We start from the raw sequence: 72089 nt of genomic DNA on the forward strand, positions 1-72089 counted from the left end.
TGAACAAGCATGGGAAACAGTGTTTAAATCCTTTACAATGAAGATCTGTGAAGTTATTTGGATTTTTACTAATTATCTTTGAAAGACAGGGTCCTGAAAAAGGGACGTTTCTTTTTTTCCTGAGTTTATTTGTATTTATTATGGATCCCCATTAGCCAAGGCAGCAACTACTCTATGGTTAGCTGATATGTTAAACACCTGTCCAGGTGATGCAAGATCTGGCAGAAGAATGCAGTGTCTGAGCAGAGGCATGCGCCCATTGAGATGAGCACCATGCAAGACCTTAATAGACCAAAAAGCTAAATGACTGCTTGCTCCACGCATGTCTAAACTTAATTAGACCAAAGAGCTCATTTCTGGTTATATTAATTTTGACAATAATTTAGTGGTAAACCCCCCACCCCCACATACGCTACTTTCTGTTCCTAACTGTAACAAAGACGCTGTGAGTGGAGAAGCAGGCGAAACGTTTAATAAAACAACAAACATAGAACCAGACAACATAACAGTAGCTTCATATCACAGCATCATACTGCCTGGGGACCTAAGGGAGTGACGGATAAAGGGGAGGTAATGGAGGTTCATGATGACATGTAGGTGCACGTAATGATTGATCCCAGGACCGGTGGTTCGTAACCCGGCAACGTCGAACTCCAGAGGGGAGTAGACGTGACACTAACATTAAAACTGAAACTAAATAACATGAAAACGAAATAGAAATGTTTGTATAAAACTAAATATAAAATAGGAAATCGGATCTGAATATGAACTGAATTTCAAATAAAAATCTTAAAACAAATATAAATAACCTTGATACTGAGTGAGATAACAGTAGCTTTTCACTGTCTGTATATCTATTATTCAACTGCCTTGTTTTCTACTTGGGCTTTTATCACATTACTTAAAGCAATAAAGTAATTGTTGGTAATAATATTATATTATTAATAAAATCAATAATACATCTCGTTTCACTACTCGCACTTCTTTATACTTAGGTCAGCATTTCTGAAAGTCAAAACCAGACATTTTTAAGTGATTGAAATTCGGCAACATCTCAATTGACATTGTGTTGCCAGTCAGAGAGCCTCGGATAGTCATAATCCACCAACAACTCAATGTAGACATTGCTACAGCTTTTAGAAATCAAATGATTGGGATATTTCGATGATGCATTCAAAGGTCCATCGAGCCGGACAGAGACATGGCTGTTAAGTGCGACCAGTTTGGTAGCATATGAAATATTTTGTTGTATGACCAGTAGTTTTATTTTGGGAGCGACTATGAAAAGAATCTCCCAGATAATAATTGTAATGATCAGGCTTCTCTGTACCATAGTTAGAGAACAAAGTGAGAACAGATTAGTTAGGGTCATGGTTATATCATTACTACATCGAAAACGGCCTGCTTCTAGCCCAACCAGGTCAAAATATCTTCTGTGGTTTAACCCAACGAGAGAATGTCACAGGTGTTTCCCTAAAAGCTGTCTGAGTTAAAACATCTTCTACTGTACAATAAAGTGAATAGCTTAATGTGTTGTTATGGTTCTGGATGGCCAGACAGGTAGCTACAATGACGAGAAGCTGCCATGTGGCGAATAGTAAGTGACTCGTTTTAGCTAGTTTGACCTTGTTATTGATACCATGTCTTGTTTTGAGGTGTTTTCTAATAGAGGTGTCTATTCTAATATGGCTATAATTTGCTAGCTAGCTAGCTTCACTTATGTTTTCAATAAACATTGGAGACTAAATATTGTTAACATGTTGTCAACAATCTAAGTCAACCCAGTCTGTTTTGCCCCATATTTGGGCATGTGTCGGTTTTGTTGCGAAACAACCAACTTGTCTATTGCGGATCGCAGGGACCACATTTTACATTCTGAAATTCTGTTTTGGGCCATTCTAAAACTACTTGTGCGTCGTTAACCACTTGTTTATTCTTCGTTCAGTCATGTTACCTCATTGGCTAGCTAGCTAACAACCTGGTAACTTCACCAGTATATCCAAACATCTGGGGACACAGAAAGAAAGGAAGAAGGGTATATCTTCTTCAGTAGGTCAATGATCACAGCAATGAATGAATGACAGATCTCTTGCATGTTGTCATCACAAACCTGAAGTGTTTGAAGGGACAGCGTACAATTTCCAATTCAATGTATCTCAATAGGAAAATTGTGCTTTTACACAATGTAGAAACCTAATATTTCAAAAATAACTTTTTGTAATGTCAATGACAGGTATTAGTATCAACATTTTAGCTTTTATAATAAACACATTTCTTTACCGTGTTACATATTAGTTTCTAGGACACAACACATGCTTCAAAAGTAGAATTAATAAAAGCCTAATATAGGCCGTATCTCTGAATTAAACACATCCTGTTTTCTGGTGCTCCTAAGTTTCATGTGGTGCTCCTAACTTTTTAAAGTTGGGAGCACCAGTGCTACCAATGAAAAATGTTGAAGAGATACTTCTGGATGTTGGCAAAGAAGCACTTTATGTACTTCCCCAGAGTCAAATGAACTCATGGATACCATCTGTATGTCTCTGCATCCAATATGAAGAAAAGTAGAGGTAGTTCCGTGAGCCAATGCTAACTAGTGTTAGCGCAATGACTGGACGTCTATGGTATCTACTCGCAAATGCTAGTTAGCGACTTACTTTAAACTGAAGTATCTATTTAATTTGGAACCATGCCTGTAGACTCATCTGGTCAGACACCATGCTGGACAAAAGAGAGGCCTCACACAATCATTCTCAAAAGAGAGGCCTTACACAATCATTCTCAAAAGAGAGGCCTCACACAATCATTCTCAAAAGAGAGGCCTCACACAATCAGACTCAGATGGAAACAGAGCATATAATGACTTGATCCTCCAGCACGTGTGTGTATGTTTCTGTGTGTGTGTGTGTGTGTGTGTGTGTATGCATTTGTGTGTGTGCGTGTACGTTTGGGTGTGTGCATTTGTGTGTGTGCACTTAATGTTTATTAGGAAATTGTACTAATTATCTCATGTTATGAAGCAAACTATTTTGTGGAGGTGTCACCGGCTGAAGCGCCCATATGTATTTGACAAATTGTCAAATAAATTCAATCAATGATAACTCTGTCCTCTAGCAGAACACTCAGCACCAGGAAGACAATAGTGTCAGATGGACACAGGACAGATGATAACTCTGTCCTCTAGCAGAACACTCAGCACCAGGAAGACAAAATAGAGAAGGAACATGGTAGATCCCAGCATCTTGTTCATCCTCCACTTACACACAGCAATACTGATGATGACGAAGAGGAGCATGAGGAAGAGCAACACAATGGCACAGAACAGACCGTTGGAGCTGACGGGCACCGGAGCAAAACCATGGAACGACGACCACAATAACCACGGGACTGGCAGGCTGGAAGGGGGGGGAGGAGAAAGATATTATTACCTTGTACAGCTATGTCGACAAATTTTAATAAATTGGACTCATAACCCCTTTTTTCCATAGTCCTTTAAGCCTCTTTCTCGGAGCCTGAACCAGTTACAGGATGTTAGCTCATAGTTCTGGGGACTAGTGAACTACATCTAGGAATGTGAATACATTTTGGAGTAGCTTGGAGGTATTCAAATGTTGGTAGTGTTTTCAGTAGTTAACAGCTGTTTTACCATGTAGTGGTGTAGCTAACTACTGGAACTACACACTACTGTTTTACCATGTAGCGGTGTAGCTAACTACTGGAACTACACACTAATGTTTTACCATGTAGCGGTGTAGCTAACTACTGGAACTACATACTGTTTTACCATGTAGCGGTGTAGCTAACTACTGGAACTACACACTACTGTTTTACCATGTAGTGGTGTAGCTAACTACTGGAACTACATACTGTTTTACCATGTAGTGGTGTAGCTAACTACTGGAACTACACACTACTGTTTTACCATGTAGCGGTGTAGCTAACTACTGGAACTACACACTACTGTTTTACCATGTAGCGGTGTAGCTAACTACTGGAACTACACACTAATGTTTTACCACGTAGCGGTGTAGCTAACTACTGGAACTACATACTGTTTTACCATGTAGTGGTGTAGCTAACTACTGGAACTACACACTAATGTTTTACCACGTAGCGGTGTAGCTAACTACTGGAACTACATACTGTTTTACCATGTAGCGGTGTAGCTAACTACTGGAACTACATACTGTTTTACCATGTAGCGGTGTAGCTAACTACTGGAACTACACACTAATGTTTTACCACGTAGCGGTGTAGCTAACTACTGGAACTACATACTGTTTTACCATGTAGTGGTGTAGCTAACTACTGGAACTACACACTAATGTTTTACCATGTAGTGGTGTAGCTACCTACTGGAACTGCATACTACTGTTATTTACAAAAATAAAATATGGGTGAACTAAGCAATAATACATTTTATTTTTCTGCAACAGACATTCCTACTTCTCACTTAAAACATATTTTTTTGTGTTTAATAGGCCAAATTACACATTTGGTTAACATCTGAATCCAGAGCAGTGGCGTCATGCCCTTAGGGGGCACATGCTCCCTCAAATAGGGCAGCCGGTAGCCTAGTGGCTAGTGCGTTGGGCCAGGAACTGAAAGGTTTGTCTGGAATACCCTAGCTGACAATGTGAACACTATGTGGATGTGCCCTTGATCAAGGCACTTGAGCATAATTGCACTGGATAAGAGCGTTGACTAAAATGTAATTTGTTACATTTTTTTTATTTCTCTGTAATAACACTAACCACATAGCAATTTTATGAAGTTGGCTTTAGCTTGATAGGTTCCCAACCTCATAAGTAGCTACCAAGAAGCCATTTCATGTTATCAATCAAGTTAGAGTAGCTATCTTGTCAAATCAAATCAAATTTTATTTGTCACATACACATGGTTAGCAGATGTTAGTGCGAGTGTAGCGAAATGCTTGTGCTTCTAGTTCCGACAATGCAGTAATAACCAACAAGTAATCTTGTCTAACCATCTTAACTGGCATTCCTGCTGGAAAGGTTCATAGACTTTAGAAAGCGGGCAATAACTACATGTACTGAATAAGACTCACATTCCTTTCAATCTTTTACCCAGATATTAGCAGAGTTGAGTTTCTTTATAAAAAAAAACAACCACCAGTCAGGAAGATACAGACAGCTCATGAGGTATGCTTAGATATGCATAAAAATATACATTTTTTTTTAAATAGTATGAAGCATGATTATGGCTCCAGATTGCAGGGAAAATCCCCAGCTCCAGAGTAATCTGTTCTTGCCCTTTGTAGTCTGACATTCCAGATTGAGATATGCTAATTTATAACTAAGTAGTTTGGGATGTAGGGAACTAGCTTTTAAAATTAATTTGAGTGAAGTAAACTTTATTTTTCTTAAGGTTAGCTTTAGTGTAGTTTAACATCATTCAGTGTGAAGGTGATGGCACTCACCCCATGGTGATGTCGAAGATGTTGGAGCCCACAGAACTGGACACAGCCATATCCCCCAGTCCTTTACGGGCCACAATAACACTAGTGATGAGGTCAGGGATGGACGTTCCTGCAGCCAGGATAGTTAGGCCCATGATCTCCTCTGAGATGCCTATGGTCTCTCCCACCTGACAGAAACAGGGTGTTGTGTTAGGTTCTAATAGGAACATTTTGTTATATTTGACTCTGTAGTGGTAGTGAGAGGAACACTGGGTGTTGGTTCTAATAGTGTTATTTGACTCAGTAGTGGTAGTGAGAGTAACACTGGGTGTTGGTTCTAATAGTGTTATATTTGACTCAGTAGTGGTAGTGAGAGTAACACTGGGTGTTGGTTCTAATAGTGTTATATTTGACTCAGTAGCGGTAGTGAGAGGAACACTGGGTGTTGTTTCTAATAGTGTTTGACTCAGTAGCGGTAGTGAGAGTAACACTGGGTGTTGGTTCTAATAGTGTTTGACTCAGTAGTGGTAGTGAGAGTAACACTGGGTGTTGGTTCTAATAGTGTTATTTGACTCAGTAGTGGTAGTGAGAGTAACACTGGGTGTTGGTTCTAATAGTTTGTTCTATTTGACTCAGTAGCGGTAGTGAGAGTAACACTGGGTGTTGGTTCTAATAGTTTGTTCTATTTGACTCAGTAGCGGTAGTGAGAGTAACACTGGGTGTTGGTTCTAATAGTTTGTTCTATTTGACTCAGTAGCGGTAGTGAGAGTAACACTGGGTGTTGGTTCTAATAGTTTGTTCTATTTGACTCAGTAGCGGTAGTGAGAGTAACACTGGGTGTTGGTTCTAATAGTTTGTTCTATTTGACTCAGTAGTGAGTAACACTGGGTGTTGGTTCTAATAGTTTGTTCTATTTGACTCAGTAGTGGTAGTGAGTAACACTGGGTGTTGGTTCTAATAGTGTTATATTTGACTCAGTAGCGGTAGTGAGAGTAACACTGGGTGTTGGTTCTAATAGTTTGTTCTATTTGACTCAGTAGCGGTAGTGAGAGTAACACTGGGTGTTGGTTCTAATAGTTTGTTCTATTTGACTCAGTAGTGGTAGTGAGTAACACTGGGTGTTGGTTCTAATAGTGTTATATTTGACTCAGTAGTGGTAGTGAGAGTAACACTGGGTGTTGGTTCTAATAGTTTGTTCTATTTGACTCAGTAGCGGTAGTGAGTAACACTGGGTGTTGGTTCTAATAGTGTTATTTGACTCAGTAGTGGTAGTGAGAGTAACACTGGGTGTTGGTTCTAATAGTTTGTTCTATTTGACTCAGTAGCGGTAGTGCCAAAAGGAAGACTACCTCTTCTACCAGCCTTCTGTAATTATTCTACTATTCTTGTTCATTAGACTCATAAAAAAGCCTGGGGATGCAGTTAGTATAACTTACCTGATGTGCCCACCACACCATGAGGTAGGAGAAGACGGCGATCCATAGGATAGACCCCAGGAAGGTGATCACAAAAAACCTCTTATATATCTGCAGAACAGATAGAGAAAAGCAATGTCTTCTGTCACTGCCTAGCCGAGGTATACTTCCTCCATACAGTTTGATAGACTCAGGGACAGTAAATGACAACATCAAATTCAGGCAAGGATTATAGGAATTTGAGTAAGTCACTTCCATCAGTTCTACCAGTTCTATCAGTTCCACTAGTTCCACTAGTTCTATCAGTTCCACTAGTTCTATCAGTTCCACTAGTTCTCAGTTCCACTAGTTCTATCAGTTCCACTAGTTAGTTCCACCAGTTCTATCAGTTCCACTAGTTCTATCAGTTCCACTAGTTCTATCAGTTCTCAGGTCCACTAATTCTATCAGTTCTCAGGTCCACTAGTTCTATAAGTTCCATCAGTTCCACTAGCTCTATCAGTTCTATCAGTTATATCAGTTCCACTAGTTATCAGTTCCACTGGTTCTATCATTTCTATCAGGTCCACTAGTTCCATCAGTTCCATTAGTTCCATCAGTTCCACTAGTTCCATCAGTTCCACTAGTTCCATCAGTTCCACTAGCTCCATCAGTTCCATCAGTTCCACTAGTTCCATCAGTTCCACTAGTTCCATCAATTCCACTAGTTCCATCAGTTCCACTAGTTATATCAGGTCCACTAGTTCCACCAGTTCTATCAGGTCCATTAGTTCCACCAGTTATATTAGTTCCACCAGTTATATCAGTTCCACTAGTTATATCAGGTCCACTAGTTCCACCAGTTCTATCAGGTCCATTAGTTCCACCAGTTATATTAGTTCCACCAGTTATATTAGTTCCACCAGTTATATCAGTTCCACTATCAAATCAAATCAAATTTTATTTGTCACATACACATGGTTAGCAGATGTTAATGCGAGTGTAGCGAAATGCTTGTGCTTCTAGTTCCGACAATGCAGTAATAACGAGCAAGTAATCTAACTAACAATTCCAAAAAAACTACTGTCTTATACACAGTGTAAGGGGATAAAGAATATGTACATAAGGATATATGAATGAGTGATGGTACAGAGCAGCATAGGCAAGATACAGTAGATGATATCGAGTACAGTATATACATATGAGATAAGTATGTAAACCAAGTGGCATAGTTAAAGTGGCTAGTGATACATATATTACATAAGGATGCAGTCGATGATATAGAGTACAGTATCAACATATGCATATGAGATGAACAATGTAGGGTAAGTAACATTATATAAGGTAGCATTGTTTAAAGTGGCTAGTGATATATTTACATCATTTCCCATCAATTCCCATGATTAAAGTGGCTGGAGTAGAGTCAGTGTCATTGACAGTGTGTTGGCAGTAGCCACTCAATGTTAGTGGTGGCTGTTTAACAGTCTGATGGCCTTGAGATAGAAGCTGTTTTTCAGTCTCTCGGTCCCAGCTTTGATGCACCTGTACAGACCTCGCCTTCTGGATGACAGCGGGGTGAACAGGCAGTGGCTCGGGTGGTTGATGTCCTTGATGATCTTTATGGCCTTCCTGTAGCATCGGGTGGTGTAGGTGTCCTGGAGGGCAGGTAGTTTGCCCCCGGTGATGCGTTGTGCAGACCTCACTACCCTCTGGAGAGCCTTACGGTTGAGGGCGGTGCAGTTGCCATACCAGGCGGTGATACAGCCCGCCAGGATGCTCTCGATTGTGCATCTGTAGAAGTTTGTGAGTGCTTTTGGTGACAAGCCGAATTTCTTCAGCCTCCTGAGGTTGAAGAGGCGCTGCTGCGCCTTCCTCACGATGCTGTCTGTGTGAGTGGACCAATTCAGTTTGTCTGTGATGTGTATGCCGAGGAACTTAAAACTTGCTACCCTCTCCACTACTGTTCCATCGATGTGGATGGGGGTGTTCCCTCTGCTGTTTCCTGAAGTCCACAATCATCTCCTTAGTTTTGTTGACGTTGAGTGTGAGGTTATTTTCCTGACACCACACTCCGAGGGCCCTCACCTCCTCCCTGTAGGCCGTCTCGTCGTTGTTGGTAATCAAGCCTACCACTGTTGTGTCGTCCGCAAACTTGATGATTGAGTTGGAGGCATGCATGGCCACGCAGTCGTGGGTGAACAGGGAGTACAGGAGAGGGCTCAGAACGCACCCTTGTGGGGCCCCAGTGTTGAGGATCAGCGGGGAGGAGATGTTGTTGCCTACCCTCACCACCTGGGGGCGGCCCGTCAGGAAGTCCAGTACCCAGTTGCACAGGGCGGGGTCGAGACCCAGGGTCTCGAGCTTGATGACGAGCTTGGAGGGTACTATGGTGTTGAATGCCGAGCTGTAGTCGATGAACAGCATTCTCACATAGGTATTCCTCTTGTCCAGATGGGTTAGGGCAGTGTGCAGTGTGGTTGAGATTGCATCGTCTGTGGACCTATTTGGGCGGTAAGCAAATTGGAGTGGGTCAAGGGTGTCAGGTAGGGTGGAGGTGATATGGTCCTTGACTAGTCTCTCAAAGCACTTCATGATGACGGATGTGAGTGCTACGGGGCGGTAGTCGTTTAGCTCAGTTACCTTAGCTTTCTTGGGAACAGGAACAATGGTGGCCCTCTTGAAGCATGTGGGAACAGCAGACTGGTATAGGGATTGATTGAATATGTCCGTAAACACACCGGCCAGCTGGTCTGCGCATGCTCTGAGGGCGCGGCTGGGAATGCCGTCTGGGCCTGCAGCCTTGCGAGGGTTAACACGTTTAAATGTCTTACTCACTTCGGCTGCAGTGAAGGAGAGACCGCATGTTTCCGTTGCAGGCCGTGTCAGTGGCACTGTATTGTCCTCAAAGCGGGCAAAAAAGTTATTTAGTCTGCCTGGGAGCAAGACATCCTGGTCCGTGACTGGGCTGGGTTTCTTCCTGTAGTCCGTGATTGACTGTAGACCCTGCCACATGCCTCTTGTGTCTGAGCCGTTGAATTGAGATTCTACTTTGTCTCTGTACTGGCGCTTAGCTTGTTTGATAGCCTTGCGGAGGGAATAGCTGCACTGTTTGTATTCAGTCATGTTACCAGACACCTTGCCCTGATTAAAAGCAGTGGTTCGTGCCTTCAGTTTCACACAAATGCTGCCATCAATCCACGGTTTCTGGTTAGGGAATGTTTTAATCGTTGCTATGGGAATGACATCTTCAACGCACGTTCTAATGAACTCGCACACCGTATCAGCGTATTCGTCAATGTTGTTGTCTGACGCAATACGAAACATCTCCCAGTCCACGTGATGGAAGCAGTCTTGGAGTGTGGAGTCAGCTTGGTCGGACCAGCGTTGGACAGACCTCAGCGTGGGAGCTTCTTGTCTTAGTTTCTGTCTGTAGGCAGGGATCAACAAAATGGAGTCGTGGTCAGCTTTTCCGAAAGGGATGGCGGGGCAGGGCCTTATATGCGTCGCGGAAGTTAGAGTAACAATGATCCAGGGTCTTTCCACCCCTGGTTGCGCAATCGATATGCTGATAAAATTTAGGGAGTCTTGTTTTCAGATTAGCCTTGTTAAAATCCCCAGCTACAATGAATGCAGCCTCCGGATAAATCGTTTCCAGTTTGCAGAGAGTTAAATAAAGTTCGTTCAGAGCCATCGATGTGTCTGCTTGGGGGGATATATACGGCTGTGATTATAATCGAAGAGAATTCTCTTGGTAGATAATGCGGTCTACATTTGATTGTGAGGAATTCTAAATCAGGTGAACAGAAGGATTTGAGTTCCTGTATGTTTCTTTCATCACACCATGTCACGTTGGCCATAAGGCATACGCCCCCGCCCCTCTTCTTACCAGAAAGATGTTTGTTTCTGTCCGCGCGATGCGTGGAGAAACCCGCTGGCTGCACCGCTTCGGATTGCGTCTCTCCAGTTAGCCATGTTTCCGTGAAGCAGAGAACGTTACAGTCTCTGATGTCCCTCTGGAATGCTACCCTTGCTCGGATTTCATCAACCTTGTTGTCAAGAGACTGGACATTGGCAAGAAGAATGCTAGGGAGTGGTGCACGATGTGCCCGTCTCCGGAGTCTGACCAGAAGACCGCTTCGTTTCCCTCTTTTTCTGAGTCGTTTTTTTTTTTTTTTTTGGTCGCTGCATGTGATCCACTCGGTTACACTGGTTGTAAGGCAGAACACAGGATCCGCATCGCGAAAAACATATTCTTGGTCGTACTGATGGTGAGTTGACGCTGATCTTATATTCAGTAGTTCTTCTCGGCTGTATGTAATGAAACCTAAGATGACCTGGGGTACTAGTGTAAGAAATAACACGTAAAAAAACAAAAAACTGCATAGTTTCCTAGGAACGCGAAGCGAGGCGGCCATCTCTGTCGGCGCCGGAGTTATATCAGTTCCACTAGTTATATCAGTTCCACTAGTTCTATCAGTTCCACTAGTTCTATCAGTTCCACTAATTCCACCAGTTCTATCAGGTCCATCAGTTGTATAATTTCCACTAGTTCTATCAGTTCTCAGTTCCACTGGTTCCATCAGTCCTATCAGTTCCATAGAACTATCAGTTCCACCAGTTTCTTCAGTTCCACTGGTTCCAATAGTACTTAAGTTGACTTGAACTTTGCTGTCCATGGTCAACTTTCATGTTTTTCCAAACTACATAAGGTGTCTTACAGTGGTATTTTCTTTTTACTGGGTATGTTTGTGGGTATGTGTGTGTTTGTGTGTTGGTGGGTGTGTGTGGGTGTGTGTGGGCCTTACCGGGTTACGGACGTCGGGCACGGTGAGCCACAGAGGGAAGACTATAGGCAGGAGGAACAGATAGGTGGCCTGTTTACATCTGGTGTCCGGCCACACCAAAGACAGAGGCTTGTCATCAAGGTCATCATCTTCCTCATCTTCCTCATCATCATCTTCAGAACTTTCCTCATCAGAACTTTCCTCATCAGAACTATCTTCATCACTGTCGTCATCATCATCATCATCATCATCATCCTCCTCACTACAAGACGAACCAACTGCTGCCGATTTGTCCTCCTATAAGGAAGGAAGGGGGAGGGGGAAGGAGGGAGAGGAAGGAAGGAGAGGGAGGGAGAGAGGGGGTTGGAGGGAGTGGTCAGGGGGGGAGAGATTGATGGAGAGAGGGAAGGAGATGAAGAACGAGAGAGAGAGAAGGAGAGAGAGGGAGCTGTTACCTTGAGTCCCCCTAGTGATGTACTGTATGTATTGATAGGAAGTGTATTGTCATTGTCTTGTACCATCTGACCCTCTGGCTGCTCCTTCTTCGTCTCCTCCTCCTTGGCTGGGGCTGGAGCAGGGGCTGGAACTGGGGCGGCTGAGGGTGCAGGGACAGCTGGTTCTTTGTCTGGACAACAGATGGTGAAGGGGGCGGTCAGAACAGCAGCAGCACTATCCTATCAGTTCAACCAACTCAAACATCATATGTGGGAATTTCCATTTTAAAACCCCCCTAGAGTTGATGTCTGCGACTCCGCTTGAATCTAAATAGCATAATAATAAAAATATCCCCATCAAAATCCATCAGTTTAAGCTAGAGAGATGTTTTTTTAATGGGCTGTGTCCACAGCAGCTGCTTATGTCAGCCTTCCGCATCTGAGGTGGAAAGTGACCGAGTTACAGCAACGTTTGTCAGACCATGAGACATCCCGAAAATCAGTCTTCTCAGGAAAATATCTGTTCATTTAGTATTCAGACCCTTTACTCAGTACTTTGTTGATGCACCTTTGGCAGCGATTACAGCCTTGAGTCTTCTCCGGTATGACGCTACAAGCTTGGCACAACCGTATTTGGGGAGTTTCTCCCATTCTTCTCTACATATCCTCTCAAGCTCTGTCAGGTTGGATGGGGAGCATCACTTTTCAGGTCTCTCCAGAGATGTTTGATCGGATTCAAGTCCCGGCTCTGGCTGGGTCCCTCAAGGACATTCAGAGACTTGTCCCGAAGCCACTCCTGCGTTGTCTTGGCTGTGTTTTTAGGTTCGTTGTCCTGTTGGAAGGGGAACCTTAGTCCCAGTCTGATGTCCTGAGTTCTTTACCAGGTTTTCATCAAGGATCTCTCTTTCATCTTTCCTCAATCCTGACTAGTCTCCCAGTTCCTGCCACTTAAAAACATCCCCACAGCATAATGCTGCTACCACCATGCTTCCCCAGTAGGGATGGTGCCAGGTTCCTCCCGACATGACACTTGGCTTTCAGGCCAAAGAGTTCAATCTTGGTTTCATCTTACCAGAGAATCTTGTTTCTCATGGTCTGAGAGTCCTTTAGGTGCCTTTTGGCAAATTCCACATTTGAGATTCTTCAAAGTAGCCACCCTTTGCATTAATGACAGCTTTGCACACTCTTGGCATTCTCTCAACCAGCTTCATGAGGAATGCTTTACCAACAGTCTTGAAAGAGTTCCCACACATGCTGACCACTTCCTGGCTGCTTTTTCTTCACTCTGCGGTCCAACTCATCCTAAACCATCTCAATTGGGTTGAGGTTGGTTGATTGTAGAGTCTGGTCATCTGATGGAGCACTCCATCACTCTCCTTGGTCAAATAGCCCTTACACAGCCTGGAGTTGTATTTTGGGTCATTGTCCTGTTGAAAAACAAATTATAGTCCCACTAAGCGCAAACCAGATGGGATGGCATATCGCTTCAGAATGCGGTTGTAGCCTTGCTGGTTAAGTGTGCCTTGAATTCTAAATAAATCAGACAGTGTCACAAGAAAAGCACCATCACACCTCCTCCTCCATGCTTCATGGTGGAAACCACACATGCAGAGATCATCCGTTCACCTACTCTGCATCTCACAAAGACACGGCGGTTGGAACCAAAAATCTCAAATTTGGTCTCCAGGCCAAAGGACAGATTCCCACTTGTCTAATGTCCATTGCTTGTGATTCTTGGCACAAGCAAGACTCTTATAATTGGTGTCCTTTAGTAGTGTTTTTTTTGCAGCTAAGCCTGAAGGCCTGATTCACACAGTCTCTTCTGAACAGTTGATGTTGAGATGTGTCCATTACTTGAACTCTGAAGCATTTATTTGGGCTGCAATTTTTGAGTCTGGTAACTCTTATGAACTTATCCTCTGCAGCTGAGGTAACTCTGGGTCTTCCTTCCCTGTGGCGGTCCTCATGAGAGCCAGTTTCATCATAGCGCTTGATGTTTTTGCGACTGCACTTGAAGAAACTTTCAAAGTTCTTAATGTTCTGCATTGATTGGCTTTCATGTCTTATAGTAAGGATGGACTGTTGTTTCTCTTTGCTTATTTGAGCTGCTCTTGCCATAATATGGACTTGGTCTTTTGCCAAAGAGGGCTATCTTCTGTATACCACCCCTACCTTGTCACAACAACTGATTGGCTCAAATGCATTAAGAAGGAAAGAAATTCCACAAATTGACTTTTAAGAAGGCACACATGTTAATTAAAATGCATTCCAGGTGACTACCTCATGACGCTGGTTGAGAGAATTCCAAGAGTGTGCAAAGCTGTCATCCAGGCAAAGGGTGGCTACTTTGAAGAATCTGAAATATACTTTCATTTTTTTAAACACTTTTTGGTTACTACATGATTCCATATGTGTTATTTCATAGTTATGATGTCTTCACTATTGTTCTACAATGTAGAAAATATAAAAAATAAAGAAAAATCCTTGAATGAGTAGGTGTATCCAAACTGTTGACTGGTACTGTGTTTTTATTTTATATAAGGTGACCTAAAATTCTAAATGAATTAGCTAAAGGATCCTTTGTGTGACCACCTTAAAACAATTCCCTATGTTAGGTTGGTAGAACCATCCCCCCAGGCTTACAATAAAATCAAATGTGTTTTTTTTGTGTCACATTCGCCAAATATCAAATCAAATCAAATTTTATTTGTCACATACACATGGTTAGCAGATGTTAATGCGAGTGTAGCGAAATGCTTGTGCTTCTAGTTCCGACAGTGCAGTAATAACCAACAAGTAATCTAACTAACAATTCCAAAACTACTGTCTTATACACAGTGTAAGGGGATAAAGAATATGTACATACAGGGTATTACGGTACAGAGTCAATGTGGAGGCTATATACAGGGTGTTACGGTACAGAGTCAATGTGGAGGCTATATACAGGGTATTAACGGTACAGAGTCAGTGTGGAGGCTATATACAGGGTATTACGGTACAGAGTCAATGTGGAGGCTATATACAGGGTATTACGGTACAGAGTCAATGTGGAGGCTATATACAGGGTATTACGGTACAGAGTCAATGTGGAGGCTATATACAGGGTGTTACGGTACAGAGTCAATGTGGAGGCTATATACAGGGTATTACGGTACAGAGTCAACGTGGAGGCTATATACAGGGGGTACTGGTACAGAGTCAATGTGGAGGCTATATACAGGTGGTACCGGTACAGAGTCAATGTGGAGGCTACATACAGGGTATTACGGTACAGAGTCAGTGTGGAGGCTATATATAGGGTGTTACGGTACAGAGTCAATGTGGAGGCTACATACAGGGTATTACGGTACAGAGTCAGTGTGGAGGCTATATATAGGGTGTTACGGTACAGAGTCAATGTGGAGGCTACATACAGGGTATTACGGTACAGAGTCAATGTGGAGGCTATATACAGGGGGTACTGGTACAGAGTCAGTGTGGAGGCTATTTACAGGGTATTACGGTACAGAGTCAGTGTGGAGGCTATTTACAGGGTATTACGGTACAGAGTCAGTGTGGAGGCTATATACAGGGGGTACCGGTACAGAGTCAGTGTGGAGGCTATATACAGGGTATTACGGTACAGAGTCAATGTGGAGGCTATATACAGGGGGTACTGGTACAGAGTCAATGTGGAGGCTATATACAGGGGGTACTGGTAGCAGAGTCAATGTGGAGGCTATATACAGGGGGTACCGGTACAGAGTCAATGTGGAGGCTATATACAGGGGGTACCGGTACAGAGTCAATGTGGAGGCTATATACAGGGTATTACGGTACAGAGTCAGTGTGGAGGCTATATACAGGGTATTACGGTACAGAGTCAATGTGGAGGCTATATACAGGGCATTACGGTACAGAGTCAATGTGGAGGCTATATACAGGGGTACTGGTACAGAGTCAATGTGGAGGCTATATACAGGGGGTACGGTACAGAGTCAATGTGGAGGCTATATACAGGGGGTACCGGTACAGAGTCAATGTGGAGGCTATATACAGGGGGTACCGGTACAGAGTCAATGTGGAGGCTATATACAGGGTATTACGGTACAGAGTCAATGTGGAGGCTATATACAGGGTATTACGGTACAGAGTCAATGTGGAGGCTATATACAGGGTATTACGGTACAGAGTCAGTGTGGAGGCTATATACAGGGTATTACGGTACAGAGTCAATGTGGAGGCTATATACAGGGGGTACCGGTACAGAGTCAATGTGGAGGCTATATACAGGGGGTACCGGTACAGAGTCAATGTGGAGGCTATATACAGGGGGTACCGGTACAGAGTCAATGTGGAGGCTATATACAGGGTATTACGGTACAGAGTCAGGGTGGAGGCTATATACAGGGTATTACGGTACAGAGTCAATGTGGAGGCTATATACAGGGTATTACGGTACAGAGTCAATGTGGAGGCTATATACAGGAGGTACCGGTACAGAGTCAATGTGGAGGCTATATACAGGAGGTACCGGTACAGAGTCAATGTGGAGGCTATATACAGGGGGTACCGGTACAGAGTCAATGTGGAGGCTATATACAGGGGGTACTGGTACAGAGTCAATGTGGAGGCTATTTACAGGGTATTACGGTACAGAGTCAGTGTGGAGGCTATATACAGGGGGTACTGGTACAGAGTCAATGTGGAGGCTATATACAGAGGGTACTGGTACAGAGTCAGTGTGGAGGCTATATGAAGGGGGTACCGGTACAGAGTCAGTGTGGAGGCTATATACAGGGGGTATTGGTAAATCAAATCAAATTTTATTCGTCACATACACATGGTTAGCAGATGTTAATGCGAGTGTAGCGAAATGCTTGTGCTTCTATTTCTGACAATGCAGTAATAACCAACAAGTAATCTAGCTAACAATTCCAAAACTACTACCTTATAGACACAAGTGTAAAGGGTTAAAGAATATGTACATAAAGATATTTGATTGAGTGATGGTACTGAGCGGCATAGGCAAGATACAGTAGATGGTTATCGAGTACAGTATATACATATGAGATAAGTATGTAAACAAAGTGGCATAGTTAAAGTGGCTAGTGATACATGTATTACATAAAGATGCAGTAGATGATATCGAGTACAGTATATACATATGAGATGAGTATGTAAACAAAGTGGCATAGTTAAAGTGGCTAGTGATACATGTATTACATAAAGATGCAGTAGATGATATAGAGTACAGTATACAAATGAGATGAATAATGTAGGGTATGGGTATATACAGGGGTACTGGTACAGAGTCAATGTGGAGGCTATATACAGGGGGTACCGGCACAGAGTCAATGTGGAGGCTATATACAGGGGGTACCGGTACAGAGTCAATGTGGAGGCTATATACAGGAGGTACCGGTACAGAGTCAATGTGGAGGCTATATACAGGGGGTACCGGCACAGAGTCAATGTGGAGGCTATATACAGGGTATTACGGTACAGAGTCAATGTGGAGGCTGTACACAGCGGTACTGGTACAGTGTCAGTGTTCGTTCGGGGGCACCGGTTAGTCAAGGTAATATGTACATGTAGGTAGAGTTAAAGTGACTATGCATAGATAACAGAGTAGCAGCAGCGTAGAGGGGGGGGGGTGTGAGGTGGAAGAATCATAATGAGTTGGGTAACATAGATAATTAAGATGTCCTATCTGCATAATATGCTGATGTGAGATACTTATTAGAATGTATCCCTTTGGACTCTGGTGTTGGCAGTTGCACTTCTTCCCTCAGCTGGGGCTCAGTCACCTGGGGCCCAGAGAGGGGAGAGGTCAGGCTTATCTTTCACATGTTCCTGGTGCTATGCAGAATATCATTCTTAAACCACGTGAAGGGAGGGTGTGATTTAATGGGGAACCAATTACTGGATACCACAATGTCTGTGCGCCAGTCACTCCCTCCTTTGGCCTTGGGGGAGATAAGGTCTGAGACTAGATGTGTGGGGTAGTGTCTGGAGTTGACGTTTTTGTGCTATGAAATACCAGGAACGAGATTAGAACCTTGTCTTAAGGGCCAAACTGAACGATAATTTATAGTGAATGCTATCTGGCTACGGGATACTCCTTTCTCATTTAAAAAGTCTCCCCTTGTGACTCATTCTATGTATATGTTGTTCGTCAAGTAGGTTGAAAGGGGTGTATCCTGGCTCTCAAAGACCTTTGTACTTTTGTCTTGGGGCTTTTCAACGGATCGTCAGAAACGGTGATTAGTCGAAATGCCATCACTATTGCAAAGCTCTCATTATTATAGATTTAGTTTAATTATAACTGACTTGTGTGATAAGTTTGTCTCTCCTCATTTAATAGTAAAGAAGTGAACTATCACAGGGGGCAAATAGTCTGAGTAGCTATTTTAATAGGTGTTCAGGAGTCTTTTGGAGTCATTCTAGGGGGTTATCAATCTATGTAACTGATGTGAAACGGCTAGCTTAGTTAGCGGTGCGCGCTAAATAGTGTTTCAATCGATGACATCACTTGCTCTGAGACCTTGAAGTAGTAGTTCCCCTTGCTCTGCAAGGGCTGCGGCTTTTGTGGAGCGATGGGTAACGATGCTTCGTGTGTGACTGTTGTTGATGTGTGCAGAGGGTCCCTGGTTCGCGCCCGGGTATGGGCGAGGGGACGGTTTAAAGTTATACTGTTACATTGATGCTGTTGACCCGGATCACTGGTTGCTGCGGAAAAGGAGGAGGTCAAAAGGGGGGTGAGTGTAACGGATGTGAAACGGCTAGCTTAGTTAGCGGTGTGCGCTAAATGGCGTTTCAATCGGTGACGTCACTTGCTCTGAGACCTTGAAGTAGTAGTTCCCCTTGCTCTGCAAGGGCCGTGGCCTTTGTGGAGCGATGGGTAACGATGCTTCGTGGGTGACTCTTGATGATGTGTGCAGAGGGTCCCTGGTTCGCTCCCGGGTATGGGCGAGGGGACGGTCTAAAGTTATACTGTTACATCTACTCTTTCAATTCAGGGTAAATTAGCAATAATTTCCATTTGTAAGAGGGAACATAGTTATACTCTATTGTGTACAGACCTGGACAAAGACAAAACCAGAGTTGGAATGGATTTTCATGTATGATTTCATGGTCCAAGGCTCTCCTACAGCAGAATGCTTTTATCCAGAGGACAACAGCTCCACCTGCTGGCAGGTAGCAGTAACTTCTCCTACAGCAGAATGATTTTATCCAGAGGACAACAGCTCCACCTGCTGGCAGGTAGCAGTAACCTCTCCTACAGCAGAATGATTTTATCCAGAGGATAACAGCTCCACCTGCTGGCAGGTAGCAGTAACCTCTCCTACAGCAGAATGATTTTATCCAGAGGACAACAGCTCCACCTGCTGGCAGGTAGCAGTAACCTCTCCTACAGCAGAATGATTTTATCCAGAGGACAGCAGCTCCACCTGCTGGCAGGTAGAAGTAACCTCTCCTACTGCAGAATGATTTTATCCAGAGGATAACAGCTCCACCTGCTGGCAGGTAGCAGTAAGCTCTCCTACAGCAGAATGATTTTATCCAGAGGACAACAGCTCCACCTGCTGGCAGGTAGCAGTAACTTCTCCTACAGCAGAATGATTTTATCCAGAGGATAACAGCTCCACCTGCTGGCAGGTAGCAGTAAGCTCTCCTACAGCAGAATGATTTTATCCAGAGGACAACAGCTCCACCTGCTGGCAGGTAGCAGTAAGCTCTCCTACAGCAGAATGATTTTATCCAGAGGATAACAGCTCCACCTGCTGGCAGGTAGCAGTAACCTCTCCTACAGCAGAATGATTTTATCCAGAGGACAACAGCTCCACCTGCTGGCAGGTAGTAGTAACCTCTCCTACTGCAGAATGATTTTATCCAGAGGATAACAGCTCCACCTGCTGGCAGGTAGCAGTAAGCTCTCCTACAGCAGAATGATTTTATCCAGAGGACAACAGCTCCACCTGCTGGCAGGTAGCAGTAACTTCTCCTACAGCAGAATGATTTTATCCAGAGGATAACAGCTCCACCTGCTGGCAGGTAGCAGTAACCTCTCCTACAGCAGAATGATTTTATCCAGAGGACAACAGCTCCACCTGCTAGCAGGTAGCAGTAACCTCTCCTACAGCAGAATGATTTTATCCAGAGGACAACAGCTCCACCTGCTGGCAGGTAGCAGTAACCTCTCCTACAGCAGAATGATTTTATCCAGAGGATAACAGCTCCACCTGCTGGCAGGTAGCAGTAACCTCTCCTACAGCAGAATGATTTTATCCAGAGGACAACAGCTCCACCTGCTGGCAGGTAGTAGTAACCTCTCCTACTGCAGAATGATTTTATCCAGAGGATAACAGCTCCACCTGCTGGCAGGTAGCAGTAACCTCTCCTACAGCAGAATGATTTTATCCAGAGGATAACAGCTCCACCTGCTGGCAGGTAGCAGTAACCTCTCCTACAGCAGAATGATTTTATCCAGAGGACAACAGCTCCACCTGCTAGCAGGTAGCAGTAACCTCTCCTACAGAATGATTTTATCCAGAGGACCCAGGACCTCAAACCCAGGACCTCAAACCCAGGACCTCAAACCCAGGACCTCAAACCCAGGACCTCAAACCCAGGACCTCAAACCCAGGCCCTCAAACCCAAACACACGTAACCGCCTTTCTGAAGCGTTTTACCCAGTTGCACCACCTAGTGGAGACACTTCAGACCTTGTCTTACAGATCCTCATCTGCTACACACTGAGTGAACAAAACATTAGGAACAACTTCCTAATATTGAGTTGTCCCCCCACCCTCCTTCAGAACAGCCTCAATTGTGTCCAGTTGGCTGGAACTGATGAGTGTGAAATCCTTCAGCGCTGCAGTTCATAACTCTCCAACTGTCAGCTAAATCTTTTGTTTCACCCTCTGAATGGCACACATACAATTCATGTCTCCATTGTCTCAAGGGTTAAAAGACCTTTAACCTGTCTCCTCCCCTTATCTACACTGATTGAAGAGGATTTATAACAGTTCACATCAATAAGGGATCTCTTCACCTGGTTTTTCACCTGGTCAGTCTACGTCATGGAAAGAGCAGGTGTTCTTAATGTTTTGTACTCTGTATATCCACCACCTCGGCATCAGAACTCCACATTCCTTTGTGTCCAGCTCACCTTTAGGTTTGTCTGTCGTTGCTGTCCCCATGGCAATGCCGTTTAGAAAGGTTGCCTTTTCTTTTTAAACTTCACTGCAAAGAAGACAAGCAGACTGTATTTCGGAGAATAACTCGCTAGTCTGCAGTAAAATAACTTTGATGAATGGAATCTTGATGCAACTACTTGATCATTAGCAACACATTACTGTACGTGACAGTCTGAAGACACATTACTGTACGTGACAGTCTGAAGACACATTACTCTACGTGACAGTCTGAAGACACATTACTGTACGTGACAGTCTGAAGACACATTACTCTACGTGACAGTCTGAAGACACATTACTGTACGTGACAGTCTGAAGACACATTACTGTATGTGACAGTCTGAAGACACATTACTGTATGTGACAGTCTGAAGACACATTACTGTATGTGACAGTCTGAAGACACATTACTGTATGTGACAGTCTGAAGACACATTACTGTATGTGACAGTCTGAAGACACATTACTGTACGTGACAGTCTGAAGACACATTACTGTACGTGACAGTCTGAAGACACATTACTGTACGTGACAGTCTGAAGACACATTACTGTACGTGACAGTCTGAAGACACATTACTGTATGTGACAGTCTGAAGACACATTACTGTATGTGACAGTCTGAAGACACATTACTGAAGACACATTATGTGACAGTCTGAAGACACATTACTGTATGTGACAGTCTGAAGACACATTACTGTATGTGACAGTCTGAAGACACATTACTGTGACAGTCTGACAGTCTGAAGACACATTACTGTACGTGACAGTCTGAAGACACATTACTGTATGTGACAGTCTGAAGACACATTACTGTATGTGACAGTCTGAAGACACATTACTGTATGTGACAGTCTGAAGACACATTACTGTATGTGACAGTCTGAAGACACATTACTGTACGTGACAGTCTGAAGACACATTACTGTATGTGACAGTCTGAAGACACATTACTGTATGTGACAGTCTGAAGACACATTACTGTATGTGACAGTCTGAAGACACATTACTGTATGTGACAGTCTGAAGACACATTACTGTACGTGACAGTCTGAAGACACTACTGTATGTGACAGTCTGAAGACACATTACTGTATGTGACAGTCTGAAGACACATTACTGTATGTGACAGTCTGAAGACACATTACTGTATGACACATTACTGTGACAGTCTGAAGACACATTACTGTATGTGACAGTCTGAAGACACATTACTGTATGTGACAGTCTGAAGACACATTACTGTACGTGACAGTCTGAAGACACATTACTGTATGTGACAGTCTGAAGACACATTACTGTATGTGACAGTCTGAAGACACATTACTGTATGTGACAGTCTGAAGACACATTACTGTACGTGACAGTCTGAAGACACATTACTGTATGTGACAGTCTGAAGACACATTACTGTATGTGACAGTCTGAAGACACATTACTGTATGTGACAGTCTGAAGACACATTACTGTACATGACAGTCTGAAGACACATTACTCTACGTGACAGTCTGAAGACACATTACTGTATGTGACAGTCTGAAGACACATTACTCTACGTGACAGTCTGAAGACACATTACTGTATGTGACAGTCTGAAGACACATTACTGTATGTGACTGTTACAAAGAGGAAGAGGGAACACAACACCCTGCTATAACTAAACTCCCCGTGAAGTGAAAGAGGTAGGCGTGACTGTAGGCATGAGTAAGGATGACAACAGGCAGAATGTGGTACCGTTTACTAGGAATTTATTCCGTCACACGGTAATATGGGGAAAAGGGGCTGAACGGATCCAAAGCAAAGAAAGTAAATGTCAAGCCCCCTTTCCTACCTTACCTGCCTACCCACTACTTACCTAACTTAGCACCACCAATCATCAATGGGGCTGATCAATCAGCTGCTTGGGGATAATTACAGGAAGCCATTTCCTGAAATACATACATGCAAATACACAAACCACAACACAAAAACTGGGGAACGTGACAGTCTGAAGACATTACTGTATGTGACAGCCTGAAGACACATTGTATTTATAAATCAGCTGATTTCACAAAGTGCTGTACAGAAACCCAGCCTAAAACCCCAAACAGCAAGTAATGTAGAATTGTTTACATTGACTGCTGTGCGGTTTGTTGCTAATCTTTCTTTGCTACCAGCCAACTTTATGGTTTTCACTTTTTAATTACCATTTATATTTGTAGTTTTTCCCTCACTCAACTTTTTTCATTCAACTTTTTCACTCCGGATGCTTTATGTGGACGTGGTTCTACAGGACCTCCAACAGCCGAAGCCAAGTAGTAACATTAACATGATGCTTTATCTGGATGTGGTTCGTCAGGACCTCCAACAGCCTAGGCTAAGTAGTAACATTAACATGATGCCTTCTAATTGCAGTCGCTGTACTCATAATATACAGAAGAACGATCGCCTTAAGGCAAGGATAGCTGTGCTACAAGCCCAGCTTCAGACGCAATCGTTAGGCAAGGGTAATTTAAGTGTAGGAAAGGATGAAATCGCGTCTGTGCCACCAGTAAGTACAGATAATAACGTTAGTATAAATCCCCTCGCACGGTCTCCGCAGCCGGACATTTTTCTCATGGTTTCTGGAAGGAAATGCTGTAGGAACGCTCAACCGGTGTCGCTCATTCAGCCGACAGAAACTTTCAACCGATTTTCCCCATTAAGCAGCGAGTTGGGGTCAGAGGCCGAGCCTTCTCGTCTCTACTCCTCCCGTTACGGGGTCTGAGACGCTGAAGCCTCCCACCATTGGCTCTGACAAATTGAAAACCCTAGTCATTGGCAACTCCATTACCTGCAGTATTAGGCTTAAAACGAATCATCCAGCGATCATACACTGTTTACCAGGGGGCAGGGCTACCGACGTTAAGGCTAATCTGAAGATGGTGCTGGCTAAGGCTGAAACTGGCGAGTGTAGAGAGTATGGGGATATTGTTATCCACGTCGGCACCAACGATGTTAGGATGAAACAGTCAAGAGATCACCAAGCGCATAGCTTCAGCGTGTAAATCAGCTAGAAAGATGTGTCGGCATCGAGTAATTGTCTCTGGCCTCCTCCCAGTTAGGGGGAGTGAGGAGCTCTACAGCAGAGCCTCACAACTCAATCGCTGGTTGAAAAGAGTTTTCTGCCCCTCCCAAAAGATAGAATTTGTAGATAATTGGCCCTCTTTCTGGGACTCACCCACAAACAGGACCAAGCCTGACCTGCTGAGGAGTGACGGACTCTATATCCTAAAGGGGTGCTCTCATCTTATCTACCAACATAGACAGGGCTCTAACTCCCCTAGCTCCACAATGAGAGAGGGTGCAGGCTAGGCAGCAGGGTGCTGGCCAGTCTGCCATCTTAGTGGAGTCTGCTACTAGCACAGTCAGTGTAGTCAGCTCAGCTATCCCCATTGAGACCGTGTCTGTGCCTCGACCTAGATTGGGCAAAACTAAACATGGCGGTGTTCGCCTTAGCAATCTCACTGGAATAAAGACCTCCTCCATTCCTGTCATTATTGAAAGAGATTGTGAAATCTCACATCTCAAAATAGGGCTTCTTAATGTTAGATCCCTCACTTCCAAGGATGTCATAGTCAATGAAGTAATTACTGATCATAATCTTGATGTGATTGTCCTGACTGAAACATGGCTTAAGCCGGATGAATTTACTGTGTTAAGAGGCTTCAGCTCCTTGTTACACTAGTGACCATATCCCCTGCGCATCCCGCAAATGCGGGGGTGTTGCTAACATTTACAATAGCAAATTTAAATTTACCAAAAAAATGACGTTTTCGTCTTTTGAGCTTCTAGTCATGTAATCTATGCAGCCTACTCAATCCCCTTTTATAGCTACTGTTTACAGGCCTCCTGGGCCATATACAGCGTTCCTCATTGAGTTCCCTGAATTCCTATCGGACCTTGTAGTCATGGCAGATAATATTCTAATTTCTGGTGACTTTAATATTCACATGGAAAAGTCCACAGACACACTCCAAAAGGCTTTCGGAGCCATCATTGACTCAGTGGGTTTTGTCCAACATGTCTCCGGACCTACTCACTATCACAGTCATACTCTGGACCTAGTTTTGTCTCGTGGAATAAATGTTGTGGTTCTTAATGTTTTTCCTCATAATCCTGGACTATTGGACCACCATTTTATTATGATGTTTGCAATCGCAGCAAACAGTCTGCTCAGACCCCAACCAAGGAGCATCAAAAGTCATGCTATAAATTCACAGACAACACAAAGATTCCTAGATGCCCTTCCAGACTCCCTCTGGAGTCTCAGGACACTGTGGCCCCATCCGACAATACCCCGGGACAGGGCCAAACAGGCAGGATATAACCCCACCCACTTTGCGAAAGCACAGCCCCCACACAACTGGAGGGATATCAACAGACTACCAACTTACTATCTGAGACAAGGCTGAGTATAGCCCACGAAGATCTCCTCCACCACACGAGCCTGAGGGGATGCAAACCGGATAGGAAGATAATTTTTTTCCAGATTTTTACAATGTTACGAAGATGCAAAAAATTGTCTGTGAAAAATGATTGATATGTTTGTCAAAAGAGAGATCACGGTCCAGAGTAATGCAGAGGTCCTTCACAGTTTTATTTGAGACGACTGTGCAACCATCAAGATTAATTGTCAGATCCAACAGTAGAACTCTTTATTTCTTGGGATCTAGAACTAGCGTCTCTATTTTGTCTGTTTAAAAGTAAAACATTTCCTGTCATCCACTTTGTTATGTCTGAAACACAGGCTTCCAGGGTAAGACATTTTGGGGCTTCACCATATTTCATCGAAATGTACAGCTGTGTGTCGTCCGCATAGCAGTGAAAGATGTGTTTCCAAATGACATCAACAAGAGGTAGAAAATACAGTGCCTTTAGAAAGTATTCAGACCCCGCAAAATAAATGTCCTATGCTACACACAATACCCCATTATGATAAAGCAAAAACAGTTTTTTAGAAGTTTTAGCAAGTGTATTCAAAATTAAAAACAGAAGTACCTTGTTTACATAAATATTCAGACCCTTTGCTATGAGACTCGAAATTGAGGTGCATCCTGTTTCCGTTCATCATCCATGAGATGTTTTTACAACTTGATTGGAGTCCACCTGTGGTAAATTCAATTGATTGGACATAATTTGGAAAGACACACACCTGTCTATTTAAGGTCCCACAGTTGTCAGTGCATAGCAAAAAGCAAACCATGAGGTCAAAGGAATTGTCCATAGAGCTCCGAGAGAGGATTGTGTTGAGGCACAGATCTGGGGACGGGTACTAAAACAATTCTGCAGCATTGAAGGTCCCCAAAAACACAGTGGCCTCCATTATTCTTAATTTGAAGAAGTTTGGAAGCACCAAGACTCTTCCTAGAGCCTGGAGGCCCTTCCTGGAGAAGGGCCTTAGTCAGGGAGGTGACCAAGAACCCATAAGTCACTCTGACAGAGCTCCAGAGATCCTCTGTGGAGATGGGAGAACCTTCCAGAAGGACAACCATATCTGCAGCACTCCTCCAATCAGGCCTTTATGGTAGAGTGGCCAGATGGAAGCCACTCCTCAGTAAATTGTGCATGATTTTCTGGTCTGCTGAAACCAAGATTGAACAACTCTTTGGCATGAATGTCAAGCGTCACTTCTGAAGTGAACCTGGCACCATCTGTATGGTGAATCATGGTGGTGGCAGCATTATGTTGTGGGGATGTTTGTTAGCGGCAGAGACTGGGAGACTAGTCAGGATTGAGGCCAAGATGAACGGAGGAAAGTACAGAGAGATCCTTGATGAAAACCTGCTCCAGAGTGCTCAGGACCTCAGACCCGGCCGAAGTTTCACCTTCTGAAAGGACAATGACCCTAAGCACACAGCCAAGACAATGCAGGAGTGGCTTTGGGACAAGTCTCTGACTGTCCTTGAGTGGCCCAGCAAGAACCCGGACTCGAACCCGATTGAACATCTCTGAAGAGACCTGAAAATAGCTGTGCAGCAACGCTTCCCATCCAACCTGACAGGGCTTGAGAGGATCTGCAGAGAAGAATGGGAGAATCTCCCCAAAAACAGGTGTGCCAAGCTTGCAGCGTCATAACCAAGACGTCTCGATGCTGTAATTGCTGCCAAAGGTGCTTCAACAAAGTACTGAGTAAAGCAGTGGTCACCAACTTTTTCTAAGTCAAGATCACCTTCACAGTCGAAAAGCAAGCTGAGATCTACTGCTCAGACCTTTTTTAAAACTTTTTTTTTTACATTAACCTCACACAAACAGTGTTGTAGGAATGAGGTTTGGGCAAGTAGGCCTAGTACATTATCACAGCATATTGGCTATGTGATCGGCCTTCCAATATTGTTAATCAGACCATATTATATTTCAAAACTCAAGCTTTGACAACAAAATAGGTTGGTTTAGCACCTGTGAGGCACTGTGGAGCATGAATTGAAATAATTAGCCTTTTAATTTAACTGGACTGATGGTACCTGCATCTGATGGTCAACGAGGTCAAGTCACAACGTCAGTGATCTTCAGGTCGAAAAGTCAGAGCTCTAGAAAGATGCCTGAGATTCTGACTTGGAATTCCGAGTTGGATTATCGTTCAAAACGATTTTTCCCAACCACCTCTCACGGCCCCTGCTCCCCCTTCCTTTCCGCTGGTGAGACTGTATTTTCTACAGAAATATTTGGGGATCTACTAGGAATGCCTTGAAGATCGACCGGTTGGCGACCACTGGAGTCAAGGGTCTGAACACTTATGTAAATGTTATATTTCATTTATTTATTTATATATATATATACACACACATATACATTTGCAATAATGTATAAAAAAACTATTTTTGCTTTGTCATTAGGGGGCAGATTGAGGTGATGAGGGAAATCTGTTTTTTAATCCATTTCAGAATAAGGCTGTAACGTGAGAAAAAAGATGTCAAGGGGTCTGAATACTTTCCAAAGTATAGGGAAAACAATAGTGGTCCTAAAACGTATCCTTGAGGAATGCCGAAATGTACAATTGATTTGTCAGGTGACAAATCATTTACAGAGACAAACTGATATCTTTCCCGACAGATAAGATCTAAACCAGGCCAGAACTTGTCCGTGTAGACCAATTTGGGTTTCCAATCTCTCCAAAATAATGTGGTGATTGATGGTATCAAAAGCAGCACTAAGGTCTGGGAGCACGAGGACAGATGCAAAGCCTCAGTCTGACGCCATTAAAAGGTAATTTACCACCTTCACAAGTGCAGTCTCAGTGCTATGATGGGGTCTAAAACCAGACTGAAGCATTTCGTATACATTGTTTGTCTTCAGGAAGGCTGCGCAACAGCTTTTAGATTTTTTTTGAGCGGATTTGGAGATTCGATCTATGTCGATAGTTAAAAAAAAAACATTTTCTGGGTCAAGGTTGGGCTTTTTCAGGAGAGGCTTTATCACTGCCACTTTTAACGAGCTTGGTCCACATCTGGTGGATATTGGAGCCATTTATTATGGTCAACATACAAGGGCCAAGCACAGGAAGCAGCTCTATCAGTAGTTTAGTTGGAATAGGGTCCCTATCTGAGCGCTGGTGGTCTACTGTACTGCTGTATAGATAATCAAGGGATTGAGATTACATCAAATTATATTTGTCACATGCGCCGAATACAACAGTGAAATGCTTACTTACAAGCCCTTAACTGACAATACAGTTTAGAAGAAAATAGAAAAATAACAAATAGTTAAAGTGCAACAATAAAATAACAGTAACAAGGCTATTTTCAGGCTGTTACGGTACAGAGTCAATGTGGAGGCTATATACATGGTATTACGGTACAGAGTCAATGTGGAGGCTACATACAGGGTATTACGGTACAGAGTCAATGTGGAGGCTACATACAGGGTATTACGGTACAGAGTCAATGTGGAGGCTATAGACAGGGCATTACGGTACAGAGTCAATGTGGAGGCTACATACAGGGTATTACGGTACAGAGTCAATGTGGAGGCTACATACAGGGTATTACGGTACAGAGTCAATGTGGAGGCTATAGACAGGGCATTACGGTACAGAGTCAATGTGGAGGCTGGAGGGCTACATACAGGGTGGATTACGGTACAGAGTCAATGTGGAGGCTACATACAGGGTATTACGGTACAGAGTCAATGTGGAGGCTACATACAGGGCATTACGGTACAGAGTCAATGTGGAGGCTACATACAGGGTATTACGGTACAGAGTCAATGTGGAGGCTATATACAGGCTGTTACGGTACAGAGTCAATGTGGAGGCTGTTACGGTACAGAGTCAATGTGGAGGCTATATACAGGGTATTACGGTACAGAGTCAATGTGGAGGCTATATACAGGGGGTACTGGTACAGAGTCAATGTGTCAATGTGGAGGCTATATACAGGGGGTACCGGTACAGAGTCAATGTGGAGGCTATATACAGGGGTACCGGTTAGTCGAGGTAATTTAGATAATATGTACATCTAGGTAAAGTGACAATGCATAGATAATAAACAGAGAAGTGCAGGGGGGGTCAATGCAAATAGTCCCGGTAGCCATTTGATTAGCTTGTGGGTAGAAGCTGTTAAGAAGCCTTTTGGACCTAGACTTGCCGCTCCGCTCCGGTACCGATTGCCGTGTGGTACCAGAGAGAACAGTCTATGACTAGTGTGGCTGGAGTCCATTTCTAGGGACTTCCTCTGACACCGCTTGGTATAGAGGTCTGAAAGCATGGCAGGAAGCTTGGCCCCAGTGATGTACTGGACTGTACGTACTACCTTCTGTAGTGCCTTGCGGTCGGAGGCCGAGCAGCTGCCATACCAGGCGGTGATGCAACCAGTGCTCTTGATGGTGCAGCTGTATAACATTTTGAGGATCTGAGGACCCATGACAATACTTTTCAGTCTCCTGAGGGGGAATAGGCATTGTCGTGCCCTCTTCATAACTGTCTTGGTGTGTTTGGACCATGATAGTTCGTTGAAGCACTCAACCTGCTCTACTACAACCCCGTCGATGAGAATGGGGGCGTGCTCGGCCTAAGTGATGCATACACATCCCCAACCACCCATACTCATCCCAAACCACCCATACACATCCCCAACCACCCATACACATCCCCAACCACCCATACACATCCCCAACCACCCATACTCATCCCCAACAATCAATACTAATCCCCAACCTCCCATACTCATCCCCAACAATCAATACTCATCCCCAACCACCCATACACATCCCCAACCACCCATACACATCCCCAATTACCCATACACATCCCCAATTACCCATACACATCCCCACACACACACACACACACACACACACACACACACACACACACACACATCCCCAACCACCCATACACATCCCCAACCACCACAACATCCCCAAACACATCGTCTACCAACCAAAGTGTTCGTTTTGTCTGTGTTACTGGATAGTGTTGTGTTGTCTGTGTTACTGGATAGTGTTGTGTTGTCTGTGTTACTGGATAGTGTTGTGTTGTCTGTGTTACTGGATAGTGTTGTGTTGTCTGTGTTACTGGATAGTGTTGTGTTGTCTGTGTTACTGGATAGTGTTGTGTTGTCTGTGTTACTGGATAGTGTTGTGTTGTCTGTGTTACTGGATAGTGTTTCCTGTGTTGTGTTTGCTGTTTCACTATTCTGATGTGGATCCTGATTGTCTGGTTGCGTCCCAAGTGTTAACCTATTCCCTACCTAGTGTATGTCAGATGTAGTGCACTGTTTAGGGAATAGGGTGCCATTTCTGTCCCTATGTGACCACTTGTCTACTATACTGTAGTGCTGTATGAATGAGAGCCTTGTTGAGGTGATAAACTGACACAGGCATTAATCTGCTTAGGACCAATCTGGATTTAGTGCTAGCCAAAGCTTAACGTGGAACACTTTGATAATTAATCACACTGACTGACTGAGAGAAGGACAAAGGCACTCCGTCTATATCAACAGGTTTCACTGTTTTGGTATGGGTCAGAGTAAACAAATATCATACTACAGTATATACTGTTAAATGTTAATATAGAAACATTGTAAGACGTTATCATACTATTGATAGCTGTAGTGGCAGGTACAAAGTAATTTCTTATGCCACTTTTAAATTGACATAGGTTACCCAGCAAGCTAAACTGTTTACAACACATTTAAAATGTGTCCAAAAATAAACACAATGTCTTTTTGAAATATTTCAAATCCGTATCGCATGTGATTAAGACTGCTTGGAGTGAAAGATAAGGGATTTGGAAACCATTCAATTGGGTCCATTGCACCAGACGATCTCAGTCAAGCCCAGCTAAACTATTTGAAATGATGTGTGATAGTATTTGAACTCAGTGTTGTCTTTTCTAGAAGGTAACCTACTGTTTCCCAGGGGGTCTAGTGTGTGAATCATCAGCTTGTACATGGTGTTCCTCATGGTGGAGTTGTGAAGAGAGGCTGAACTTCCTCCTCTCTGGAGGACAGGCTTCAACTGGGGGGAGACCGAGAGAGAGAGAGGGGTGAGACCGAGAGAGAGGTGAGAGAGAGAGAGAGAGGTGAGAGAGAGAGATTTGTGACCTGTTACCGCAAGAAAAGGGCAACCAGTGAAGAACAAACACCATTGTAAATACAACCCATATTTATGCTCATTTATTTTCCCTTGCGTTCTTTAACCATTTGTACATTGTTACAACACTGTGTATATATATATATGCATAATATGACATTTGTAATGTCTTTATTGTTTTGAAATTTCTGTATGTGTAATGTTTACTGTTATTTTTTTATTGTTTATTTCACTTTTATATATTATCTACCTCACTTGCTTTGGCAATGTTAACACATGTTTCCCATGCCAATAAAGCCCCTTGAATTGGAGAGAGAGAGAGAGAGAGAGAGAGAGACCAATCAATCAGAGATATAGTGTTCCTCAAACAAACTTTAATGTGAAATATGTTGTAGCGTAAGTTCAGCATGTGTGGTGTTCAGTACATACAGTGGGGCAAAAAAAGTATTTAGTCAGCCACCAATTGTGCATGTTCTCCCACTTAAAAAGATGAGAGGCCTGTAATTTTCATCATAGGTACACTTCAACTATGACAGACAAAATGAGAAAAAACAAATCCAGAAAATCACATTGTAGGATTTTTAATGAATTTATTTGCAAAATATGATGGAAAATAAGTATTTGGTCACCTACAAACAAGCAAGATATCTGGCTCTCATAGACCTGTATCTTCTTCTTTAAGAGGCTCCTCTGTCCTCCACTCTTTACCTGTATTAATGGCACCATCAGTATAAAAGACACCTGTCCACAACCTCAAACAGTCACACTCCAAACTCCACTATGGCTAAGACCAAAGAGCTGTCAAAGGACACCAGAAACAAAATTGTAGACCTGCACCAGGCTGGGAAGACTGAATCTGCAATAGGTAAGCAGCTTGGTTTGAAGAAATCAACTGTGGGAGCAATTATTAGGAAATGGAAGACATACAAGACCACTGATAATCTCCCTCGATCTGGGGCTCCACGCAAGATCTCACCCCGTGGGATCAAAATGATCACAAGAACGGTGAGCAAAAATCCCAGAACCACACGGGGGGGACCTAGTGAATGACCTGCAGAGAGCTGGGACCAAAGTAACAAAGCCTCCCATCAGTAACACACTACGCCGCCAGGGACTCAAATCCTGCAGTGCCAGACGTGTCCCCCTGCTTAAGCCAGTACATGTCCAGGCCCATCTGAAGTTTGCTAGAGAGCATTTGGATGATCCAGAAGAAGATTGGGAGAATGTCATATGGTCAGATGAAACCAAAATATAACTTTTTGGTAAAAACTCAACTCGTCGTGTTTGGAGGACAAAGAATGCTGAGTTGCAGCCAAAGAACACCATACCTACTGTGAAGCATGGGGGTGCAAACATCATGCTCTGGGGCTGTTTTTCTGCAAAGGAACCAGGACGAATGATCCGTGTAAAGGAAAGAATGAATGGGGCCATGTATCGTGAGATTTTGAGTGAAAACCTCCTTCCATCAGCAAGGGCATTGAAGATGAAACGTGGCTGGGTCTTTCAGCATGACAATGATCCCAAACACATCCCCAGATCACACATCTTTTTAAGTGGGAGAACTTGCACAATTGGTGGCTGACAATACAGAAAATATTTTTGCCCCACTGTATGTGACAAGCAACCATCAAAATGAGATGAAAAAACAAATAAAACAGCACATCACAGCACAACAATGTGGCTGACAATACTTTTTTGCCCCACTGTATGTGACAAGCAACCATCAAAATGAGATGAAAAAACAAATAAAACAGCACATCACAGCACAACAATGTGAGACTCAGGATATCAGGGCCTCAGGAAAGCAAATTATTAGTGATGTATGGAATGGTAGGCTGAAGTGTATACAGTGTTTATTCTTATTTTAAAGTGTTTTTTTTATGTACAGTGTATTTGGAAAGTATTGAGACCCCTTGACTTTTTCCACATTTTGTTACGTTACAGCCTTATTCTAAAATTGATTAAATAATTTATTTTCCTCATCAATCTACACCGCGTGGTGCCAGGACAACAACCTCTCCCTCAATGTGATCGAGACAAAGGAAATGATTGTGGACACCAGGAAAAAGAGGATCGAGCACGCCCCCATTCTCAGCGACCGGGTTGCAGTGGAGCAGGTTGAGAGCTTCAAGTTCCTTGGCATCCACATAAACAACAAACTAACATGGTCCAAGCACACCAAGACAGTCGTGAAGAGGGCTCGACAAAACCTATTCCCCCTCAGGAGACTGAAAAGATTTGGCATGGGTCCTCAGATCCTCAAAAGGTTATACAGCTGCACCATCGAGAGCATCATGACTAGTTGCATCACTGCCTGGTATGGCAACTGCTCAGCCTCCGACCGCAAGGCACTACAGAGGGTGGTGCGAACTGCCCAGTACATCACTGGGACCAAGCTTCCTGCCATCCAGGATCGGTATACCAGGCGGTGTCAGAGGAAGGCCCTAATATTTGTCAAGGACTCCAGCCACCCTAGTCATAGGCTGTTCTCTCTGCTACCACATGGCAAGCGGTACCGGAGCGCCAAGTCTAGGTCCAAGAGGCTTCTAAACAGCTTCTACCCCAAGCCGTAAGACTCCGGAACACCTAATCAAATAGCTACTCAAAAGACTATAATGACAAAGAATAAAAGGTTTTTAGACATTTGCAAATGTGTTAAAATTGAAAAAATGTAATATCACATTTACATAAGTATTCAGACCCTTTACTCAGTACGTTGTTGAGGCACCTTTAGCAGCGATTACAGACTTGAGTCTTCTTGGGTATTACGCTGCAAGCTTGGCACACCTGTATTTGGGGAGTAGCTCCCATTCTTCTCTGCAGATCCTCTCAAGCTTTATCAGGTTGGATGGAGAGTGCCACTGCACAGTTATTTTCAGGTCTCTCCAGAAATGTTTGATCAGGTTCAAGTCCGGGCTCTGGCTGGGCCACTCAAGGACATTTAGAGACTTGTCCCAAAGCCACTCCTGTGTTGTCTTGGCTGTGTGCTTAGGGTTGTTGTCCTGTTGGAAGGTGAACCGTTGCTCCAGTCTGAGTTCTGAGTGCTCTGCAGTAGGTTGTCATCAAGGATCTCTCTGTACTTTGCTCCGTTCATCTTTCCCTTGATCCTGACTAGTCTCCCAGCCCCTGCCGCTGAAAAACATCCCCACATCCCCATGCGGCGACCACGATGCTTCTCCGTAAGGATGGTGCCAGGTTTCCTCCAGATGTGATGCTTTGCATTCAGGCCAAAGAGTTCCATCTTGGTTCCATCAGACCAGAGAATCTTGTTTCTCAACGTCTGAGAGTCCTTTAGGTTCTTTTTGGCAAACTCCAAGCGGGCTGTCATGTGCCTTTTACTGAGGAGTGGCTTCCGTCTGGCTACTCTACCATAAAGGCCTGATTGGTGGAGTGCTGCAAAGATGGTTGTCCTTCTGGAAGGTTCTCCCATGTCCACAGAGGAACTCTGGAGCTCTGTCGGAGGGACCACCGGGTTCTTGGTCACATCAATGACCAAGGCCCTTCTCCCTCGATTGCTCAGTTTGGCTGGGTGGCCAGCTTTAGGAAGAGTCTTGCTGGTTCCAAATTTCTTCCATTTAAGAATGATGGAGGCCACTGTGTTCTTGGGGACCTTCAATGATGCAGACACTTTTTGGTACCCTACCCCAGATCTGTGCCTCGACACAATCCTGTCTGAGCTCTACGGACAGTTCCTTCAACCTCATGGCTTGGTTTTTGTTCTGACATGCACTGTCAACTGAGGGACCTTATAGAGACAAGCGTGTGCCTTTCCAAATCTAGTTGTAGAAACTCCAAACAAGTTGTAGAAACATCTCAAGGATGATCAATGGAAACATGATGCACCTGAGCTCAATTTCAAGTCTCATAGCAAAGGGTCTGAATGCTTATGTAAGTAAGGTATTTATAATTCTAATTTTAATTTTGAATACATTTGTAAACATTTCTGAAAACCAGTTTTAGCTCCGGCGTTATGGGGTATTGTGTGTAGAGTGTGAAAAAAGCATTTGATCCATTTTAGAATAAGGCTGTAACGTAACAAAATGTGGAAAAAGTGAAGGGGTCTCAATACTTTCCGGATTAACTGTAGTTCTTTCCTTGAGTGTGTACCTACGTATGTACTGATCTGTATGTGTGTGGTGGATGCTGCTGGATGTGTATATGATGTAGGGGATGAGAATGGAAATGGAAGACCAGCTGTTCAGGTGAAAACCATTAAGTTTATTCTTTAGGAGGAAACACAATTAATGGTTACTGCGTTCACGTCTGTTAACTCTGATCATGGTGGTTGAGGTGAAAGCCTCAGTGGGAGCCAAGAACCTCAGGTGAAACTTCTGATGCATTATATATCAGCAGGAGTCTAACAACTCCATATGATTCATTATATATCAGCAGGAGACTAACAACTCCATATGATTCATTATATATCAGCAGGAGTTTACAACTCCATCTGATTCTGATTCAATATATATAAGCAGGAGTCTAACCTGTTACACTGTACCTTTTAGATAACCCTTTAGGGGTGGTAGACTGGAACCTGTTACACTGAACCGCAGGTAATCCATTAAGGGCAATTGACATTAACAAGGCAAAAAATTCCAGGCCTGGTTATTTTATGTTAATGAATATTTCATTCACCGTTAGAAAACCCATTGCGGGTGGCTACTGTGAAAACTCTACACTTTACCCCAGGATACCCATTACGGGCAGAAACTATATGAATCAAATGATTATGGAGGCATTCATGCATAAAAGCGTGCATACTTATTTTAAATGTATGTAGTTCTGTTCTTGTCTATGAATGTTCTGCATTATGTCATGTAGCTGCTGCTTTTGCAGTAGCTAATAGGATCCTGATAAACTACCCCTGGGGATCCTGATAAACTACCCCTGGGGATCCTGATAAACTACCCCTGGGGATCCTAGTAAACTACCCCTGGGGATTCTACTAAACTACCCCTGGGGATCCTACTAAACTACCCCTGAGGATCCTGGTAAACTACTACTGGGGATCCTGGTAAACTACTACTGGGGATCCTACTATACTACTACTGGGGATCCTAGTAAACTACTACTGGGGATCCTAGTAAACTACTACTGGGGATCCTACTAAGCTACCCCTGGGGATCCTACTAAACTACTACTGGGGATCCTACTAAACTACCACTGGGGATCCTACTAAACTACCACTGGGGATCCTACTAAACTACCCCTGGGGTTCCTAGTAAACTACCCCTGGTGTTCCTAGTAAACTACCCCGGGGATCCTACTAAACTACCCCTGGGGATCCTAGTAAACTACCACTGGGGATCCTACTAAACTACCCCTGGGGATCCAAGTAAACTACCCCTGGGGATCCTACTAAACTACCCCTGGGGATCCAAGTAAACTACCCCTGGGGATCCTAGTAAACTACCCCTGGGGTTCCTAGTAAACTACCACTGGGGATCCAAGTAAACTACCCCTGGGGATCCTAGTAAACTACCCCTGGGGTTCCTAGTAAACTACCCCGGGATCCTACTAAACTACCCCTGGGGATCCTAGTAAACTACCCCTGGGGATCCTAGTAAACTACCACTGGGGATCCTAGTAAACTACCACTGGGGATCCTACTAAACTATCCCCGGGGATCCTACTAAACTACCCCGGGGATCCTACTAAACTACTACTGGGGATCCTACTAAACTACTACTTGATCACTGCCTAGTTGTTTACCTTTAATAGTTTCTTGTCTTCTGGGGCAGGAGGGCTACTATTCTGACCTGCTGTCTCATCCTGTGGACAACAAGAATTCACCAGATCTTAAAACATTCCAGAACACGCCACCCCTTCAAATGGACTCTTTTGACTCATGATTGATTCATCAGTGAGGGAGTGAGTGAATGTCTCATCAGTGAGTGAATGTCTCATCAGTGAGTGAATGTCTCATCAGTGAGTGAATGTCTCATCAGTGAGTGAATGTCTCATCAGTGAGTGAATGTCTCATCAGTGAGTGAATGACTCATCAGTGAGTGAATGACTCATCAGTGAGTGAATGACTCATCAGTGAGTGAATGACTCATCAGTGAGTGAATGTCTCATCAGTGAGTGAATGACTCATCAGTGAGTGAATGACTCATCAGTGAGTGAATGACTCATCAGTGAGTGAATGACTCATCAGTGAGTGAATGACTCATCATGTTTGATCAACAACATCTGTTTTTGAATGAGGTATGGCTGTATCATTTGCTTTGAGAAAATGCTTTAACTTTAAAGGAAATATGGCTGAATTAGAGCCTATGATCAACAACATGTGCCTTTAAAAACTTGGATTAAGTTTATGGAGGGATTTTGAAGGAGATGTATGGTTTAATCAGGTCCTCCACGTATGTTTGAGGGAACCAGATGAATAATGAGCTGTATGACATGATTCTCCTTACACAGGAGCCAGCCTCCATGTCTGTTCTCACAAAATGATCTTCATTATCGACCCCTGACGTGCAGATATCCCTCCCAATTGCTACTATTTTTTAATTTATTTTACCTTTATTTAACTAATAATAATTAATCATTTCCAATTAGAGGCAGCTGGTTATCGTTGTCTCTAATTGGGGATCATACTTAAGTAGCATGTTTTCCACCTGTGGGTTATGGGATATTGTTTATGTTTGGAGTTAGTGCACACAGCACCTCAGTAGTCACGGTTTGTTTGTTTATTGTTTTGTTAAGTTTCACTAATATTAAAGTATGTGGAACTCCTATCACGCTGCGTCTTGGTCCGACCATTATTATGAACATTGTGACCTGTAACAAAGGAACACTACACCAAAAATAGTTCCAATATACACTACCATTCAAAAGTTTGCGGTCACTTAGACATTTCCTGCTAATTTTTTGTCCATTAAAATAACATCAAATTGATCAGAAATACAGTGTAGACATTGTTAATGTTGTAAATGACTGTTGTAGCTGGAAACTGCAGATTTTTAATGGAATATCTACATGGGTGTACAGAGGCCCATTATCAGCAACCATCCCTCCTGTGTTCCAATGGCACGTTGTGTTAGCTAATCCAAGTTTATCATTTTAAAAGGCTAATTGATCATTAGAAAACCCTTTTGCAATTATGATAGCACAGCTGAAAACTGTTGCTCTGATTAAAGAAGCAATAAAACTGGACTTCTTTAGTCTAGTTGAGAATCTGGAGCATCAGCATTTGCGGGTTTGATTACAGGCTCAAAATGGCTAGAAACAAATAACTTTCTTCTGACACTCGTCAGTCTATTCTTGATCTGAGAAATGAAGGCTAATCCATGAGAGAAATTGCAAAAAAAACCTGAAGATCTCGTACAATGCTGTGTACTACTCCCTTCACAGAACAGCGCAAACTGGCTCTAACCAGAATAGAAAGAGGAGTGGTAGGCCCCGGTGCACAACTGAGCAAGAGGATAAGTACATTTCATTCTCTTAAACCGATCGCTGTCCGCACCCGCCCGCCCGACTAGCACCACTACTCTGGACAGTTCTGACTTAGAATATGTGGACAACTGCAAATACCTAGGTGTCTGGCTAGACTGTAAACTCTCCCTCCAGACTCATATTAAACATCTCCAATCCAAAATTAAATATTGAATTAGCTTCCTATTTTGCAACAAAGCCTCCTTCACTCATGCTGCCAAACATACCCTCGTAAAACTGACTATCCTACCGATCCTCGACTTTGGCAATGTAATTTACAAAATAGCCTCCAACACTCTACTCAGCAAACTGGATGCAGTCTATCACAGTGCCATCCGCTTTTTCACCAAAGCACTTATACCACCCACCACTGCGACCTGTATGCTCTCGTTGGCTGGTCCTCGCTACATGTTCGTCGCCAAACCCACTGGCTCCAGGTCATCTATAAGTCGCTGCAATGTAAAGCTCCGCCTTATCTCAGCTCACTGGTCACGATAACAACACCCACCCATAGCACGCGCTCCAGCAGTTATACCTCACTGGTCATCCCCAAAGCCAACACCTCCTTTGGCCGCCTTTCCTTCCAGTTCTCTGCTGCCAATGACTGGAACAAATTGCAAAAATTGCTGAAGTTGGAGACTTAAATCTCCCTCACTAACTTTAAGCATCAGCTATCTGAACAGCTTACCGATCGCTGCAGCTGTACATAGTCCATCTGTAAATAGCCCATCCAACTACCTACCTGATCCCCATATTGTTTTATTTACTTTTCTGCTCTTTTGCACACCAGTATTTCCAGTATTTCTACTTGCACATCATCATCTGCACATCTATCACTCCTGTGTTAATCTGCTACATTGTAATTACTTTGCTACTATGGCCTATTTTCTGCCTTGCCTCCTTACGCCATTTGCACACACTGTATATAGACTTTTCTATTGTGTTATTGACTGTACACTTATTTATACCATGTGTAACTAACGCTGTGTTGTTGTTTGTGTCACACTGCTTTGCTTTATTTTGGACAGGTCGCCGTTGTAAATGAGAACTTGTTCTCAACTGGCCTACCTAGTTAAATAAAGGTGAAATTAATAAATAACTAAAAATTAGAGTGTCTAGTTTGAGAAACAGACGCCTCACAAGTCCTCAACTGGCAGCTTCATTAAATAGTACTCGCAAAACACCAGTCTCAACGTCAACAGTGAAGAGGCGACTCCCGGATGCTGGTCTTGCCTAGTTAAATAAATAAATGCAAATAAAATGTACCTTATCAGGTTCATCCTCAACAGCCACAGTGATGATATTAATGATGTGCTGATGTTTCCTGAGCTGGTTCTTGAATGCTGCCTCCAGCTGAACGTTGTACTTCATGAAGCAGACATAGGAGCTGTAGCCAGCCACCAGCATTATACTCTCATACCACATGATGGTGTTGTCCAGGAAGAAGATTATCAACATGATCAGGTCTGAAAACAATATAGATGTTAATTCATCAATAGTAAGGGGTTAGAGGACACAGCAAGAGGTTAGAGGTTAGGTAAATGATCATGCTGTGAATAATAGTTGCATCCCAAATAGCTTCAATTGCAATTATATGCCAGTGAGTGCTGGCCTTTATATTATATGCCAGTGAGTGCTGGCCTTTATATTATATGCCAGTGAGTGCTGGCCTTTATCCTTACATTTATTTGTGATTGAGATCGACTGTTGGCTCCAAGCACACTATCATTTATTTATGAGTGGAACCTCTTCTCTCCCGTCCTCTGGACTCAGAAACTATCTGGCTTTGATGGCCACATGTACTCTTAATCTCCACCTGGTACAGCCAGAGGAATATAGCCCCTCTGAGCCAGGTTCCTCTGTACAGTAGGTTTCTTCCTTCTAGGCAGTTTCTCCTGGCCACTGTGCTCTCGCTTCTACCTTTGCTCTCTGAGGCGCCGAGTTACTGTTATGCACTTTGCCAACTGCTGATGCAAAAAGCGCTGAGGTGCAGCATCTGCCTTTACATGTGATAGTATATTATTACCTATGATATAGAAGGAGACGTCCCTGAACAGGGGCCACCAGGTGAGGTGCAGCATCTGCCTTTACATGTGATAGTATATTATTACCTATGATATAGAAGGAGACGTCCCTGAACAGGGGCCACCAGGTGAGGTGCAGCATCTCCCTGGAGAAGATGGCACACATGCCGATGACGAACAGGATATTGAACACCGCCGACCCCACGATCGTCCCGATGCCCACATTGCTATGAGAGATGAACACGCCAATCAGAGAGGTGAACAGCTCCGGAGCGGAGCCTCCTGCCGCCATGAAGGTTGCCCCGGCCACGTCGTCGGAGATGGCGAGCTGGTCTGTGATGACGCCGAGCGCAGGGACAAAAAATTCGTCACACACAATGGCGAGTGAGACGAACATGTACATCATCCCGAAGATGTGGAGCGACACCCAGCCTCGTCTCCGGTCCTCCACGGAGAAGATATCAGTCGGGTACTCTCCTTTCTGATGAGGGGCGTCCCCCGGGTTGGCAGGGGAGGATTGGGTGGTGTTGGGGACTAGATGGGTGGGTGGTGGGTTGGGAAGGGTGGGGATCTGAATGGGAGGCTCCAGGTCTACATATATACAGTGAACGATAGTCCGGATTGTAGTCACTGATGATGATGATGATGATGAGACCTCAGTGGTAGTGGATGGTGTGACATCATCTGTAGTCGTCTCGGAGTAATAATCGGACACTTCAGTTGTCACCAAATCTATCATTTCCTCCTCTTGTGTGTCAACACTGTGTCCCCCCTCCCTTAAGGTCTCCAATGCAACTTCCTCCAGGAGGGCCCCTGTCAGTCCCTCTCCATCCCCAGACCCCTCACCTATTTGGGGCAGGGCATGGGGCCAGGGTCCTGGGGAGAGCTTGGAGGTGATAGACAGCTGGTAGAGACAACACAGTAGAACACCAGACAGGAGGAATATGACTCGGCTCAGCTGCAGTCTCTTCCTTTGGGTACAATACATTTATGAAGAGATGGTGATAGTGGACTTTAACAGGTATGGATTTGTAAACTCACTCCTCAGCCTGAGAAGTCGTTAATTGCACCATTGAATTGGATTCAGAATACAGAGTTAGGGTTAGGGTGAGATGAGTAATGGCAGAGTGATTCAGAACACAGGTCCCTGGCAGAGTGATTCAGAACACAGGTCCCTGGCAGAGTGATTCAGAACACAGGTCCCTGGCAGAGTGATTCAGAATACAGGTCGCTGGCAGAGTGATTCAGAATACAGGTCGCTGGCAGAGTGATTCAGAATACAGGACGCTGGCAGAGTGATTCAGAATACAGGACGCTGGCAGAGTGATTCAGAATACAGGTCCCTGGCAGAGTGATTCAGAATACAGGTCCCTGGCAGAGTGATTCAGAATACAGGTCGCTGGCAGAGTGATTCAGAATACAGGACGCTGGCAGAGTGATTCAGAATACAGGTCCCTGGCAGAGTGATTCAGAATGCAGGTCCCTGGCAGAGTGATTCAGAATGCAGGTCCCTGGCAGAGTGATTCAGAATACAGGTCGCTGGCAGAGTGATTCAGAATACAGGTCCCTGGCAGAGTGATTCAGAATACAGGTCCCTGGCAGAGTGATTCAGAATACAGGTCCCTGGCAGAGTGATTCAGGGAAGAATCCAGCTCCTCCCCAACCTGTTGTAAATGGAAGGAAACACCAAGTTTGAATGAATCAGGTTCCGTATGCATAAAGCGTCCATTTAATCTTATTTCTTATGGTCTAAATGGCTAAACTGACCCCAGATCAGCCCTCCTACTACTCTGAGACCTGTTTATGAATATGGGCCCAGACATGACAGGTTAAGCAACAGGTGACAACAGATGAACAGTCTTTTGAATAATAAATCCTCCGTCTCTTTAATGTCAGGATAATTATTATCACATTGGGACATGAGTGTCTGGGGATAAGGAGCAGGCCATACATGTACATGTTACTATGAGTCATTAGGCTATTGCCCCCTGTTGTATTCAATAAATATGTGGCTATAGTGAGCAATAGAAAGAGAGTGAAAAGTAAAGATCACTACTAAGGACTGTGTGGGCTCTCCTTCTCCGTGGCCGACCTGAGAAAGACATTTAAACGTGTTAACCCTCGCAAGGCTGCCGGCCCAGACGGCATCCCCGGCCGTGTCCACATGCCGCGAGATGTCCACCATTGTTCCTGTACCCAAGAATGCAAAGGTAACTGAACTAAATGACTATCGCCCAGTTGCACTCACTTCTGTCATCGTGAAGTGCTTTGAGAGACTAGTCAAGGATCATATCACCTCCTCCTAGACCCACTTCAATTTGCTTACCACCCCAATAGGTCCACAGACAATTCAATCGCCATCACACTGCCCTATCCCATCTGGACAAGAGGAATACCTATGTAAGAATGGTGTTCACATGACTAGAGCTCAGCATTCAACACCATAGTACCCTCCAAGATCATCATTATGCTTGAGACCAAGGGGCTCAAACCCCGCCCTCTGGAATTGTGTCCTGGACTTCCTGACGGGCCGACCCCAGGTGGTGAAGGGAGGAAACAACATCTCCACTTCACTGATCCTCAACACTGAGGCCCCACAAGGGTGCGTTCTCAGCCCATCCTCTACTCCCTGTTCACCCATGACTGCGTGTCCATGCACGCCTCCAACTCAATCATCAAGTTTGCAGACAACACTACAGTGGTAGGTTTGATTACCAACAATGACGAGACAGTCTACAGGGAGGAGGTGAGGGCCCTCGGAGTGTGGTGTCAAGAAAATAACCTCACACTCAACGTCAACAAAACAAAGGAGATGATCGTGGACTTCAGGAAACAGCAGAGGGAGCACCCCCCTATCCACATCGATGGGACAGTAGTGGAGAGGGTAGTAAGTTTTAAGTTCCTCGGCGTACACATCACGGACAAACTGAATTGGTCCACCCACACAGACAGCGTCGTGAAGAAGGCGCAGCAGTGCCTCTTCAACCTCAGGAGGCTGAAGAAATTGGGCTTGTCGCCAAAAGCACTCACCCGATGTCACAGGAAGGCCATAAAGATCATCAAGGACAACAAACACCCGAGCCACTGCCTGTTCACCCCACTATCATCCAGAAGGTGAGGTCAGTTCAGGTGCATCAAAGCAGGGACAGAGAGACTGAAAAACAGCTTCTATCTCAAGGCCATCAGACTGTTAAACAGCCACCACTAACATTGAATGGCTGCTGCCAACACACTGACTCAACTCCAGCCACTTTAATAATGGGAATAGATGGAAATTGATGGAAAATATACCGTATCATTAGCCACTTTAAACAATGCTACTTAATATAATGTTTACATACCCTACATTACTCATCTCATATGTATATACTGTACTCTATATCATCTACTGCATCTTTATGTAATACATGTATCACCAGCCACTTTAAACTATGCCACTTTGTTTACGTACCCTACATTACTCATCTCATATGTATATACTGTACTCGATACCATCTACTGTATCTTGCCTATGCCGTTCTGTACCATCACTCATTCATATATCTTTATGTACATATTCTTTATCCCTATACACATGTGTCTATGAGGTAGTAGTTTTGGAATTGTTAGCTAGATTACTTGTTGGTTATTACTGCATTGTCAGAACTAGAAGCACAAGCATTTCGCTACACTCGCATTAACATCTGCTAACCATGTGTATGTGACAAATAAAATTTGATTTGATTTATAAATGTTGACAAAACATTAATATACAGTAAAACAATGTCTTCACATAATATATACAGTATTCTGTATCATTTTCTAAAATCACAAATGTTGCTATCATGCATAATATTTCCAATCTATTATCAAAATGTTAACATAAAATGGACAACTTTCTAGGTCTGAAAAAGGAAGTTATCTAGATGTACACTCAGTCCTACCTGAAGTTATCTAGATGTACACTCAGTCCTACCTGAAGTTATCTAGATGTACACTCAGTCCTACCTGAAGTTATCTAGATGTACACTCAGTCCTACCTGAAGTTATCTAGATGTACACTCAGTCCTACCTGAAGTTATCTAGATGTACACTCAGTCCTACCTGAAGTTATCTAGATGTACACTCAGTCCTACCTGAAGTTATCTAGATGTACACTCAGTCCTACCTGAAGTTATCTAGATGTACACTCAGTCCTACCTGAAGTTATCTAGATGTACACTCAGTCCTACCTGAAGTTATCTAGATGTACACTCAGTCCTACCTGAAGTTATCTAGATGTACACTCAGTCCTACCTGAAGTTATCTAGATGTACACTCAGTCCTACCTGAAGTTATCTAGATGTACACTCAGTCCTACCTGAAGTTATCTAGATGTACACTCAGTCCTACCTGAAGTTATCTAGATGTACACTCAGTCCTACCTGAAGTTATCTAGATGTACACTCAGTCCTACCTGAAGTTATCTAGATGTACACTCAGTCCTACCTGAAGTTATCTAAAAGTACACTCAGTCCTACCTGGTACCAGATGAGGAGGTGTAATTTCTCCACAGCTGGGGTGCATTGGCACAAACAGTGGAGAGGTTCACCGTAGAGCTGTAGGTACGGTTCACGGCAGGTTCACATAGGACACACTGGGGGACAGATAGAGGTCTTCACAGTGGATCAGAATTATAACTAATACCCCTCTGTACCTGAAGACTTCTAATAGGATTATCCCTATTGTCACTCTTGTGTTGATCGTCACTCTCACTCTCATTAAGCCTGTAGCTATATCAACCATTTCATTTCAATTGTTTTGATAGCCTAATGCAAATGTTTTAATTGGTGGTATTTATTTGATTCCAACAGCATCGAGATAAATTGTCAGTTTGACATTTTGAGGGGGGTTTAATATAATTATTGGTTTCATGATACTTTAAAGAGATTATTATATAGCTTCAACTACTGATTGAAGATTGGAGCTAAGACAAGTTGAAATATAGCTACAAGCAGCAATGTAACAGGGTGCTGGATGATAAGCAGGCTGAGGAGCAGGCTGAGGAGCAGACTGAGGAGCAGACTGAGGAGCAGGCTGATGAGCAGACTGATGAGCAGGCTGAGGAGCAGGCTGAGGAGCAGGCTGATGAGCAGGCTGATGAGCAGGCTGATGAGCAGGCTGAGGAGCAGGCTGAGGAGCAGGCTGATGAGCAGACTGAGCTGCAGGCTGAGGAGCAGACTGAGGGGCAGGCTGAGGAGCAGGCTGAGCTGCAGGCTGAGGAGCAGGCTGACAGCAGACTGAGGAGCAGACTGAGGTGCAGGCTGAGGAGCAGGTTGACAGCAGACTGAGGAGCAGACTGAGGTGCAGGCTGAGGAGCAGGCTGAGGAGAGATGTTAGGGTTGGTAGCTCCATTAGGGTAACATTGTGGCACCAGCAAGAGTAGTAAGTACACTGCATTCAGAAAGTATTCAGACCACTTTTTCCACATGTTGTTACGTTACAGACTTATTATAAAATGGATTAATTTGTTTTTTTCCTCGTCAATACCCCCTCCTACACAATACCCCATATCGAAACAGCAAAAACTTGTTTTCAGAAATTTTGGCAAATTTATATAATTTATATATTTTATAGTGAGCAGGTCATTACATTTAAAAAAAATGTAATCTCACTTTTTGCAAAAATGGCAAAAAAAATGTTTTTGCTTTGTCATTACAGGGTATTGTTTGTAGATTGATGAGGAAAAAAATATTTAATCCATTTTAGAATAAGGCTGTAACATAATGTGGAAAAGGGAAAGGAATGCGTTCCCAATGCACTGTAAATGAGGAGTTTCAGACATGGAGGCCAAAGATGCTCAAATTTAAGGTCAATAACGCCTAAAAAAAATATGTAATAGTGACGTGATTAATAATTTTGCTTAATGTCATTTCCTTCCATTTAAATTAAGTTCACCAGGTGACACTGCAATCCTCTGTCTAGTTTGTAGCTAATTTTGCACACTACGTTTTTGGAGGGAATGCACAAAGGCATGTTTATCTTTGTAATAAGTGATTTTCAAGATGGTAACAACAATGACAAACACTGAGGGACACATACAGTACCAGTCAAGAATTTGGACACACCTACTCAATCCAGGGTTTTTCTTTATTTTTACTATTTTCTACATTGTAGAATATTAGTGAAGACATCAAAACTATGAAATAACACATGGAATCATGCACTTAAAGAAATGTCAAAGTTCTTGAAATTTTCCAGATTGACTGACCTTCATGTCTTAAAGTAATGATTGACTACATTCCAGGTGACCACCTCATGAAGCTGGATGATAGAATGCCAAGAGTGTGCAAAGCTGTCATCAAGACAAAGGGTGGCTACTTTGAAGAATATAAAATATATTTTGATTTGTTTAACACTTTTTTTGGTCAATTACGAGATCCCATATGTGTTATTTCATAGTTTTGATGTCTTTACTATTATTCTACAATGTAAAAATTTAAAAAATAAAGAAAATCCCTTGAATAAGTAGATGTTGTAACTATTGACCGGTAGTGTATAAATATATGGGAGGCAGGCATATACCTTTCACTGAGCTGTGGAAAGACAGACTGACAGGGGTGAGACAATTAATTGTCATGTATATTAATGTTCTTTTGTTGTCTGCAGGTGCACTATCCTTCTGACCCTATGTAGCCAGGTCCATCTACTATCCTTCTGACCCAGGTCCATCTACTATCCTTCTGACCCAGGTCCATCTACTATCCTCCTGACCCAGGTCCATCTACTATCCTTCTGACCCTATGAAGCCAGGTCCATCTACTATCCTCCTGACCCAGGTCCATCTACTATCCTTCTGACCCTATGAAGCCAGGTCCCATCTACTATCCTTCTGACCCAGGTCCATCTGATCCTTCTGACCCAGGTCCATCCATCCTCTGACCCAGGTCCATCTACTATCCTTCTGACCCCATGAAGCCAGGTCCCATCTACTGTCCTTCTGACCCCCAGGTCCATCTACTATCCTTCTGACCCAGCCAGCTCCATCTACTATCCTCCTGACCCTATGTAGCCAGGTCCATCTACTATCCTTCTGACCCTATGGCCAGGTCCATCCATCCTCTGACCCAGATCCATCCTGTCCTTCTGACCCTATGTAGCCAGGTCCATCTACTATCCTTCTGACCCTATGAAGCCAGGTCCATCTACTATCCTGACCCTGACCCAGGTCCATCTACTATCCTTCTGACCCCATGTAGCCAGGTCCCATCTACTGTCCTTCTGACCCAGCCAGGTCCATCTACTGTCCTTCTGACCCTATGTAGCCAGGTCCATCCTCTGACCCTAGCCAGGTCCCATTTACTATCCTTCTGACCCTATGAAGCCAGGTCCATCTACTATCCTTCTGACCCAGGTCCATCTACTATCCTTCTGACCCCATGTAGCCAGGTCCCATCTACTATCCTTCTGACCCTATCTAGCCAGGTCCATCTACTATCCTTCTGACCCTATATAGCCAGACCCAGGTCCATCTACTATCCTTCTGACCCTATGTAGCCAGGTCCCATCTACTATACTTCTGACCCAGGTCCATCTACTATCCTTCTGACCCTATGTAGCCAGGTCCCATCTACTATCCTTCTGACCCAGGTCCCATCTACTGTCCTTCTGACCCTATGTAGCCAGGTCCCATCTACTATCCTTCTGACCCTATGTAGCCAGGTCCATCTACTATCCTTCTGACCCTATGTAGCCAGGTCCATCTACTATCCTTCTGACCCAGGTCCATCTACTATCCTTCTGACCCTATGTAGCCAGGTCCCATCTACTATCCTTCTGACCCTATGTAGCCAGGTCCCATCTACTATACTTCTGACCCAGGTCCATCTACTATCCTTCTGACCCTATGTAGCCAGGTCCCATCTACTATCCTTCTGACCCAGGTCCCATCTACTGTCCTTCTGACCCTATGTAGCCAGGTCCCATCTACTATCCTTCTGACCCTATGTAGCCAGGTCCCATCTACTATCCTTCGGACCCAGGTCCCATCTACTATCCTTCTGACCCTATGTAGCCAGGTCCCATCTACTATCCTTCTGACCCTATGTAGCCAGGTCCCATCCCCTCTGACCCTATGTAGCCAGGTCCCCTCCTCCTGACCCTATGTAGCCAGGTCCCATCTACTATCCTTCTGACCCTATGTAGCCAGGTCCCATCTACTATCCTTCTGACGCAGGTCCATCTACTATCCTTCTGACCCTATGTAGCCAGGTCCATCTACTATCCTTCTGACCCAGGTCCATCTACTATCCTTCTGACCCTATGTAGCCAGGTCCCATCTACTATCCTTCTGACCCTATGTAGCCAGGTCCCATCTACTATCCTCCTGACCCTATGTAGCCAGGTCCCATCTACTATCCTCCTGACCCTATGTAGCCAGGTCCCATCTACTATCCTTCTGACCCTATGTAGCCAGGTCCCATCTACTATCCTTCTGACCCAGGTCCATCTACTATCCTTCTGACCCTATGTAGCCAGGTCCCATCTACTATCCTCCTGACCCTATGTAGCCAGGTCCCATCTACTATCCTCCTGACCCTATGTAGCCAGGTCCCATCTACTATCCTCCTGACCCTATGTAGCCAGGTCCCATCTACTATCCTCCTGACCCTATGTAGCCAGGTCCCATCTACTATCCTCCTGACCCAGGTCCATCTACTATCCTCCTGACCCAGGTCCCATCTACTATCCTTCTGACCCAGGTCCCATCTACTATCCTCCTGACCCTATGTAGCCAGGTCCCATCTACTATCCTCCTGACCCTATGTAGCCAGGTCCCATCTACTATCCTTCTGACCCTATGTAGCCAGGTCCCATCTACTATCCTCCTGACCCTATGTAGCCAGGTCCATCTACTCTCCTTTTTAAACATTTTTTATTTCACCTTTATTTAACCACGTTGGCCAGTTGAGAACAACTACTGCGCCCTGTCCAAGATAAAGCAAAGCATTGTGACAAAAACAACACAGAGTTACACATTGGATTAACAAATGTACAGTCAATAACACAATAGAATAATCTGTATACAGTGTGTGCAAATGTCGTAAGGTTAGGGATGTAAGGCAATAAATAGGCCATAGTGGTGAAATAATTACAATTTAGCATTAACACTGGAGTGATAGATGTGCAGATGATGATGTGCAAGTAGAGATACTGGGGTGCAAAGAGCAAAAATAAATAACAATATGGGGATGAGGTAGTTGGGTGTGCTATTTACAGATTGGCTGTGTACAGGTACAGTGATTGGTAAGCTGCTCTGACAGCTGATGCTTAAAGTTAGAGAGGGAGATATAAGACTCCAGCTTCAGTGATTTTTGCAATTCGTTATAGTTACTGGCAGCAGAGAACTGGAAGGAAAGGTGGCCAAAGTAGGTGTTGGCTTTGGGGATGACCAGTGAGATATACGTGCTGGAGCGTGTGCTACATTTGGGTGTTGCTCTGGTCACCATTGAGCTGAGATAAGACGGGGCTTAACCTAGTAAAGACTTATAGATGACCTGGAGCCAGTGGGTTTGGCGACGAATATGAAGCGAGGACCAGCCAACGAGAGCATACAGGTCGCAGTGGTAGGTAGTATATGGGGCTTTGGTGACAAAACGGATGGCACTGTGATAGACAGCATCTAATTTGCTGAGTAGAGTGTTGGAGGCTATTTTGTAAATGACATCGCCGAAATCAAGGATCGGTAGAATAGTCCGTTTTACAAGGGTATGTTTAGCAGCATGAGTGAAGGAGGCCTTGTTGCGAGATAGAAAGCCGAGTGGGAGGAGTGGGAGGCCCCGGTGCACAACTGAGGGCCTCAACTGAGGAAGAGGACAAGTACATTAGAGTATCTAGTTTGAGAAACAGAAGCCTCACAAGTCCGCAACTGGCAGCTTCATTAAATAGTACCTGCAAAACACCAGTCTCAACGTCAACATCGAAGAGGCAACTCCAGGATGCTGGCCTTCTTGGCAGAGTTGCAAAGAAAATGCCATATCTCAGATTGGCCAATAAAAAGAAAAGATTAAGGTATGCAAAAGAACACAGGAAGCCCCAGTGACTCTGTCTATAACAAAGATGAAGCAGATGATAAACTACTGGACTGTTTTGCACAGACTGGAACATGTTCCGGGATTCTTCCAATGGCATTGAGGAGTACACCACATCAGTCACTGGTATTATCAATAAGTGCATCGATGACGTTGTCCCCACTGTGACTGTACGTACATACCCCAACCTGAAGTCATGTATTACAGGTAACATTCGCACCGAGCTAAAGGGTAGAGCTGCCGCTTTCAAGGAGCGGGACTCTAACCTGGAAGCTTATAAGAAATCCTGCTATGCCCTCCGACGAACCATGAAACAGGCAAAGTGTCAATACAGGACTAAGATCGAATTGTACTACACCGGGTCCGATGCTTGTCAGATGTGGCAGGGCTTGCAAACTATTACAGACTACAAAGGGAAGCGCAACCGATAGCTGCTCAGTGACACGAGCCTACCAGACGAGCTAAATAACTTCTATGCTCGGTTCGAGGCAAGTAACACTGAAACCTGCATGAGAGCATCAGCTGGTCAGTATGACTGTGTGATCACTCTCTCCGCAGCCAATGTCAGAAAGACCTTTTTAACAGGTCAACATTTACACGGACTGATTTCCAGGACGTGTGCTCCGAGCATGAGCTAACCAACTGGCAAGTGTCTTCACTGACATTTTCTTTTCAACCTTATGCTATCTCTATTGCACCCCACACTGCTCTTTCTAACCTGGACAAAAGGAACACCTATGTGAGAATGCTATTAATTTACAACAGCTCAGCGTTCAACACCACAGTGCCCTCAAAGTTTATCACTAAGCTAAGGACCCTGGGACTAAACACCTCCCTCTGCAACTGGATTCTAGACTTCCTGATGGGCCACCCCCAGGTGGTAAGGGTAGGTAACAACACATCCGCCACGCTGATCCTCAACACGGGGGCCCCTCAGGGGTACGTGCTCAGTCCACTCCTGTACTCCCTGTTCACTCATGACTGCATGGCCACGCACAACTCCAACACCATCATTAGGTTACTCTTAGCCAAGATGGCATAGCAGTCAGACGTCTTTTGTCCTCGTCTTGTCGTGTCCCGTATATGTAAATATATATATATTTACAACTTTCTTCGCATACCTTTTTATATATATATTTTTTATTTTCCATAAACACGTCTTCAAATCCTGCAACCTGCCTCACCAATTTATATATTTAAAAAAAGTATTATTTACCTCATCTGTAATCCTCCATAGAATCTAACCAGAAGCTAGCCAGAAGCTAGCCAGAAGCTAACCAGAAGCTAGCCAGAAGTTAGCCTGAAGCTAACCAGAAGCTAACCAGAAGCTAGCCAGAAGCTAACCAGAAGCTAGCCAGAAGCTAGCCTGAAGCTAACCAGAAGGTAATCAGAAGCTAGCCAGAAGCTAGTTCTTTACTGGCTAATCGTTAGTATTCAGCTAACCACGGTTTGTGGTCATCAGCTATCCTTTAGCTCAAAAATCTATCAGCAGTTTTGTACGGCGCGGCTCGGACTGGAACATACCGGACCTATTTTCCTCTCCATGTCCCTGGATTTCAACCGCAAGCTCTGGACATTTATGCCTGGATTTCACAGCTAGCTGCTATCTGTGTGACTATCGGCTTACGTCGATTCCGGAGCAAACATCAATTATTTCGGAGCTAGCCAGCTGAAGAGTTCCATCAGTCACTCCTGGCTACAATCACCTATCCGGACCCGTTTTACTGCCAACGTAGAGCCCCACCAGGCCTTCACAATATGGACTACCGACTTTTATCTGCCCGAGGGAGTTATCCAGCTGGCTCCTCCGTCGCGACGTTACCTGAACGCCCATCTGCGGTCCGCTAATCGTTAGCTGTCTTATCGGCTGCTATCTGAATAGACCTATCGGACAATTTTTTTTCTTTTTTCTTGGGCCTCTATAACTATATAAAAAAAAAAATTTGCGAATTGGATTGATCCCCTCTACCACACGGAACCCCACTAATCCTACCAATGGAAACGCACGAGGTGGCTAAAAACAGACCTCCATCCTATGCTAGCTTGTGACATCTCCTGGTTTCAATGATGTTTCTAGAGACAAGATCTCTCTCATCATCACTCAATACCTAGGTTTACCTCAACTGTATTCACATCCTACCATACATTTGTCTGTACATTATACCTTAAAGCTATTTTATCGCCCCCAGAAACCTCCTTTTACTCTCTGTTCCAGACGTTCTAGACGACCAATTCTCATTGCTTTTAGCCGTACCCTTATCCTATTCCTCCACTGTTCCTCTGGTGATGTAGAGGTGAATCCAGGCCCTGCAGTGCCTAGCTCCACTCCTATTCCCCAGGCGCTCTCTTTTGATGACTTCTGTATCTGTAATCGCCTTGGTTTCATGCATGTTAACATTAGAAGCCTCCTCCCTAAGTTTGTTTTATTCACTGCTTTAGCATACTCTGCCAACCCGGATGTTCTAGCTGTGTCTGAATCCTGGCTTAGGAAGACCACCAAAAATTCTGAAATGTTCATCCTAAACTACAACATTTTCAGATAAGATAGAACTGCCAAAGGGGGCGGTGTTGCAATCTACTGCAAATATAGCCTGCAGAGTTCTGTCCTACTGTCCAGGTCTGTACCCAAGCAATTTGAACTTCTACTTTTAAAAATCCACCTCTCTAAAAACAAGTCTCTCACCGTTGCCGCCTGCTATAGACCACCCTCTGCCCCCAGCTGTGCTCTGGACACCATATGTGAACTGATTGCCCCCCATCTATCTTCAGAGCTCGTGCTGCTAGGCGACCTAAACTGGAACATGCTTAGCACTCCAGCCATCCTACAATCTAAGCTTGATGCCCTCAATCTCACACAAATTATCAATGAACCTACCAGGTACCTCCCCAAAGCTGTAAACACGGGCACCCTCATAGATATCATCCTAACCAACTTGCCCTCTAAATACACCTCTGCTGTCTTCAACCAAGATCTCATCGATCACTGCCTCAGTGCCTGCATCCGTAATGGGTCAGCGGTCAAACGACCTCCACTCATCACTGTCAAACGCTCCCTGAAACACTTCAGCGAGCAGGCCTTTCTAATCGACCTGGCCGGGGTATCCTGGAAGGATATTGATCTCATCCCGTCAGTAGAGGATGCCTGGTTATTTTAAAAAAATGCCTTCCTAACCATCTTAAATAAGCATGCCCCATTCAAGAAATTTAGAACCACCAGGAACAGATATAGCCCTTGGTTCTCCCCAGACCTGACTGCCCTTAACCAACACAAAAACATTCTGTGGCGTTCTGCAATAGCATCAAACAGCCCCCGTGATATGCAGCTTTTCAGGGAAGCTAGAAACCATTATACACAGGCAGTTAGAAAAGCCAAGGCTAGCTTTTTCAAGCAGAAATTTGCTTCCTGCAACACTAACTCAAAAAAGTTCCGGGACACTGTAAAGTCCATGGAGAATAAGAACACCTCCTCCCAGCTGCCCACTGCACTGAAGATAGGAAACACTGTCAATACTGATAAGTCCACTATAATTGAGAATTTCAATAAGCATTTGTCTACGGCTGGCCATGCTTTCCACCTGGCTACCCCTATCCCAGTCAACAACACTGCACTCCCCCCAGCAACTCGCCTAAGCCTCCCCCATTTCTCCTTCTCCCAAATCCAGTCAGCTGATGTTCCGAAAGAGCTGCAAAATCTGGACCCCTACAAATCAGCCGGGCTAGAGAATCTGGAACCTCTCTTTCTAAAATGATCTGCCAAAATTGTTGCCACCCCTTTTACTAGCCTGTTCAACCTCTTTTGTATCGTCTGAGATTCCCAAAGATTGGAAAGCAGCTGCGGTCACCCCCCTCTTCAAAGGGGGGGACACTCTTGACCCAAACTGCTACAGACCTATATCTATCCTACCATGCCTTTCTAAGGTCTTCGAAAGCCAAGTCAACAAACAGATTACCGACCATTTCGAATCTCTGCTATGCAATCTGGTTTCAGAGCTGGTCATGGGTGCACCTCAGCCATGCTCAAGGTCCTAAGCGATATCTTAACCACCATCGATAAGAAACATTACTGTGCAGCCGTATTCATTGATCTGGCCAAGGCTTATGACTCTGTCAATCACCACATCCTCATCGGCAGACTCGACAGCCTTGGTTTCTCAAATGATTGCCTCGCCTGGTTCACCAACTACTTATCTGATAGAGTTTAGTGTGTCAAATCGGAGGGTCTGCTGTCCGGGCCTCTGGCAGTCTCTATGGGGGTGCCACAGGGTTCAATTCTTGGCCCGACTCTCTTCTCTGTATACATCAATGATGTCGCTCTTGCTGCTGGTGATTCTCTGATCCACCTCTACGCAGACGACACCATTATGTATACTTCTGGCACTTCTTTGGACACTGTGTTAACAACCCTCCAGGCAAGCTTCAATGCCATACAACTCTCCTTCCGTGGCCTCCAATTGCTCTCAAATACAAGTAAAACTAAATGCATGCTCTTCAACCGATCGCTACCTGCACCTACCCGCCTGTCCAACATCACTACTCTGGACGGCTCTGACTAAGAATACGTGGACAACTACAAATACCTAGGTGTCTGGTTAGACTGTAAACTCTCCTTCCAGACCCACATCAAACATCTCCAATCCAAAGTTACATCTAGAATTGGCTTCCTATTTTGCAACAAAGCATCCTTCACTCATGATGCCAAACATACCCTTGTAAAACTGACCATTCTACCAATCCTCGACTTTGGCGATGTCATTTACAAAATAGCCTCCAATACCCTACTCAACAAATTGGATACAGTCTATCACAGTGCCATCCGTTTTGTCACCAAAGCCCCATATACTACCCACCATTGCGACCTGTACGCTCTCGTTGGCTGGCCCTCGCTTCATACTCATCGCCAAACCCACTGGCTCCATGTCATCTACAAGACCCTGCTAGGTAAAGTCCCCCCTTATCTCAGCTCGATGGTCACCATAGTATCACCCACCTAAAGCACGCCCTCCAGCAGGTATATCTCTCTGGTCACCCCCAAAACCAATTCTTTCTTTGGCTGCCTCTCCTTCCAGTTCTCTGCTGCCAATGACTGGAACAAACTACAAAAATCTCTGAAACTGGAAACACTTATCTCCCTTACTAGTTTTAAGCACCAGCTGTCAGAGCAGCTCACAGATTACTGCACCTGTACATAGCCCACCTATAATTTAGCCCAAACAACTACCTCTTTCCCGTCTGTATTTATTTTATTTATTTATTTATTTTGCTCCTTTGCACCCCATTATTTTTATTTCTACTTTGCACATTCTTCCACTGCAAATCTACCATTCCAGTGTTTTACTTACTACATTGTATTTACTTTGCCACCATGGCCTTTTTTTGCCTTTACCTCCCTTATCTCACCTCATTTGCTCACATCGTATATAGACTTGTTTCTACTGTATTATTGACTGTATGTTTGTTTTACTCCATGTGTAACTCTGTGTCGTTGTATGTGTCGAACTGCTTTGCTTTATCTTGGCCAGGTCGCAATTGTAAATGAGAACTTGTTCTCAACTTGCCTACCTGGTTAAATAAAGGTGAAATAAATCAATAAAAATAAATAAAAAAGTTTGCCGATGACACTGACAACAATGAGACAGCCTATGGGAGGAGGTCAGAGGCCTGACCGTGTGGTGCAAGGACAACAACCTCTCCCTCAACGTGATCAAGACAATGGAGATGATTGTGGACTGCAGGAAAAGGTGGACCAAGCACGTCCCCATTCTCATTGACGGGGCTGTAGTGGAGCAGGTTGAGAGCTTCAAGTTTCTTGGCGTACACATCGCCAACAAACTAACATGGTCCAAGCACATCAAGACAGTCGTGAAGAGGGCACGACAAAACCTATTACCCCTCAGGAGACTGAAAAGATTTGTCCTCAGGGTCCTCAGATCCTCAAAAGGTTCTATAGCTGCACCATCGAGAGCATCCTGACGGGTTGCATCACTGCCTGGTATGGCAACTGCTCAGTCGCCGACCGCAAGGCACTACAGAGGGTAGTGCGTCTGGCCCAGTACATCACCGGAGCCAAGCTTCCTGCCATCCAGGATCTCTATACCAGGTGGTGCCAGAGGAAGGCCCTAAAAATTAACAAAGACTCCAGCCACCCTAGTCATAGACTGTTCTCTCTGCTACTGCACGGCACGCGGTACCGGAGTGCCAAGCCTTGGTCCAAGAGGCTTCTAAACAGCTTCCACCCCCAAGCCATAAAACTCCTGAACAGCTAATCAAATTACTCCCCAGACTATTGCATTGCCCCCTCCCTTCTACGCTACTCTCTGTTATTATATGTTATTTTCTATGCATAGCAACTTTAATAACCCTACCTGCATGTTCATAATTACCTCGACACCGGTGCGCCACACTTTGACACATTGACTCTGTACCGGTACCTCCTGTATATAGCCTCCACACTGACTCTGTACCATAATACCCTGTATATAGCCTCCACACTGACTCTGTACCGTAATACACTGTATATAGCCGCCACATTGACTCTGTACCGGTACCTCCTGTATTTAGCCTCCACATTGACTCTGTACCGGTACCTCCTGTATTTAGCCTCCACATTGACTCTGTACTGGTACCTCCTGTATTTAGCCTCCACATTGACTCTGTACTGGTACCCCTGTATATAGCCTCCACATTGACTCTGTACTGGTACCCCTGTATATAGCCTCCACATTGACTCTGTACCGGTACCTCCTGTATTTAGCCTCCACATTGACTCTGTACTGGTACCCCTGTATTTAGCCTCCACATTGACTCTGTAATACCCTGTATATAGCCTCCACATTGACTCTGTACTGGTACCTCCTGTATTTAGCCTCCACATTGACTCTGTACTGGTACCTCCTGTATTTAGCCTCCACATTGACTCTGTACCGTGGTACCCTGTATATAGCCTCCACATTGACTCTGTACCGGTACCTCCTGTATTTAGCCTCCACATTGACTCTGTACTGGTACCTCCTGTATTTAGCCTCCACATTGACTCTGTACCGGTACCTCCTGTATTTAGCCTCCACATTGACTCTGTACTGGTACCCCTGTATTTAGCCTCCACATTGACTCTGTACCGTAATACCCTGTATATAGCCTCCACATTGACTCTGTACTGGTACCTCCTGTATTTAGCCTCCACATTGACTCTGTACTGGTACCTCCTGTATTTAGCCTCCACATTGACTCTGTACCGTAATACCCTGTATATAGCCTCCACATTGACTCTGTACTGGTACCTCCTGTATTTAGCCGCCACATTGACTCTGTACAGGTACCTCCTGTATTTAGCCTCCACATTGACTCTGTACTGGTACCTCCTGTATTTAGCCTCCACATTGACTCTGTACCGGTACCTCCTGTATTTAGCCTCCACATTGACTCTGTAATGGTACCTCCTGTATTTAGCCTCCACATTGACTCTGTACTGGTACCTCCTGTATTTAGCCTCCACATTGACTCTGTACTGGTACCTCCTGTATTTAGCCTCCACATTGACTCTGTACTGGTACCTCCTGTATTTAGCCTCCACATTGACTCTGTACTGGTACCCCCTGTATTTAGCCTCCACATTGACTCTGTACCGGTACCTCCTGTATTTAGCCTCCACATTGACTCTGTACTGGTACCCCCTGTATTTAGCCTCCACATTGACTCTGTACTGGTACCCCCTGTATTTAGCCTCCACATTGACTCTGTACTGGTACCCCCTGTATTTAGCCTCCACATTGACTCTGTACTGGTACCCCCTGTATTTAGCCTCCACATTGACTCTGTACTGGTACCCCCTGTATTTAGCCTCCACATTGACTCTGTACTGGTACCCCCTGTATTTAGCCTCCACATTGACTCTGTACTGGTACCCCCTGTATTTAGCCTCCACATTGACTCTGTACTGGTACCCCCTGTATATAGCCTCCACATAGACTCTGTACTGGTACCCCCTGTATTTAGCCTCCACATTGACTCTGTACTGGTACCCCCTGTATTTAGCCCCACTATTGTTATTTACTGCTGCTCCTTAATTATGTGTTATTCTGATCTCTTACTTTTTTTGGGGGGTGGTATTTTTTGAAACTGCATTGTTGGTTAAGGGCTTGTAAGTAAGCACTTCACTGAAAGGTCTACACCTGTTGTATTTGGCGCATCTGTTGTATTCGGTGTGTGTGTGTGTGTGTGTGTGTGTGTGTGTGTGTGTCATTCATTCATTCATTCATTATTGGTCTGAAGCTCAGCCTCCTCCTGAACCTGTCCTGCTGCTATTGGCTGAGCTGACTGTAGCCACACACACTGTAACTTCTATTCGGAGAGACTAGGGTGCGTCCCAAATGACACCCTATTCCGTATATAGGGCACTTATTTTGACCAGAGCCAATCGGTAGTAGTGCAACAGAAGTCCACCCTAAAGGGAATGGAGGGCCATTTGGGACACAGCCCAAGAGCATTACATCAGCCAGAGAGGAGTGACATTATAGCTCTGATAACACTGTGTGCATGCGTAGGAGTGAAATTATAGCTCTGATAACACTGTGTGTATGTATAGGAGTGCCTGCCGTTCAGCTAAAGGGACAACTGTCTTCAGCTTCAGGAGTTTACTGTCTGTCCTTGGCTTTGGTTAGTTGGAGGTCATGTCAGATAAATTCTGTGCTTCTGGAAAGTGAGACGATGTGGGAGTGTCAGGACTGTACTGACATAGAAAGACAAAATTGGTAACTTCTTCTCATCCAACCTCTTTTGCAGGCTTTTTTTTCAATCTTTTAGGAAAATGGAATAGATGGAAATGTAACAGTAGATCATGTTGAATGGAAGATAATGCCACCATTACCGTTGAATGGGAAGATAATGCCACCAGTACTGTTGAATGGAAGATAATGCCACCAGTACCGTTGAATGGAAGATAATGCCACCAGTACCGTCGAATGGAAGATAATGCCACCAGTACTGTTGAATGGAAGATAATGCCACCAGTACTGTTGAATGGAAGATAATGCCACCATTACCGTTGAATGGAAGATAATGCCACCAGTACTGTTGAATGGAAGATAATGCCATCAGTACCGTTGAATGGAAGATAATGCCACCAGTACCGTTGAATGGAAGATAATGCCACCAGTACCGTTGAATGGAAGATAATGCCACCAGTACCGTCGAATGGAAGATAATGCCACCAGTACTGTTGAATGGAAGATAATGCCACCAGTACTGTTGAATGGAAGATAATGCCACCAGTACTGTTGAATGGAAGATAATGCCACCAGTACTGTTGAATGGAAGATAATGCCACCATTACTGTTGAAATGGGAAGATAATGAGACCAGAACTGTTGAATGAATTAAGTAAAATTGGCAGCTGACCACTGACGCCTGAGGGATTAAGTGACAAATTGATAAACAAACTTTCCAATGATTCTTCCAGTGTTCTGCCCAGCAGGCAGCACATATACAAACACACCAATACTAGTAGATGAGGTTATCCAAGCAATAACACAAACAATAACAATAACACAAGCATCAAAAATCTTTCAATAAATACACATTAAGATAACAAAAGACAATGGATATGAAGACAGGAAACGATATGGTGGAAGGAGGATATCTCATAAACACCATTGACACCTCTAGGACTTCTCCATGGGGGTTATGTCTTACCCTGGTGCATGGAGGGAGGCAGGGAGGGAGGGAGAATGTGTGTGTGTGTGATGGCTGATGTAACTCCCTAGCAGTGTGAGCTCACGTCAGCTAACTGACACTGGGTGTTTTCTACCTTGTTTCCGAACCTGCAGTGACACAACACACCATCTGATCACCTCTTTTCTATGGATAAGTAGTAAACAGATGGTGCTCCACCCATTCATCTTTGTTCTTGTAGATTGTGATAAGCATGAGCTGACACACACTCAGAAAAGTTGGTAGAGGTTCAGGGTGAACAAATGCTTGAACCAGGTTATGTACAGTGCAATTAGTGCAACCAATGACAATAGTGAGGGGTGTGTCATAGTTATCAAGATGATGAGAATTAATTACCATATTGCAACAAGATTAGATGTTGTACATAGTATCAACATCCAATACTATTTCCTATACAGTGCCTTCAGAAAGTATTCATACCCTATTACATTCCCCAGTAAGAACAGAAAGGGGAAATAAAGAGTCACTGACAACAACCAAAACAAAACAGGTGTGGTTCTAGGAGGGGTTCTGAAAGACACTCATGGGGGGGGTCCACTGAAAGGTGACTAGCAACAACAACTGGGACCTAAAAGACACCCAACATGAGCGCACACTTAAGAAAAACCAGCACCAAACTTAAAGACAGGAAGCAAACCAAAGAGGTGGAGCATTACAAAACCAGGGAAATCAGATAAAGGATTGTGTGTCTAGAGATTAAAATAGGGAGAGCCAACTAAAGGTGTTAACCCTCCACATCTCTCAAGACAACTGGAGCACTGGGCCAGACACTCTTAAATAACACCTCAACCAGCACAGGTTGAAACACCTTCCCACTAAAGAGATAGAGAAGCCAGCACAGGTGTAAAACATACTGCTTAACGAGGTGACACCAATCAGTGCGCCCAGCGCTCTAACGTCCAACCTCAATAAATGGAAAAAAATACAGGCTTTGTTTTTTCCATTTATTGAGGTTGGATGTTAGAGCGCTGGGCGCACTGATTGGTGTCACCTCGTTAAGCAGTATGTTTTACAATAAATGGACTTATTCCACATGTTGTTGTGTGTTACGGTCTGAATTCAAAATGGATTCTTTTTTTCTCAACCATCTACACATAATATTGCATAATGACAGTGAATTTTAGCAAATGTATGGAAAATTAAATACAGAAATGTCATTTAAATAAGTATTCACACCCCTAAGTCAATACTTTGTAGAAGCATCTTTGGCAGCAATTACAGCTGTGAGTCTTTTTGGGTAAGTCTCTAAGAGCTTTGCACACCTGGATTGTACAATATTTGGCCATTCATGTTTTTTAAATTCTTTAAAGCTCTGTCAAGTTGATTGTTGATCCATTGCTAGACAGCCATTTTCATGTCATGCCATAGATTTTCATAGATTTGTAGATTTGGCCTTGTATTTTAGGTTATTGTCCTCCTGAAAGGTGAATTTATTTCCGTACCTGTTGAAAAGCAGACAAGCAGGTTTTCCTCTAGGATTTTGCCTGTGCTTTTTGCTGTATTCCATTTATTTTTACGCCAAAAAACCTCCCTAGTCCTTGCCGGTGATGAGCATACCCATAACATGATGCAGCCACCACCATGCTTGAAAATATGAAGAGTGGTACTCAATAATGTGTTGTTGGATTTGCCCCAAACATAACACTGTACTCATGTACTCAGGACATGAAGTTAATTTCTTTGCCACATTTTGTGCAGTATTACTTAAGTGCCTTATTGCAAACAGGATGCATGTTTTGTAGTATTTCTATTCTCTGAAGGCTTCCTTCTTTTCACTTTTGTTTATGTTAGTATTGTGGAGTAACTACAATGTTGTTGATCCATCCTCAGTTTTCTCCTATTACAGCCATTAAACTCTGTAACTGTTTTAAAATCACCACTCTCCGTCAACTGAGTTAGGAAGGACGCCTGTATCTTTGTAGTGACTGGGTGTATTTATACAACATCCAAAATGTAATTAACCTCGAGGGACATTTAAAAAAAATGTTTTACACATCCACCAATCGGTCCCCTTCTTAGTGAGGCATTGAAATACTGTCCTCGACTTTGTGGTTGATTAATTACTCTATTGAGGAACCTTACAGAAAATTGTAAACTCAGCAAAAAAAGGAACACCCTCCATTGTCAACTGCGTTTATTTTCAGCAAACTTAACATGTGTAAATATTTGTATGAACATAACAAGATTCAACAACTGAGACATAAACTGAACAAGTTCCACAGACATGTGACTAACAGAAATTGAATAATGTGTCCCTTAACAAAGGGGGGGGGTGTCAAAATCAAAAGTAACAGTCAGTATCTGGTGTGGGCCACCAGCTGCATTAAGTACTGCAGTGCATCTCCTCCTCATGGACTGCACCAGATTTGCCAGTTCTTGCTGTGAGATGTTACCCCACTCTTCCACCAAGGCACCTGCAAGTTCCAAGATATTTCTGGGGTGAATGGCCCTAGCCCTCAACCTCCGATCCAACAGATCCCAGATGTGCTCAATGGAATTGGGATCCGGGCTCTTCGCTGGCCATGGCAGAACACTGACATTCCTGTCTTGCAGGAAATCACGCACAGAACGAGCAGTATGGCTGGTGGCATTGTCATGCTGGAGGGTCATGTCAGGATGAGCCTGCAGGAAGGGTACCACATGAGGGAGGAGGATGTCTTCCCTGTAACCCACAGTGATGAGATTGCCTGCAATGACAACAAGCTCATTCCGATGAGGCTGACACAACGCCCCAGACCGTGACAGACCCTCCACCTCCAAATCGATCCCGCTCCAATGTACAGGCCTCGGTGTAACGCTCATTCCTTCAACGATAAACACGAATCTGACCATCACCCCTGGTGAGACAAAACAGCGACTCGTCAGTGAAGAGCACTTTTTGCCAGTCCTGTCTGGTCCAGCGACGGTGGGTTTGTGCCTATAGGCGACATTGTTGCCGGTGATGTCTGGTGAGGACCTGCCTTACAGGTGAACTTAAGCCCTCAGTCCAGCCTCTCTCAGACTATTGCGAACAGCCTGAGCACTGATTGACAGATTGTGCGTTCCTGGTGTAACTCGGGCAGTTGTTGTTGCCATCCTGTTCCTGTCCCGCAGGTGTGATGTTCGGATGTACCGATCCTGTGCAGGTCTTGTTATACGTGGTCTGCCACTGCGAGGACGATCAGCTCTCCGTCATGACTCCCTGTAGCGCTGTCTTAGGCGTCTCACAGTATTGACATTGCAATTTATTGCCCTGGCCACATCTGCAGTCCTGATTTGTCCTTGCAGCATGCCTAAGGCACATTCACGCAGATGAGCAGGGACCCTGGGCATCTTTCTTTTGGTGTTTTTCAGAGTCAGTAGAAAGGCCTCTTTAGGTCCTAAGTTTTCATAACTGTGACCTTAATTGCCTATCGTCTGTAAGCTGTTAGTGTCTTAACGACCGTTCCACAGGTGCATGTTCATTAATTGTTTATGGTTCATTGAACAAGCATGGGAAACAGTGTTTAAAACCTTTACAATGAAGATCTGTGAAATTATTTGGATTTTTACGAATTATCTTTGAAACACAGGGTCCTGAAAAAGGGGTGATTATTTTTTTGCTGAGTTTATGTTTGGGGTACAGAGATGGGGTAGTCAATCAAAAATCATGTTAACCACTATAATTGACCACGGAGTGAGTCCATGCAACTTATACAATTTGTTAAGCGCATTTTTACTACTGAACTTAATTAGGCTTGCCAAAACAAAGAGTTAGAATACTTATTGACACAGTCACACGCTGATCTGATTGTGCTTGTCTCTAAACCTCCTCCAGGTGTCGCGCATCTTCCCAATTTATTCCCTGTGCATTTATACCTGTGTTCTCTGTTTGTCTGTTGCCAGTTCGTCTTGTCTCATCAAGCCTACCAGTGTTTTTCTTGTACTGCTGTTTTTTCTCTAGTCCCTGTTTTCTCTCTAGTCCCTGTTTTCTCTCTAGTCCCTGTTTTCTCTCTAGTCCCTGTTTTCTCTCTAGTCCCTGTTTTCTCTCTAGTCCCTGTTTTCTCTCTAGTCCCTGTTTTCTCTCTAGTCCCTGTTTTCCCACTAGTCCCTGTTTTCCCACTAGTCCCTGTTTTCTCTCTAGTCCCTGTTTTCTCTCTAGTCCCTGTTTTCTCTCTAGTCCTTGTTTTCTCTCTAGCCCTAGTTTTCCCTCTAATCCCTGTTTTCTCTCTAGCCCTAGTTTTCCCTCTAATCCCTGTTTTCTCTCTAGTCCCTGTTTTCCCTCTGGGCAAAACCCGGAAAACAGGGACTATTCTGCCTGCCCTGACCCTGCTTGCCATTCTGTACCTTGTGACACTGCCCTGGATTACTGTCCTCTGCCGGCCCTTGACCTGTCATTTGCCTGCCCACTGTCTGCACCTGGGTCTTATCCCGAGGTCTGCTAGACACTAGACTTTTCAGCTTGTAATAATTTATATTAACATAATTCCACTTTGACATTATGGGGTATTGTGTGTAGATCAGTGACACACATCTCAATATAATCCATTTTCAATTCAGGCTGTAACACAACAATGTGGAAAAAGTCGAGGGATGTGACTACTTTCTGAAGGCACTGTACATGTTTCATAATTTAATTTGAAACATGTCATCGTTTGGTTCAAACGTAATGCATATTTAGCATCATCAACAAAGGGAATATCTTGGGTGGGAAGCTGAATACATTCATTCATAAGACTCAGGCCCTTATGAATAATTGTTCATAAAAAGGGCCTGAGGTCAAAGTCAATATTCAGACCACTAGGGGTCAATGTTTTTGGATAGGAAATCCAGTAAGCCTTCTGTAGTAGTGAGTTCTAAATGTTACCTCCTTGTTGGGGTAACATGCTCCATGCCTCTGTACATAGCCGCTGGAAGTAGAGGTGCTGAGGGTACTGAGGCACCCCTGATAAAAAAAATGATTCTCTCAACCAGCTTCATGAGGTTGTCACCTGGAATGCATTTCAATTAACAGGTGTGCCTTGTTAATTTGTGGAATTTCTTTCCTTAATGTGTTTGAGCCAGTCAGTTGTGTTGTGACAAGGTAGGGGTGATATACAGAAGATATCCCTATTTGGTAAAAGACCAAATCTATATTATGCCAACACCAACTGAAATAAGCAAAGAGAAATGAAAGTCCATCATTACTTTAAGACATGAAGGTCAGTCAATGAAAGTTGAAAGTTTCTTCAAGTGCAGTTGCAAAAACCATCATGCGCTATGATGAAACTGGCTCTCATGAGGACCGCCACAGGAAAGGAAGTTCATTAGAGCTACCAGCCTCAGAAATTGCAGCCCAAGGTTATTTGACCAAGAAGGAGAGATGGTTTGATGAGTTGTTCCGCAGAGTGAAAGAAAAGCAGCCAGCAAGTGCTCGGCATATGTGGGAACTCCTTCAAGACTGTTGGAAATATTGTGGCAATATCGTCCGATATTATCCTCAGTAAATTTCTATCCAAGTTGTCAGACCCCTGTGGATTGTCATTGTTGATAGACAACAATAATTTCACCTCTTCCACACTTACTTTACAGAATTCAAAATGACAATAATTTATCATTTTCTTTCATAATTTGGTCAGATATACTTGGATGAGTAGTGTCAATAAATGTTACACCCACAGAGCTGCAATAGTCTCGTAGCCAGGTTGTCACGTTCTGACCTTTGTTCCTTTGTTATGTCTTTGTTTGTATGGTCAGGGTCAGGGTGTGAATTGGGTGGGTTGTCTATGTTCTTTTTTCTATGATTTAGGATTTCTGTGTTCGGCCTAGTATGGTTCTCAATCAGAGGCAGCTGTCAATCGTTGTCCCTGATTGAGAATCATACTTAGGTAGCCTAACGTTTATTCACGTTTATTGTTTTGTTCCAGTGTTCTGTTATGTTTTGATTAAACATTATGGACACTTACCACGCTGCGCATTGGTCCTCCGATCCTTCTCGCTACTCCTCCTCAGAAGAGGAGGACGAGATCCGTTACACAGGTTACGGAGGGATAAAAGTCTGCTGAACCGTTCAATCCCACGATTTGGGGAGGGCAGAGGGACAGATATTATGGGGTGTTTGTTGGTGTCAGGTAGAGACCCAATCAGTTCTTTAAAATCCATTTTCAGCTGTTCTGAGCTGCCGCTCATAATGTCATTTGACCCCACATGAACCATGACAGTGTTGGAGTCGTGCTTGGTCTTTCAGTCATGGGTGAACATGGAGTACAGGGGGGGACTAAGCACGCACCCCTGAGGGGCCCCCATTTTGAGAATCAGCGTGGCAGATGTGTTGTTCTTTTTGTCCTCCATCCACTTTTATGTCATTTCCTAAACATTCTAAATGCCCCATTCTGACATCATTACTTCCCACATTCCATTCACTGCAAATGCAACATTTTCACAAATGGGTTATTTTGACCACTTTTACAACAACTTCAAACCCTTTGTCTAAGTTATGACAACTTTATATTATTTTTATAAACAGCTGAAATTGACCACTTTCCCAACAAATCAGACAAAAAGTTAGAGGGTGGTATGCTGCTGGCCATAACCCCACAACTTCTGACCACAACAAAACTACTGACCACAAATAATGACCACAACTACTGAACCACACAACTACTCACAAAACAACTGCTGAAAACAACCACAGAACACCAACACAAAACAACTGACCACAACTACTGAACACAACTACTGAACACCAACACAAAACAACTGACCACAACTACTGAACACCACCACAAAACTACTGACCACAACTACAGACCACTACTACTGACCACAATTAATGAACCACACAACTACTAACCAAAACTACTGACCACAACAAACTAACCATACAACTACTAATTAAAACTACTGACCACTACTGACCAAAACGACTGACCACAACCTCAAAACTACTGACCACAACAAACTAACCACACAACTACTAACTAAAACTACTGACCACAACAAACTAACCACACAACTACTAACCAAAACTACTGACAACAACCACACAACTACTAACCACAAATCAACTGCACCACACAACTTATGACCACAATAACCGACAACACAGCTACTGACCACAACTACTGACCACTACTACTGACCACAATTAATGAACCACACAACTACTAACCAAAACTACTGACCACAACAAACTAACCATACAACTACTAATTAAAACTACTGACCACTACTGACCAAAACGACTGACCACAACCTCAAAACTACTGACCACAACAAACTAACCACACAACTACTAACTAAAACTACTGACCACAACAAACTAACCACACAACTACTAACCAAAACTACTGACAACAACCACACAACTACTAACCACAAATCAACTGCACCACACAACTTATGACCACAATAACCGACAACACAGCTACTGACCACAACTACTGACGACAACTACTGGCCATAAATACTGCCCACAACAACTGCTCTGGTCTAGCTCTGGTCCTGGGTGTAGCTAGCTAGCACTGATCGCACCAGCTCTGGTCTAGCTCTGGTCTAGCTCTGGTCCTGGGTGTAGCTAGCTAGCACTGGTTCGCACAAGCTTGGGTCTAACTCTGGTCCTGGGCGTAGCTAGTTAGCTCTGGTTCACACTAGCTCTGGTCTAGCTCTTGTCTAGCTCTGGTCCTGGGCATAGCTAGCTAGCACTGGTTTGCACTAGCTCTGGTCTAGCTCTGGTCCTGGGCATAGCTAGTTAGCTCTGGTTCACACTAGCTCTGGTCTAGCTCTGGTCCGGGGCGTAGCTAGCTAGCACTGGTTCGCACTAGCTTGGTTCTGGCTCTGGTTTGCACTATAAATTATGAGTACTTAAATGTGATATATTAGCATATAATACTTACCAACAACACTTGTAACTCTTGAATCCTTCAAGCTAGAGACACGAAAACAACAATCACATGATCAGGCTATCCTATCAATCAATCTAATTATCTACCTACTTATACAACTATAACTATCACCACCATTAACGACAACTATCACCACCATTAACACCACCATTAATACTGAAGACACTATCACTACTATAACTATAACCAGTCACTACGCCAGCAAAAACTACAACCAGACACTATCATTACTACTGAAGACACGACTATAATGATAACCAGTCACTACCATTACTACTGTAGACACTACCACTACTATAACTATAACCAGTCACTACCATTACTACTGTAGACACTACCACTACTATAACCAGTCACTACCATTACTACTGTAGACACTACCACTACTATAACTATAACCAGTCACTACCACTACTACTGTAGACACTACCACTACTATAACTATAACCAGTCACTACCACTACTATAACCAGTCACTACCACTACTATAACCAGTCACTACCATTACTACTGTAGACACTACCACTACTATAACCAGTCACTACCACTACTATAACCAGTCACTACCACTACTATAACTATAACCAGTCACTACCACTACTACTATAACCAGTCACTACCATTACTATAACCAGTCACTACCACTACTACTGTAGACACTACCACTACTATAACCAGTCACTACCACTACTATAACTATAACCAGTCACTACCATTACTACTGTAGACACTACCACTACTATAACTATAACCAGTCACTACCACTACTATAACCAGTCACTACCATTACTATAACCAGTCACTACCACTACTATAACCAGTCACTACCACTACTATAAATATAACCAGTCACTACCACTACTATAACCAGTCATAACCAGTCACTATCACTACCACAACTATAACCAGTCACTACATTACCATCACTACCACTACTATAACTATAACCAGTCACTACCACTACTATAACCAGTCACTATCACTACTATAACTATAACCAGTCACTACCATTACCACTGTAGACACTACCACTACTATAACTATAACCAGTCACTACCACTACTATAATCAGTCACTACCACTACTATAACTATAACCAGTCACTACCACTACTATAAATATAACCAGTCACTATCATTTCTATAACTATAACCAGTCACTATCACTACTATAAATATAACCAGTCACTACCACTACTATAACCAGTCACTACCACTACTATAACTATAACCAGTCACTACCACTACTATAACTATAACCAGTCACTACCACTACTATAACCAGTCACTACCACTACTATAACCAGTCACTACCACTACTATAACCAGTCACTACCACTACTATAACCAGTCACTACCACTACTATAACTATAACCAGTCACTACCACTACTATAACTATAACCAGTCACTACCACTACTATAACCAGTCACTACCACTACTATAACTATAACCAGTCACTACCATTACTACTGTAGACACTACCACTACTATAACTATAACCAGTCACTACCACTACTATAACCAGTCACTACCATTACTATAACCAGTCACTGCCATTACTATAACTTTAACCAGTCACTACCACTACTATAACCAGTCACTACCATTACTATAACCAGTCACTACCACTACTATAACTATATCCAATCACTACCACTACTATAACAAGACACTACCACTACTATAACCAGTCACTACCACTACTATAACCAGTCACTACCACTACTACTATAGACACTACCACTACTATAACTATAATCAGTCACTACCACTACTATAACTATAACCAGTCACTACCACTACTATAACCAGTCACTACCACTACTATAACTATAACCAGTCACTACCACTACTACCAGTCACTACCACTACTATAAATATAACCAGTCACTACCACTACTACTGTAGACACTACCACTACTATAACCAGTCACTACCACTACTACTGTAGACACTACCACTACTATAACCAGTCACTACCACTACTACTGTAGACACTACCACTACTATAACCAGTCACTACCACTACTATAACCAGTCACTACTATTACTATAACCAGTCACTACCATTACTACTGTAGACACTACCACTACTATAACCAGTCACTACCACTACTACTGTAGACACTACCACTACTATAACCAGTCACTACCACTACTACTGTAGACACTACCACTACTATAACCAGTCACTACCACTACTATAACCAGTCACTACTATAACTATAACCAGTCACTACCACTACTACTGTAGACACTACCACTACTATAACCAGTCACTACCACTACTATAACTATAACCAGTCACTACCACTACTATAACCAGTCACTACCACTACTATAACTATAACCAGTCACTACCACTATTACCACTGTAGACACTACCACTACTATAACTATAACCAGACACTCACCACTACTACTATAACCAGTCACTACTATAACTATAACCAGTCACTACCACTACTATAACTATAACCAGTCACTACCACTACCACTACTATAACTATAACCAGTCACTACCACTACCACTACTATAACTATAACCAGTCACTACCACTACTATAACCAGTCACTACCACTACTATAACCAGTCACTACCACTACTATAACCAGTCACTACTATAACTATAACCAGTCACTACCATTACTACTGTAGACACTACCACTACTATAACTATAACCAGTCACTACCACTACTATAACCAGTCACTACCACTACTATAACTATAACCAGTCACTACCACTACTATAACTATAACCAGTCACTACCACTACTATAACCAGTCACTACCACTACTATAACTATAACCAGTCACTACCACTACTATAACCAGTCACTACCACTACTATAACTATAACCAGTCACTACCACTACTATAACCAGTCACTACCACTACTATAACTATAACCAGTCACTACCATTACTACTGTAGACACTACCACTACTATAACTATAACCAGTCACTACCACTACTATAACCAGTCACTACCACTACTATAACCAGTCACTACTATAACCAGTCACTACCACTACTATAACCAGTCACTACCACTACTATAACCAGTCACTACCACTACTATAACCAGTCACTACCACTACTATAACCAGTCACTACCACTACTATAACCAGTCACTACCACTACTATAACCAGACACTACCACTACTATAACCAGTCACTACTATAACTATAACCAGTCACTACCACTACTACAACTATAACCAGTCACTACCACTACTATAACC

At 43.7% G+C, this 72089-nt stretch overlaps 1 protein-coding gene across 1 annotated transcript; it reads right to left on the reverse strand.

Moving 5' to 3' along the window:
* Positions 1-450: 450 nt before the first annotated feature.
* slc24a1 (solute carrier family 24 member 1) lies at positions 451-45858 on the reverse strand. The gene is made up of 10 exons (XM_024380204.2): positions 45724-45858; positions 41312-42888; positions 40467-40666; positions 37479-37538; positions 31583-31691; positions 12116-12222; positions 11619-11894; positions 6856-6945; positions 5441-5607; positions 451-3395 (listed from the first exon to the last, which is right to left on the reverse strand). Exons 2-10 carry the CDS (start codon positions 42210-42212, stop codon positions 3146-3148), a joined length of 2160 nt encoding a protein of 719 aa, XP_024235972.1. The 5' UTR covers positions 42213-42888; positions 45724-45858; the 3' UTR covers positions 451-3145.
* Between the last annotated feature and the right edge of the window lie 26231 nt (positions 45859-72089).

This window comes from Oncorhynchus tshawytscha, linkage group LG19, assembly GCF_018296145.1.
Source record: "Oncorhynchus tshawytscha isolate Ot180627B linkage group LG19, Otsh_v2.0, whole genome shotgun sequence".
Classification (NCBI taxonomy): Eukaryota; Metazoa; Chordata; class Actinopteri; order Salmoniformes; family Salmonidae; genus Oncorhynchus; species Oncorhynchus tshawytscha.

Coding starts and splice junctions, on each gene's coding strand:
- slc24a1 (XM_024380204.2), bottom strand. CDS start 42,212: ATGTATTGTACCCAAAGGAAGAGACTGCAGCTGAGCCGAGTCATATTC. Junction 37,539..40,466: donor TTGAGGATGAACCTGATAAG/GTACATTTTATT, acceptor TGTTGTCCACAG/GATGAGACAGCAGGTCAGAA. Junction 12,223..31,582: donor ACTAGACCCCCTGGGAAACA/GTAGGTTACCTT, acceptor TCTGTTGTCCAG/ACAAAGAACCAGCTGTCCCT.